This window comes from Macaca fascicularis, chromosome 3 (genome assembly GCF_037993035.2).
Source record: "Macaca fascicularis isolate 582-1 chromosome 3, T2T-MFA8v1.1".
In the NCBI taxonomy this organism is placed as follows: Eukaryota; Metazoa; Chordata; class Mammalia; order Primates; family Cercopithecidae; genus Macaca; species Macaca fascicularis.
In genome coordinates, this window is record NC_088377.1 from 22062111 (window position 1) to 22127173 (window position 65063).

The following is a 65063-nucleotide window of genomic DNA, read 5'->3' on the forward strand; positions in this document are numbered from 1 at the left end:
ACAATCTTCCTAATCTTATACGTCATATATTAATTTTTAACCTCCCCAAATGACACTATTTTCTTCCAAATTTTGCAACTTGGAAACAAGGGAATCATTTTTGATAACCCTGTTGTCCTCATACTTTTTGCTAATCCATCTCCAGAACCTGTCATTTTTACGTCTAACTACATCTCGATGCTATCCACTTCTGGTTCACTTGGATGACTGTAATAGTTTCCTGACAGGTCTCCCCAGATCAACACTTTCCATATCAAATGCCCCTACTTGCTCCAACACATATTCATATGATCCATTCTAAGTACTGAAGCCATAGTTGCCATCTACCCTTCCAAACTTTTCAAATGCTCTCTGTTGGTTTTATCTTGGCCTCCAACTCCTTGCCTTCATCTGCAATTCCATTTCATGTCATTCTTCTCTTTGATCTGGCCACATCAGTTCCCCAAATGTACCAGGTTCTCTCTAGCCACAGGCCCTTGACCTGAATGCTAACTACCCTCTCTATTATGAGTTGAATTGTGTCCCTCAAAAATATGTTTAATTCTAACCCTCATATCTGTGAATGTGAGCTGATTTCAAAAGAAGGCCTTCACAGATGTAATCAAGTTGCACTGAGGTCATTAGGATGGGCCTGAATTCAGTATGACTGTTGTTAGTTTAAGGGGAAATTTGGACACAAAGGCATACATGCACAAAAGATGTGGAGATACAAGGGGAGAATGCCATATCACAACAAAGGCCAAGACCGGAATATGCTGCCACAAACCAAGGAACACTGAGTCATTCTGATAACTCTATTTTCCTCATACCTTTTGCTAATCCATTTCCAGAACGTGTCATTTTATGTCTAACTACATCTTGATCCTTTACAGTTCTGGTTCCCTAACTGGTCTCCCGAAATCAACCCTTTCCATATCAAATGCCCCTACTTGCTCCAACACAAGACTTCTAATCCTATAGAACTGTGAGAGAAGAAATGTCTGTTTCTTTCTTTTTTTTTTTTTTGAGACAGAGTCTCGCTCTGTCACCCAGGCTGGAGTGCAGTGGCGTGATCTCGGCTCACTGCAAGCTCCGCCTCCCGGGTTCACGCCGTTCTCCTGCCTCTGCCTCCCGAGTAGCTGGGATTAGAGGCATCCGCCACCATGCCTGGCTAATTATTTTATTTTATTTTATTTTATTTTGTATTTTTAGTACAGACGGGGTTTCACCATGTTAGCCAGCATGGTCTCGATCTCCTGACCTCGTGATGCGCCCACCTCAGCCTCCCAAAGTGCTGGAATTATAGGCGTGAGCCACCGCGCCCGGCCAAATGTTTGTTTCTTTAAGTCATTCAGTGTGTGGTTCTTTATTACAGCAGCCCTAAGAAAGGAATACTCCTGTTCACTCCTTCCTTTCATCTTTTAGATCTCAATTCAATAATCAAAGGACACTTTCCATTTAAATACTTGAGTAGTTCAAATTCTTTTGTTAGGAATCTTGTATTTGCCTTCTAATACTTAACAGAATTGCAATTTTACATTTATTTGTGTGATTTTTCATTTAATACTTACTATCCAGTCCCTGTTACATTCTAATCTCTCTCAGCATAAGGATATATGCTGTTTGTTTTTTTTTTAACTTCTTGTTGCATTTCAACACCTACATGATGTTTGTCATATAGAACACAATTAGTAATACCTACCTAAACTTTAAAAATTAATAATTTATTATTGCATGCCTATGTTATGGGAATGAAGTGAGATTTAAAGAGAAAATGTAAACAAAAGCAACTAATATGCATGTGTGTGTATACATATATATATATATATGCCAGTATTTCAATTTATGATTGAATATATGTGCTATTTCATGAAGTCATGAATTCAATTTTGAAGCAATGGTGAGGATATTATGTGATGAGATGGATAGCAACAGAATTCCTTTCTCTTTCTGAGCTTTATGATTTAATCTGCTTGCTATATTGATCTGAAGCAGCAACCTATTATTGAAACTAGGACAGAAAAATACTAGATTTGGTAGACACTTGAGCAATCTGTCTTCTTTGTGAATAAAACAGAAATATGACATGTTTCAGGCCTTGAAATTTCTAATGATATCAACCCCTAGAGAAATTTGACTCTCTAATCTGATACTAAAAGATACATTCTACATCTTCTTTGAGGGAATTTAAGACTTACCAAGGTAATTATAAGGCATTTTGTCATCACTAGCAAAATCTCTTTTGGTTATATAATGCATCTTATGAAAGTAAGAAGTGCATATTTAATTAGGATTTTCAGTAGCTAATTAAAATATGTTCTTGATATTTATCTGTTTTCCTTTTCTTTTCTGAGTTCACTGAAAATGTTAAGTTTAGATCTCCCCTCTCGAAAAGTTCTTGCTGTCACTGTCCACAAAACCCCTCCCATATCATGCTCTTTCTCTGAATTGTGTTTTGGTTCATTACATTTTCTCCAATTATTTTGGTCTAAACATTTACATTTTCTGACTGTAGCAAGAAGACACTACTATTTTATAAGAACAATATTGAAAAAAGTTCTAGATAATAATTAGAAGACTAAAAAATGTAGATTATTTAATTCAGTAAATGTTGTGTATTTCTGCGTGCTTTGATGATGAAAAAAATTTGAACATAAAATTACAAATCATTTTTGGAATGTTTTGTTGCTTGAGAGATAAACACTTAGAAAATCAGATAAAGTATATTTGCTTACAAATATACTATATCTTAATGATTGTTTACAGAGGAAAATAAGTAACATCTTAATATGTTGACATTGATTTTGGAATATGCATATTACAAAAGAATCCCAAAGGAGTTTTCAGATGATAAGTACTTGGTTTTAGAGATCTGAGTAAGTTGACCCTGTTAGGGAAAGTGTGATGTAAACAGAGCCAAAATAAAGGTGCTATAAATGTGAATTAACTTTGCATGGGGATGCCATCTCGTTTGTCACATCTGGAGACTTGCCTTTTTTTTTTGAGATGAAGACTCGCTCTGCCGCCCAGGCAGGAGTGCAGTGGCGCGATCTCGGTTCACTGCAAGCTCCGCCTCCCAGGCTCAGGCCATTCTCCTGCCTCAGCCTCCCGAGTAGCTGGGACTACAGGCGCTGCCACCATGCCCAGCTAATTTTTTGTATTTTTTAGTAGAGACAGGGTTTCACCATGTTAGCCAGGATGGTCTCAATCTCCTGACCTCGTGATGTGCCCACCTCGGCCTCCCAAAGTGCTGGGATTACAGGTGTGAGCCACCGCGCCTGGCCGAGACTTGCCTTCTATACTGAGACAAGATCTTCATCAAAGCATGCTGTGAGATGTTCCATTCAAGAAATTTATTGTAACATTTTCTCAGAAATTTTCAAACGATTTCCAAAATGTTATAATCAAAGAACAATATTTACAAATTAGATTTCTAGGTTTTAGCCCTCACTCTGCTAATATTTCATGTGTGTTTTTGAAAAACATCACTCACAGGGTAGTATCTTTACTTGTGAAATGAAAATAAGGTCAATGTAGATCTTACAGAATGGCAGAAAGAATAAGTGAAAAGCAGCACTGGAAACTATATAAAAACAATTTCAACTATTACTTTTTAAATTTATTATAATTATTTTGTTGTATTTATTATTAGTATTGAAAAAAATCACTATGTTCTCACTCTATTGACTGCGTCAGCAAATTTTACTTCTATGTGGATGATGTAAATGACTAAATATGACCTTGATTTCTAAGAGTAGTGTTGTAATTTTTTCACATGAATAATAACCAACCTCAGAAAATGTCTTAAAGATTCCATTAAGATGCAAAGCAAATGGTACAGCGCCTAGAATAAAGTAGATGATCACCATGGATTTCTCCCAGATTTGTTTCTCCACTGTGTACACCAAATGAACAGTTAAATTGCAGTTCTCATTATGCAAAAAACCTTGGTAGTTGGGGGAGAAAAATGAATCTAAGTCCAAGAATTTCAGTACCGGACAGCTTTGATCAGTCTTATAATTGCACATTTTGTAAAGCAATTAAATTGGAAAAATTACATACAAAGGGCCAGTGTTAGAGAGAAACGTTAGTCACAATAAATATGACCATGAGTGCAAATATTAAGTTCATTGTTATAACTAACAACCTATTACTAAGCAGAACAGCTCAGGAAATCTATTGCTGTAAATATTCACAGCTGTCTTGGGCCCTGGAATGTCCATATTGTAATAAGAATTAATACATAATGCATATATACACACTGCTGAATACTGAACACCAACTCAATTCCTATGACGAACATGTTTATTATATACTCAGAAGTTACAGCCTACTGCTTGAATATTTCTGGAGAGCTGTTAGCAAATACCCAGTCGCTAACCCACAACTGCATGTTACATTTAAATTTGTTTAAAATCAAAAGGAAATGTGATTAGTACGTACTTTTAGAGAATGAAAGCAGATTATTAGATTAATCCCTTAATAAGTTTAGATCTTATAAGTGTCAGCATTTGTACTTGATGCATCAAATGCTTTCAAAGAGGATTGTGAAGGGTTTAAAAATACCTTGATGTTTCAACATTATAAAAGATTGAAAAACATACCTAATTTAGCCCATATATAAGGTACCAGTAATTCACATTCAGAGAGATTACGTTTTTGGGTATTCTATATAAATAATGTCACTTTTAATGGCTGACATTTGTTTGTCCAATTTTCTCTGTTCTCAAGACACAAAAGATTGCACAGAAATGTAACACATGAGTTTTTGTAGAATTTACATACAGTCATGTGTTGCCTTATGATGAGATATGTTTTGAGAAATGTGTCCTCATGCAATTTCATCACTGTATGAATATCCTAGAGTGTTTTTACACAAACTTAGATTGTATACCCTACTATAAGCCTAGGCTATATGGCATAGCCTATTGCTTCTGAGCTACAAAGCTGTACAGCACGTTACTGTACCAAATACTGAATGCAATTATAATATAATAAGTATTTGTTTAAGGAAAATATCCTTAAACATAGAAAAGCTACTGTAAAAAATGATATGGAAGATAAAAATGATACACCTGTGTAGGGGGCACTTATCAAGAATGGAACTTGTAGGACCAGAAGTTACTCTTGGTGAGTCAATGAGTGAGGGATGATTGAACGTAAAGTTGTAGGACATTACTGTACATGACTGTAGACTTATAAACACTATACACTTAGACCACATTGAATTGATAAAATACAGATTTTTCTTTCTACAATAATATGCTAACCTTATGTCACTTTAAGCTTTTTACTTTATAAACTTTTTACATTTTTAAACTTTTCTGGCTCTTTTGCATTAACATTTAGCTTAAAATACAAATACGCTGGACAGCTGTACAAAGAGATTTTCCTTCTTTATATCCTTATTCTATAAGGATGTCTATTTTTTAATTTTTAAAAAATTTTTACACTTGTTTTGGTTACAAATTAAGATACAAACACATACATTAGCCTAGGACTACACAGGGTCAGAATGATCAATGTCACTGTCTGCCACCTCCACATCCTGTCCACTGGAAGCTGTTCAAGGACAGTAACAAACCTTGAGCTGCCATCTCAGTACAACAATACCTGTTTCTTGCATATCTTCTCAAGAACCTGCCTGATGTTATTTGACATGTAACTTCTTTTTGTAATAAATAGAAGTGAAGTATACTACAAAATAGCGATAAAAAGTGTAGTATAGTAAATACATAAACCAGTGACATCGTAAGTCATTTATCATTAAGTATATTACTCTGTTCTCGCATTGCTGTAAAGAACTACCTGAGATTGGGTAATTTATAAATCAAAGAAGTTTAATTGACTCCCAGGCCTGCAGGCTGTACAGAAAGCATGGCTGCAGAGGCCTCAGGAAACTTACAATCATTGCAGAAGGGGAAGGGGAAGTAGCCATGTCTTTTGTGGCCAGAGAAGGAGAGAGAATGAGAAAGGGGAGGTACCACGCACATTTAAGCAACCAGATCTTGTGAGAACTCACTCACTATCATGAGAACAGCAAAAGAGAAGTCCACCCCCATAATCCAATTACAAGGCACCACATGCCTTTTTTTTTTTTTTTTGAAACAAAGTAGTTTCACTCTTATCGCCCTAGGCTGGAGTGCAATGGCACAATCTCAGCTCACTGCAATCTCCGCCTCCCAGGTTCAATCGATTCTCCTGCCTTAGCCTTCCCAGTAGCTGAGATTACAGGCATACACAATTATGCCTGGCTAATTTTTGTATTTTTAATGGGGACGGGGCTTCGCCATGTTGGTCAGGTTGGTCTCGAACTCCTGACCTCAGGTGATTCGCCCGCCTTGACCTCTCAAAGTGCTAGGATTACAGGCGTGAGCCACCGTGCCCTGACCAGCCACCTTTTTCAACATGTGGATTCAACTTGAGATGTGGGTGGGGACACAAACCCAAACTCTATCATTAAATATTGTGTACTGTAAATAAATGTATATGGCATACTTTTAAAGGGCTGGCCGAACAGTGGGTCTGTTTACACCAATTTAAAATCACACCAGCATCACCACAATTGAGTAATGTACTGCACGATCACGTAATGACATAGCACTATGACTGTAATGACAATGACTCTGATGTCACACGACGATAGGGGAATTTTTCAGCTCCATTATAATCTTATGGGACCACTGGTGCATATGTGGTTCATTGTGTTTTTGCTTTGTTTTGTTTTGTTTTTTGAGATGGAGTCTCACTTTGTCGCCCAGGCTGGAGTGCAGTGGCACAATCTCGGCTCACTGCAAGCTCCGCCTCCCGGGTTCATGCCATTCTCCTGCCTCAGCCTCCTGAGTAGCTGGGACTACAGGCGCCCACCACCACGCCCGGCTAATTTTTTTTTTGCATTTTTAGTACAGATGGGGTTTCACCGTGTCAGCCAGGATGGTCTCGATCTCCTGACCTCGCGATCCACCTGCCTCGGCCTCCCAAAGTGCTGGGATTACAGGCGTGAGCCACCGCGCCTGGCTGTGGTTCACTGTTAACTGAAAAGTCATTATGAAGCATATGACTGTAAGTATTTGGATATGTGCCCTTGTAAATTATTAAATATGTAAACTTTCAAGAAATATACATTCACTGCTTTTACTCAATTATTAAGCAAAATAGCTGGTTGGTGGTCTTTGTTTCTACATTTGTCATGACTTTTCACCAGTCCATTTATTTAATTGATATCTATATTGTCTTCATCACTTTCTTCCTTGATTATTGTACTTCTGAAGAATGTTATCTATAAACTAAATGAATACTCAATTATATTGCTTTTGTGAATATATGACATAAACTAAGTTTAACTTCCTAATTTTGAAACAATGCCCCAAAGAGTTAAAGAAACCCATGACTAAAAGAAAGTATTGAGTTTGCAGAATGGCAGAAAAAAATAATAAATAACTTGCTGAAACCCTGACACTCCCTCTGCTTATGAGATAAAATAACTGGTTGAAATTGCTTGGAACCAATATGGCAAACTGAGGTCTGTGCAGAATGAGTTTGCTGACATCACAGCCTAAATTCCTGCCACATGTTTTGTACTAACTCCACCTGCATTTGCACATGTGACCCATGAGATAGCATGAAGAGATAACTGCACACGCCCAGGACTTTCCAGACTTTCCCTTTTCTTTTTTTCCTTTTTTTTTTTTAGGTGGAGTCTTGCACTGTTGCCCAGGCTGGGGTGCAATGTTGCAATCTCGGCTCACTGTAACCTCCGCTTCCCAGGTTTCAGTGATTCTCCCGCCTCAGCCTCCTGAATAGCTGGGATTACAGGCGCCGCCACCACGCCCAGCTAATTTTTTGTATTTTTAGTAGAGGTGGGGTTTCACTATGTTGGCCAGGCTGGCCTCAAACTCCTGACCTCAGGTGATCCTCCCACCTTGGTCTCCCAAAGTGATGGGATTACAGGCATGAGCTACCATGCCCAGCCCAGACCTTTCCTTTTCTTCCACTAATCACAGAATCCACTCTCTGAACTGAACTCATCCTTTCCCTTCCCTTCTCTTTCCTTTCCTTTTTTTTTTTTTTTGAGACGGAGTCTCGTTCTGCTGTGGCCCAGGCTGGAGTACAGTGGCACGATCTTGGCTCACTGCAACCTCCGCCTCCAGAGTTCAAGCAATTCTCCTGCCTCAGCCTCCTGAGTAGCTGGGACTACAGGCGCACACCACAACACCTGGCTAATTTTTGTATTTTTAGTAGAGATGAGGTTTCACATATTGCCAGGCTGGTCTTGAACTCCTGACCTCAGCTGATCAGCCCACCTCAGCCTCCCAAAGTGCTGGGATTACAGGCGTAGGCCACCGTGTCCAGCCTCTGAAGCTTTTTTTTTTAATAACACAAATACTGTTTGAAGCCAAGACAGAGAGATAGGTTTGAGCTTGACACACTGTCTCCTTGGGAGGTGACTTTCAATACAAAGCATTTTTTTCCCTCAAAAGAACCTGGTGTCATAATATTGGCTTCTAGAACACTGGGCAGCAAGCCCCTTCTGCTTGATAACAATCATGTTACTCTTACAGTGTAGAGTGGAAGAAAAGCAGAATATTTAAGAATCTGCCAAGTAAATAAAGAGGCCCTCTGTGGTTAAAATTGAGTATCTCTATGTAATACACCCAACTAATAACAGAAAAAAATAGTAATAAAACCTGAGTTCTTTCTTGGAGACATCTAAAATGTAGTATCTGCAGACACTCAACTCTCATTCTGAGGACTCTCTATATTAGTAGTGTAATATTTTACTTCTAAATGTATTTCATTTGTTATATTTTACTAACAATCACTTTTTAAATTATTAACACTCTGTGATAGACTTGTATCAATGCTTTCTACGCGATATTTTAAGACTAATCAATAAAATGCTGTAAGCAAAAACTCACAAATTATCAACTGAAAGTATCCATTGTGGCCAGGTGCAGTGGCTGAAACTTGTAATCCCAGCACTTTGGGAAACAGACAGATCACTTGAGGTCTGGAGTTCAAGACCAGCCTGGCCAACATGGTGAAACTCCATCTCTACAAAACTACACAATTTAGCTGGGCATGATGGCCGATGCCTGTAATCCCAGCTATTTGGGAGGCTGAGGTAGGAGAATCCTTGAACCCGGGAGGTGGAGCTTGCAGTGAGCGAAGATCACACCATCGCCCTCTAGCCTAGGTGACAGTGCAAGGTTCTGTCTAAAAATCAATCAATCAATCAATCAATAAAAAGAAAAAGAGAGTATCCATTGTGTTTGTTCTATAGTCCAATTAACTAAAACATTGTGGGCTTTATAATGACTAGGGAATACAAAATTAATTTGATTTAAATAGAGCCCAAAATAAAAGATGCAGTATTGCTCTATCTCTGCGCATACTGCTCATTCTAAAAAGATGGTTTAGAAATGAGTTTCCTCTCTATACAATATAGTAAAGCACAGTAAAGCTGTTTTTATTTGAAGGTTTTGTGCACAATATTAGAAATTCAAATGGTATTACTATTATTATTTTTTTAAAGATGGCTACTCCCTTTTGAGCAGGATGAGAGCAAAATCATACCTGGAGGGGTATTTAGAAGAGGAAACCGTCTCTATGTGCTTTTTAAATTTTTTCACTTCAATTTAAACCAGACTTAAGAGGATCATTTAATGTCTTTCAATGACTCATCTCAGAGTGACAACATAAACTCCTGTCCCTGCCTACGAGACCCAGTGACAGCTGAACTGTTTTTGATTTTTCCTCATTTTAGACCACAATTTCGCCCATGCTAACTCCACTCACCCTGGCCTTTTCACTGTCAGAGCAAGCCAAGCTTGTCTCGCCTTAGGGATTTTGCCCTTTATAGTTTTATCTTCACCCAAATCATCCCATAATTCACTCAGCGGCTCAAATATCAGCTTCCTCAAAAATTCTTTTCAAAATTCATGTCTCAACTCAAATGTCAGCTCCTCAAAGATACTTCCACAGCCTCTAAAGTCAGATCGCATCCATCCCTTCTTTTCTGTTTTTTGTAGGATGTATCACTGTTTGGTGCTATACTCATTTGCTAGGGCGACTGTAACAAAATGTCACATACTGGATGGCTTAAACAACAGATATTTACTTCCTCACAGCTCTGCAGGTTGGAAGTCCAAGATCAAAGTGCCAGCAGGGTTGGTTTCTCCTGAAGCTTCTCCCCTTGACTTGTGGATGGTCGCCATCTTATGTCTCTCCTCATGGTTGGCCCTCTGTGCATGGGCACACTTAATGCCTCTTCACATGTCCAATTTTCTTTTCTTGGAAAGGGCAATAGTCAGACTGGATTAGGATTTACTATAATGGCTTCATTTTAACTTAATCCCCTCTTTTAAGGTCTTATCTCCAAATACAGCATATGCTGAGGTACTGAGGATTAGGGTTTTAACATATGAATCAGGGGTGTTTTGCATTTCAGCCAATTATAAATGTTATTTATTTTTTTACTGTCTGATTTCTGTCTGCCCCTTCATAACATGAACCCTATGAAGGCAGGAGAATACCTGACTTATTTTATTGGTCTCCCCTTAACCAGTCTGAGTTAATGACCATAGTTGGGTACACTTGTTGGACAATGAATATTTTTTGAAGGCTTGAATGGTTTCTGTTAATGCATATTGACCTCCATTGTTGAGTAGGAATCTTTTCACTAAAATAAATTACATGTACGTATTGTATGGAGAGTCAATGTGGAGACAGAGAAAACTTTCTGCCTCAAGTATTTGGAAAATTGGTCAGAGTTTAAAATAAAAATAAATTAATTTTATTTTGACTGAGTTTTATTTTAAAACTCTCACCCATAAAACTATCATATGAAATATTTAGAAAAGTCAAAGAATATTCTTCAAGAACAAAGACTATTCCTTAAGAATATAGCTAAATAACTTACATAAAAACATAAAGTCATATCTATCTATCTATCTATCTATCTATCTATGTGTGTATATATATATTTTTTGAGATGGAGTCTCACTCTGTTTCCCAGGCTGGAGTGCAGTGGCACCATCTCAGCTCACTGCAACCTCTACCACCCGGGTTCAAGCGCTTCTCCTGCCTCAGCTCCCGAGTACCTAGGACTACAGGCACATACCACCACGCCCAGCTAATATTGTATTTTTAGTAGAGACAGGGTTTCACCATGTTGGCCAGGCTGGTCTGGAACTCCTGACCTCAGGTGATCTGCCTGCCTCGGCCTCCCGAAGTGCTGGGATTACAGGCATGAGCCACTGCACCCAGCCAAGGTCATATATTTAGCTAGCTTTCTCTCTTTAAAGAAATGTGAGATGCCAGAGTGCTGCAATGACCTAGAATCAAGTAGAAGTTTTTGCACAGAATACATGGTGAGGAATGTGAGACTTAAAATAGCATTTTCAAGGAATGAAGACAAAATTATAGGCAGGTTATATAATAGTAAAATGCAAATTGTGAAAACAGCTTGCCAAATTAACGCAAATTAGCAAAGTTGGGAAAGAGCTGACAAAGCTGGTAGGTGAGAGTATTATAGCTTACAGTTAACATTTAGTTCAAGTTATAACAACTAGGGCCTAAAGGGGAAATGGTGATCAGTGTGGTCAATGTATGATGATTTCATTTTAAAACAAGAAAACAAGCGTTACTGCTTTTGTGATGTGCTAAGATTGAGGATCTAGACTGAAGCTGTTACATACATCATTACAAACTTGAAAATTGGAAATGAAGAATTAGCTTATTTTTCTACCTTAATCTTTGGAAATTGGTTAAAAGGTTAATTTTGCTACCATTTGTAGTATGGGAGAAGCCAGAGATAGGTCATGGTTTAGAGCCAGAAATAATTATTTTCTTTATTCATGTGTAGTGTTTTTGTAAAATGGGATGCAGTATAAAGCAGAACTTTGAATCAAAATAAATCTAAATGAACAACAACAACAAAAAAAAAAGGTAGGGCAGAGATGTGAATTTTAGAATCATAAAGGCAAAAAAGATCTAATCAAGGACAGGAGAGAAATAAAAGAGCAAAAAAATCTAATACTCAAGCTTGAAGAATGACCACATGCAGAACAAAATACATGACATTCAAGAGATTGTACCATCCCTCACAAATATACATGAGAACTAGAAATAGATTGTGTCTCAGTTGAGGTACTTGAAATTATTTTCAGAATGGAGAGAAGGTGGTTGTCTTCAATAGGAAGAAATAATTTCGTTCTTTTTCACCATTCTGTGTTTTGGGGAATGGATGGGAGGGAGAGCATTTTGTGCTAAGTTTTAATTGCCTTCAACCCAATTAAGGAAAGACAATCTACATTTTTATAAAGTGATTGACGGTGCACTGTGATTATGAGTTTGATCATGAAACATAGGAATTTGATTTCTCTTTCCTTTATAAATTACCCAGTCTCGGGTATTTATTCAAAGCAACGTGAGAATGGACTAATGAATACACTTTCCTTCCGGTATCTCACAATTTTGTGGTTTGAAGAGATTTCTCACATAAAAAGAACCAACTCGCCTCCAGTGAACATGAAAACAAACTTCTGGTGGGACTTTGACATTTCTAAACTTGCCACCTCCTTTCTTCACTTTTGGATCTCTGAGCCAAACTTGTATTTTCTCTCCCTATTTTCATCTTCTACTCTGAGAAAATAAGGTGAAAAGTAAACACTGAATCCCAAGACACACTGGAAACTCATTCTATTCTGTTTCCTTTTGGCCATAAGATTTCCCCACTCACTTTCAGGAATAAACAGTTTCAGAAAGCAATCTTTATAGTTTAATAGCATGTGGCATTTACAGTCTCTGAAGCCCAAATTTCTCTTTAAAGTTTTCTCCTTCAATAACCTGAGTCTCCTGGATATTGTCGTTCTGTGCCTGAGCACGATTTCCCTTCTACATTGGTCCTTGATTTTTTTTTTTTTTCTTAAACAGACACATTTGGTCCTATTTTGTGGCAATTATTGCTGCAAAATAAAACATCAAAAATATTTCAAAGTTGTTTCATAACAAACAAATGATCTACACATTTCTTAAACATATTTCTTTCATTTACATACATGTATATTTGATACAGGCAGCTGAAAGCCACACATCAATTTTCCTTTACTTAGTGCTTAGAAGACAGAACGTGGTATTATGTGGAAAATAATTCTGTAAGGGAAAAATTGGAGTAGATATAGGTGATTTTCCCCCTCCATTTACAGAGTACAGTATCACCCAAAGAAGATATTTTATTGACATAAGTTATGTAAACAATTTGACTATGAATGTGAGAACATGAATAAAAATATAATTATATGTGTTTGACATACTTGAGAAAAATGTTGTCTTTAGAACTCAGTGATACAGTTCTTTTGTCAAAAGCACACTGTTTCCAACTGTATTCTACTTGTGCTTTTATGTGGCAATGATTGTTAATTTTTTTCCTCAGGTAAAGTAAATATACAGGGAGGTTAATCTGAAGACAAAAAGATAAATTAAAAAAATTGTTTCTGATCAGTTGCTTATCTAAATTGACTTTATTACTTGAAGAGAATTACCTTTACTATCCTTTGATATTATGATTATTTGCTACTCTGGGAATACAGTCATTCTTTTAGTACTGGATTATGTATTTGATAGTACAGCTCTCTAAATACAACATTTTTGGTCATAAAGATGTAATAATCAGAAAGTAACTTCAAAAGTTCAGTAATTCCTATCTTGAAAAACTGTTTCCTAGGTCATTGTTTTAGCCACGTATACATTGTACAGCTCTTCTAAGAGAGAGATGATTTTCCCTTTTACTCTTGTAATTTTCTCATACATTGATACCATAAAATTAAAAATCTTCTCTATTCTATTTATTGATATCTCTGAAAAGTGTTGGCATGAGGCATACTGTTTCAGACCTTTCCTTAAAAAAAAAATTGGTTTCCTCCAGCTGCCATGGAAGACCTAGTTGATCCTTTGTTTTTATTTTTTCTTAAAAGTCCAACAGAGCTTTTTTTTCCTTCTTTTCTTAATGTCCAACGGGGCTAATCCCTCTCTTTCTCTCTCTTCGTATGTTTAAATCCCATTGCCTTACATTTTCTGTGGGAACCCAGTGTTCTTAATTGTAAGATCTGAGTTTTACATAATTAAAACTATTCAGGACTTTGTTTTGTAGCAATTTTAACTAGTCCCGTCCTTTATAGTATATAAAAGTCCACAGGCATTATTTACTGTGTGTAGTGACAATTGTTTTTTAATGCAAAAGTGAACTCAGTAAATATTTTTAAATATAACAATTCAGAATAAATTTTATTTAAGTGCAACGACTAGCCAAAAGGAAAGGAAATAAATATTACCTCTCTATATATGTAAGAACTGAGAAATTTGGGGAAAAATAACACTATATTACTGGAGTGAAATTTAAAGCAGGATTTTTTTAACTTGTTACATGAAAATTCTAAGAATGTATTACTTTATTTCCTGAAATAAGAGCTAAATTTTAAGAAAGATGTGGTTATTGGCCTTAAGCATGGACACAGGTGAATTTTCTCAAAATCCAGAGGCCACTTTTAGTTTTTAAAATGACAGACTTCTAGAATGAGCAGGGTGTTGTTTTTTTCAAAGAGATTTTAGGTTTTCTGCAGCCAGGTCACTAACCTTTCCATCTTAGTCCTAACAAATAACACGGTGCCTTAGTATTTTCTACCTGCTTCTACTCTTGCCTACCTTTGGTCTATTCTTGTATTAGTCTGGTCTTATGCTGCAGACATACCTGACATACCTGAGACTGGGTAATTTATAAAGGAAAGAGCTTTAATTGATTCACAGCTCCACATGGCTTATGAGGCCTTGCAATCATGGCACATGAAGGCAGAGCAATGGGACTTCTTACATGGTGGTGGGCAAGAGGGAATGAGAGCATAGTGAAAGGGGTTTCCCTTATAAAACCTTCAGATCTCATGAGACTTTTTCACTGAGTCTTATTCATGAGAACAGTATGGGGGCAGTTCCCCCATAATTCAATTATCTCCCACCAGGTCCCTCCCATAACATATGGGAATTATGGGAGCTACAATTCAACATGAGATTTGGTTGGGGACGCAGCCAAACCATATCAACTCTTTACCTAGCAACAAAATTATTGTTTAAAATGCAATCTGTGTTACATCATTCTTCCACTTAAAATGCTCCAGTAGTGTTTCATTTCATGTAGAATGAACTTGAAATCTCTTACCAGGGCATATAAATCACTCTTTCCTCCCCAGATCATCTCACAACCTTCTCCCCAGTGTCCATTCTACATTTCAACTAGTATTTCTCTCTTCCTTGATTATTCCTCATTTGCTGTAGCCTTAGGGCCTTGTCACCAGCTGTGTTACCACTTGGAACATTTTCCCTACAAATAATTTCTTAGCTGGTTCCTTCTTGTCATGAAATTAGATTCAAATGTTACTTCCTTGAGATGCCACTCAGCACTGGAGAGGGGTAAGTCAGTCTCTATAATATTAATTAGTTTTAGTTTCTTCCTGGCACTTTCCACGCTGCAAAAATAGATTCTTTCTCTACATGTCAAAAAATAGAATAAAGAGGAAAAAGAAAAGGAAAGAAAACAAAAATAATACCAAGTCTATGAGAAGAGAGGTCTTATCTGTTGTGATTAAAATATTTACTCTCAGCACCTAAAATAGTTCCTAGCACATGATAAGTTCTCATCCTATGTTTTGTAAATGAAGATATAAATGGGTAAGTAAAAAGCATATGTTCAAAAATTATTTGCTAAAAAGAGTGAACTAAAAATTACACCTCAGACTTTCCAGCCTCCATTCTCTGAGTAAATGCTCGATAACTCAATCATCCTATAACATGGCTTTCCAGTGCCGCATGATTCCAATAGCCAGTCATGTTGATAGTCAATGAACATTTTTAAAGATACTTAGGTGTCAGGCTGGGTGATACAGGGAGCGAACAAGCCAGGACTGTGTGAATCCCTGCCTCAGGGAACTTATATTTTAGTATGAAAGCAAACTATATATACGCCAAAAAAGAAAAAAATTTAAAAAAAGAATGCAATGATGTCAAAAAGGGCTATGCAGAAATTGGTCACGGACTCTGGGTTTTAAGTTTCATATAAAGCCACTGTAAGGTTGAAAACAGAAAGATAAAAAATACTGAGCTACACTTTAACTTTGGCAAGATCCCACTAAGCACTCATCTACATTGTTTTACTATTGTACTGCCGTCGTAATTATTTCTCTTTTCATCAAAAATGTGAGAATTGACTTGACAATCAGGTTGGATATTGACTTTCAAAATTTTACTATGACGCCTCTTCCTTCAATATATCTAGCCACCTATTGTTCTCTGATGAGTCTGTCTGATCTTTACAATTTGTCCATTTCCACTTTTGTCTGTCTTACCCTAATTCTAACAATTTATTGAACATTTTATACCTAGAGAGTATTTTATTAACTTTTTTGTATTTATGATATACTTTAAAACACATTTTAATAGTTTTAGGGGTACAAGTTGTTTTTGGTTACATGAAAAAATTATACAGTGATAAAGTCTGAGCTTTGAGTGTACCTGACACCCAAATGGTATACATTGTGCCCAATAGATATTTTTTCATTCCTTACTCATCACCCTTGTCCTCTTCTGAGTTTTCAGTGTCCACTATACCACTCTGTTCTAGCGAATATTTTACATATATTATAGATACCTATATAACTGAAATTTAAAACTCAGCTGGTAAATATTGATATGCTGAAATAAAAGCCAAGTTAATAAATACTGACTGAAGTACTTAAATCACCAAACCAAAAAGTAGCCTATATTTTTAATTTAAATTTTAATTGAATTCTATAGGTATCTATGTAAAATTTACACTTAGAAAAGGAAGTAGAAGATTAGACATTCAAACAAGATAATTTTTACAAATTTAATCTGGAAAGATTGTGTTATCTCTTTAATTTTCAATCTTCAATGATAAAAAGTTTATATATTTACAACCACTCTAAGCCTTTAATATTAAGAATTGAACTAAGCTTAATATTTAATATTAAGACTTGAACTAAGTCAGTCATTTTCTTTAGTTTTTTAACCAATGAATTATTTTCTTTAAACACAACTTTACTCAGATAGAGTAAAACAGGGCTGGCTGGTCTGCTTAAAATAGACCATAGGACTTGTGGTGGAGGGGTGGTGGGGGAAGTTTCTGGTTTCCTTGGGGTTTCTGTCTCCAGATGATCCTGGGCAGAAGTATACAGGTGATTTCTCACTTCAGAACCTAGTCTGAAAATAATTAAAGCAAAACTTTTTTTTGCCTGTCATTTTTGAGTAGGAAAATCAGAGCCCACCTCGCAAATTGGTTTCTAATGATGGGATTTTTTTGTATCACACTGTGACTGAACAGTTAATTGACAGTTTTTGTGGACTTTCCTGGATGACTAAGAATCGAACATTCCTAGGTGAACTATAGGTAGCACTGATCTCAAGAACCATGTGGGTAAATTCTAATCTAAAGAGCAAATTTAATGACTTTATTAGAAGTGGCTACAGAGTTAGAAGGTAAGTGCACAAACAGGACTTTTATTTGAGGACACACTGTTCTTACGGCAGGGTCCAGAATCATACAGAATCTTTCTCATATTTAATAGAAGATGTTCATGATTAAATACAAACACAAAATATGGTAAATGTATAACATACATATATAACATTCAGATGACAGGTAACTTTTTAAAATTTTATTTTATTTTTTTTGAGACGGAGTCCCGCTCTGTCGCCCAGGCTGGAGTGCAGTGGTGCCATCTCAGCTCACTGCAAGCTCCGCCTCCCAGGTTCACGCCATTCTCCTGCCTCAGCCTCCCGAGTAGCTGGGACTACAGGTGCCTGCCACCATGCCCAGCTAAATTTTTTTTTTTTTTAGTAGAGATGGGGTTTCACCGTGTTAGCCAGGATGGCCTTGATCTGACTTCGTGATCCGCCTGCCTTGGCCTCCCAAAGTGCTGGGATTACAGGCATGAGCCACCGCGCCTGGCCAATGACAGGTAACTTTAATCAAATGAAACAATTATAGGTGTTGTCACTGTCTGGGCGGGGTTGAGATCTATATGATTGTTTCAGGTATTTGTGGTGCTTTTTTTGTTTTTTAAGGCTTTAGGATAAATGTTTTAAGAGTATCTCAAATAAATGCATTTTTGTCTTATGTGACTTGTAACGTTTTCCCTTTCTTGGAAGAAAAGTGATTTTAGATGTATGTATAGAGATCACACGTCTTATCCATTGTGTGCCATTCAATTGTTAGGTGATGTAATACTGCTCTGCCACTCAAAAGAACCAAGTTGTCCTTAGCCACATACATGTAATTGACTCTAAAGAAGGTCTGTTAGGATTGAACTTTTTCCTACTGATTCCCCTTCTTTCTTCCAGCAATCCCAATCTTGGGTATATACCCAAAGGATTGTAAATCATGCTACTATAAAGACACATGCACACATATGTTTATTGTGGCACTATTCACAGTAGCAAAGACTTGGAACCAATCCAAATGTCCATAAATAATAGACTGGATGAAGAAAATGTGGGCACATATACACCATGGAATACTATGCAGCCATAAAAAAGGATGAGTTCATGTCCTTTGCAGGTACATGGATGAAGCTGGAAACCATCATTCTCAGCAAACTATCACAAGGACAGAAAACCAAGCATGTTCTTACTCATAAGTGGGAGTTGAACAATGAGAACACATGGATACAGGGAGGGGAACATCACATACCAGGGCCTGTTGGGGGTGGGGGACTGGGGGACGAATAGCATTAGGAGAAATACCTAATGTGAATGATGAGTTGATGGGTGCAGCAAACCAACATGGCACATGTATATCTATGTAATAAACCTGCACGTTGTACACATGTACCCCAGAACTTAAAGTATATTTAAAAAAAAAGGAACAACTAAATCTACAAGTAGTCTGTTATCAAGGAGAGATGTAACTTTATGTTCTGGTAGAGAATTTTCCTATTTTTATTTCAGAGTTACTTTTTGCAATGTGCCATGGGTTGGATTATTGTCCAAAGAATATTAAAAAACAGCTGAAGTTCATTTTATATAGCAATATAGGACTCATTTTAATTGGCAGTATCTAGTATTCAATAATACTAAAAACCTCCCTGGTAAACTTCGATTCAGGTTATTTTGGAATTGAAAGCATTAGAAAAAACGTAATTTTTGTTTTAATATTAAACTTGCAATTTTACAATTTGGAGCAATAACATTTTCAGAAATGCTTTACAAGAACATAATTATAAAGCAGCCTCATCGTCTAGGGTAAATACTAAGGCTCTTGGTCTCACAGCGAAGGAGACAGAGGTCATGGACACAGACACAGACAGAGTGGGTTCGGAGCAGGAGTTTAACAGGCAAAAGGAAAGAACAGCTTTCAGTTACAGAGAAGAGTCCCGAGTGGGTTGCTGGGTGGCAGTAAAAATGCCAGGGTTTTTATAAATGGGCTAGTGAGAAGGGGGGTTGTTGAGGAGGGAGCCCTAAGGTTCAGCTGAGACCAGGTGTACTATCTGTATAGAGCAGAGGTTTTGGTTGGTTGGTTTGATCAGTTCTCACTCCATTCCCGGACCACACAGGCCAACTTTTAGTCTGTGTCACTTTGTCTTGCTTATGTGATGAACTTTATAAGGAAGTTCAGAATATAGGGTCTCAATATGAGTATTAATTAAGATTACCATTATTAGTGGGGGCACTATAGACCACAACCATGACCTCAGAGTTTGTTTGATGCCTGTGAGCCATGTCGATGGGTTCTGCTGTGGCACGTGGGTGATAATATTGGTTGCCTCTACTAGATGCTGCTGTACTTTACCAGAAGCATTAATATAGGAGCAACACTCTTCCTTAAGGAAAACACATATTCCTCCCTGACTTGACATTAGGAGGTTCAGTTCCCTATGGTTTTGCAGGGTGACACATGCGAGTGAGTTTATTTGCCATTGTTGTTCTTGAATGGCAGCCGTAATTTCTTTTTCTTTTTTTGAGATGAAGTCTCACTGTGTCGCCCAGGCTAGAGTGCAGTGGTGCGATCTTGGCTCACTGCAACCTCCGCCTCCCAAATTCAAGCAATTCTCCTGCCTCAGCCTCCTGAGTAGCGGGGATTACAGGTGTGTGCCACCATGCGCTGCTAATTTTTGTTATTTTTTTAGTAGAGACAGGGTTTCACCATATTGGCCAGGCAGGTCTCAAACTCCTGACCTCGTGATCCACCTGCCTTGACCTCCCAAAGTGCTGGGATTCCAGGCATGAGCCACCAGGCCTGACTGGCAGCTGTAATTTCAGCTACAGCTTGGGTTTGCTGAAAGGATAAATGTAAACCCATTTACATTCAGGAGACAGACCGGTGGTTCCTAGGAGTCCAGTTACAGCAGCTGCTAAAGGGAGTAGAATTACGTGAGCTGCCCTTTTTACTACAATGTGAGTGTTTTATAAGGAACGGGAATTGTATGGAAGTAATGGCATAGGATAGTTTTCAAAGTACTGCTGCAACCCCACAGGTTCTCCTCCAATGACTTGGTGGGCTCATATACCCCGAATTTCCATATATGAACTATAGCTCTTGTTTGAGATCTAGAGACACTTTATGTCCCCAAAAGGTCAGCTCTACATTGGGGGGTCTGTGTACTTAAGTAGTTCCCACTGATGCCCTCCCACATTGAGGCAAATTTTGCTCGAATGCTGGGGGTGAATATATGATTGGGGTGGAATTTTAAGAACATTCTCTACACTCCCCAAGCTAACGTTTGGGTTAGAGGTAAAGGTGAGTTATCTATCAACACTGAGTACCAATCCGTAGAAATGTGGGAAGTATTGGTGTTAATAGTAAATTGAGGTTGCCTTGAATTTGGATATTTAAGGAGAAGGAACTGGTGCTGCATTCTTAAGATACCATTTGAGTCTCTTTTCTGGGGAGTCATATGGCCTTTCCTGAGCCGTCCAGCTATGAAATACTTCATATGAGCAGATGGACAAGGTTCTCAGGAAAGTTCCTTTTTTACCTTTGGGACGTGAAATAAATGGGAAATGTGAGCCTTGAATCTACACTGCAAAAGACTTTTATAGGAGTTGGGGTTTCTGTAAAATTCAGGTCTGGGCATCCATCCTTTATAACTTGTGAGATGATTGGGAGAAATACGTTCTTGACTTGCTGATCAGGATAAGTTGCACTGGACTGAGCGGCGAGGGTGACTGGAATGTTAACTTTGGCTAAATCCTCCAATGGTGGTGGTAATACTTCAGCTGACGACAAGTCTGAAGTACAGATATAACATGAAGTTAGGTTGACTGCCAAGGCGAGGTGTCGGATTTGTTGGGCTGTAGGGTTTAGGGGATTGACGTGCTCTATCAGGAGGAGGAAGAAAAGTTTCAGTAGCAAGAACCTCATATTTGTCTTTTTTCTGTAATTATTAGAGCTGTTATAAAGGTGATAGGCAGAAGATTACAGCACGTGAAATCCTTTGTCCAGAATTCCACCGTGTGGGTGTCATGGTATATAGTCCCGTTGCAAATAGCAGCGTAAGTGTAGCAGTTCCTGCAATTGTAATATAGTAAGCTATTTCCATTCAAAATGTATTTATACTATTTGCCAGAATATACAATTTCCCTTGTAGGTCTATGAAGTTACAAACATACTCCTAGGAATAGTCCAAATCTCCCTGCAAGTGTGCATCAAAGAAGAGTTCTAATGTCTGGCGGCGAAGTTCAAGGGGAAAGATGGAAATAACTGAGAGGAAATGGTAAGGCAAAGAGGGGACTATGTGGAGTGAGTAGCCCTCATTCATTTACTTATCTTTTGCTGTTCTCAGCTTGAGATCCTCTATTTCTTTACAGTGATATTCTGAGCGTTTTTCTGGGCTGTCAGGGACTTTCTCCTCAGTTTTCCAAGCTTTAACTCAAGTGTGTTGTATCCAGGAGTAGATTCAGGTAACTTTTACTGTCAGGAGGGTGGAGAGAAGAACGGTTAAGGCCCCTCTCAACTCGGGCTTAAAGGCAGGAGAGAGAAGGAAGAGACTTCACCAGTACCAAACCTCCCGGGTTAAACAGAGGTGCTCCCGTTTCCTGGTGATGGGTCTCCGCTATTGTGTGAATTCCTCTTGGAAGTGAGCCAGGGAGGCTACAGGCCTCACTCAGAGGTTTCCTGATCTAATCGGAAGCCATTTGTAAGGAAAGGCCACCCCTACAGTGTATCTAGAGGGCTCGGGCCTAATTTTAAAGAGGTATTTCTTTCTTGTAGTAAAGCTCTGGGAAGAAGAGTGACTCAAGGAAGTGGAGTTTCCTGGGACGGTTTTCTGAGCTGTCTTTTCATAATGTTTATTTTCTCTACCTTTCCTGAGGACCGGGGCCTCCGAGTACAATGGAAATGGTACTGTATGCCTCTGCCTTTCAGACTGCCTGGGTGACAGCTGCTTTAATTAAGGGGCTGTTGTCGCTTTGGAGGTACTTAGGTAGGTCAAAGCGAGAGTTATTTCATTAACTAGCATTCTGAGTACTTCAGAGGCGTTTTCTGTACGGCACGGAAATGTAGAAGCATCTACACAATGAGTGAAAATATCTACCCACACTAGGAAGTATTGGACATGCTTTGTTTTCAGCATGTGGGTGGACTAATTGCCAGCCCTCCCCTGGATAGTTTCTTATTCTTTGGGTTTGAGGGAGAAGCCGTTTGCTGAGGGGATTATTCTTAAGACACCCCCTTCTCAATAGCCCCCCATCACTAGTCCATTTACAAAAACTCAGTTTTACCACCACCCAGCAACCCCCCTCCAGATCCCTCTCTGTAATGAAGCGCTGTTCTTTCCTCTTGCTTACCGAACTCCTGCTCCAAACTCACTCTGCCTGTGTATGTGTCCACAACCTCCATCTACTTGGCTGTGAGGCCAAGAACCTTGGTATTTACCATGGACAATGAGATTGCTTCAGTTATACTCGAATAATAATCAAATAGCCCATACTTAAAGGTAAAATATGTATTACACAAAAATATTCAGCACACAGCTGCTTCTGTTTCAAAAAAAGAAAACACTGAGAGAAATTACACAAAACTATCTACCTCAAAATTCATACATATTTGATGAATGGATTACCAGGCAAAAGAAGAGACACATACATTTAATTCCCTCCTTTTTAATTTTTTAAGTTTTGTTGTTTTTCTTTTCTTTTTTTTTTTTTTGAGTCAGAGTCTCACCCTGATGCCTAGGCTGGAGTGCACACCTCCCAGGTTTAAGCGATTCTTCGGTCTTGGCCTACTGAGTAGCTGGGATTGCAGGCGCCCACCACCATGCCTGGCTGATTTTTGTATTTTTGATAGTGATGGGGTTTCACCATGTTGGTCAGGCTTGTCTCCAACTCCTGACCTCATGAGCTGCCTGCCTCGGTCTCCCAAAGTGCTGGGATTACTGGAGTCAGCCACCGTGCCTGGCCTTATTTCCTTTTTTAATGTTTAAAATTAATTGTTTCTTTCTTGATTAAGAAATAGTTATATATTTATTGGGGATTCCATTTGTTTTTGGGATCCATATTATTTTATTTTTCCTGTTACTTTTTGGGAAGATTTTACTTTTGCTTTTATTTTTTATTATTCTGACTTGTTCCTGTCTCCAAGAAGTGGAGAGAGATTCATCGATTTTCACACAAGGGAAACTTCCTGGAGTCGTCTGGACTGACTTGCTGCTGTAGGTAAAAATGACTTGACACTAAGTTACTGACAGAATATTGATGAGACTTTCTACAACAACAGAAAAGCTATATAGCAAGGGCTTTTTTTTTTTTTTTTTGGACAGTTTTGTTCTTGTTGCCCAGACTGGCGCCATCTTGGCTCACTGCAACCTCCGCCTCCCGGGTTCAAGCGATTCTCCTCCTCAGCCTCCTGAGTAGCTGGGATTACAGGCGCCCGCCACCACCACCATTTTGTATTTTTAGTAGAGACAGGGTTTCACCATGTTGGCAGGCTGGTCTGGAACTCCTGACCTCAGGTGATCTGCCTGCCTCAGCCTCCCAAAGTTTTGGGTTTACAGGTGTGAGCTGCTGTGCCCGCCCTAGCAAGGGCTGTTATATTAACACTCAGAGACCTTGTTAACTACTTGACTCCGAATTTTTTTGCAATTGTAATTGCATTTAGAGGGGCATAAAGCACACAATGACTGGGGAACCCGGTTTAGGATAGGATTCAGGGTGCTCAGTGTTTGTGTTGGAAACTGATTTCCAAGTGACTCTTACAAAGTGGGTTTTGCTTGTCCTATGAACTTGGATGAGTTCACTTTGTCCAGTCTTCAGAAATGCAACATATTTTTCCCACTACTGTGTGATAGCACTGTATTTGTCATTGTCACGTGGGTTATCTGCTCTGCTTTCCATAGTGACACTCTTGTATGAAAGTGTAGCAGGACAGGTCAGAAATGGGGGAAATGCACTAGAGTCGACAAGCCCCACATTTAGCTCAATTGGAGTGCATCTATTTACGAAAAAATATATGGAAATATGTGCCCCATCTACCGAGTGTTTTTTGACTGTCACATGAAAAAATTAGTAAGAGTGTGCAGTGTAGCTTATAAACTATGGGACAAAACTAGTCTCAGTATTTGTAGCATGATCATTTTTACTGCAAACCCATGAGGGATAGAATCCCCAAAAAACATTCTCAGAACAGCTTTGTTTTTTCTTTTGTTTTCCAGAGTCAGCTGCTTCATTTTCTCTTCATGTCTACAGAGTAACATTTTGATCTGGGAGATCATATCACTGTGTGAGTTGGCTATTGCTGTGTAAGCCATCTCCAAAACTCACTGCTTGAAACAGCAATCATTTATTATGATAGCTTTCTAGTTATGAGGGCAAAGTTTGGCTGATCTTAGCTGGGTTCACTCATATATCTTTGGGTTGGAGGCTGTTGGCTAGTGTAGACTGGCCTCATCTGGGGCAACTGGGACCATTTGGCTCTGTTGTGTATGACTTTCAACTTTTTCTGGGACCAGCAAGCAAAGCCAAGCATATATATTATCTTAGCAAGAGCACAGGGCAAGTGCAAGCAAGCCTGGGCTTGCAAGCCCTTTTAAAACTTCTACTTGTGTTACATCTGCCAATATTTAATTGGCCAAAGGAAGTCAGTTGGCTAAGCTGGGATCAAGAAATTACAACCCTCACCACTCCAACCCTACCACTTTGCAGCATCCTGTTCTTTATAGCATGGAGGATGCTGCAAAGTAAGTGGTAAAAGATGAAACTAGGAGGGAGTGAAAAATTGGAATCATTTTTGCAATCTGCTACAGTCACCTTTCGAGAACAGTACATTCCAAAGTGAGACAATTGCATCGATGCCCAAAATTGCTCATACTCACAATATATCCATATGTTCTTAGCACAAATCTAATCTTAAACAAGCACTTTTTTTTTCTTTTCTTGTTTTTTCTTTTCAAACATTGTATTTAGAATATCAGCTCCAAATATTAGCTGCTGGCACATAAAGGATATTGCGGCAGGGTGCGGTGGCTCAGCCTGTGAACCCAGCACTTTGGGAGGCCAAGGCGCGCGGATCACCTGAGGTCAAGGGTTTGAGACCAGCCTGATCCAATATGGTGAAATCCCGTCTCTACCAAAAATACAAAAATTAGCCAGGCATGGTGGCGGGTGCCTGTAGTCCCAGATACTGGGGAGGCTGAGACAGGAGAATTGCCTGAACCCGGGAGGCAGAGGTTACAGTGAGCCGAGTTCATGCCACTGCACTCCAGCCTGGGTGACACAGTGACACTCCATCTCAAAAAAAAAAAAAAAAAAAAAAAGGCATATTGCTACTCAATGCCAAATATTATAAATATTAAAATCCTACATAGTAAAACACACACACACTCATACAAATATTCTTCTCTTTCAAAATCAACCAGAGTTTAAAATTTAGACCATGTGAGCATTCTAAATCAGGCAACATACAGTAATACAACTACTACTGCTGGTATCATCTATACATACATGTTTTCAGTGTATTTTCATGCTTATCATATTTCTTACACTTGATAATTTGAAAGAACTTAGTTGTTCAAACCATTCTTCTTTTCTAGCAGATACTATAGCAGAACAAATTCACTTTATAGCACTGCTTATAAAATTTAACCTGATTTAAATCTTATTTATTTTTGCAAATCAGACTCGCCTGATTTTATTAGAGATCTTGGGCTTTTTCACAGTATTACATTTGCTATTATAAAGTTATTAAAAGATAATTTAATAGTCTATTTTAGTAACTATTATTGCTTTTCTCTAAATGTGTTCTCAACATATTTTGCATTTATATTCAAATTGACTTTGCCGAACCTCATGCTGTCTAAAAAGGAAGGCTGATAATTATTCTCCACTGCACACTTTGTCATATTTATGCTTAGCTCATTTCATTAGGAAATAAAATTGTATTTGATTTAGTATGCTCATCATTTCCTTGTGTGTGTGTGTTGGTGTATGTGAAGTAATAATGGTAGTAGCTCAGATTTGAGTTCATACTTTGACATAGAGGTTGCATGAAACAAAACTATTTTTGGCCACTTTGGAGTTCAGCAAAGATTCTGACTTAACCATGCAAAAAAGGTTAACAAAATTTAGGTATGATAAATACATATAAACATAGGTTTGGTTCTTTAAGAAGCAACAGAGGTCAGGTTTGTTTAAGAAAAAAACAAAACTGTAAGCCTGACTTCACAGGATCTAGTTTTATACTTATTTTCCTTCCCTTGTAAGAAAGTCACAATCTCATGAGTTCTTGTTTTCTCATCCAAAAAAAAAAAAAAAAAAAAATGAGGGTAATAATAATCAACTTTCCAATCTCATACCTTTTGGTCATGTTTAAAACAAATAGCAGTTAGGGCAGTGCCAGGCAAATTCTAACATAATAAATTTATGTCCTAGTGCCGATTAAGTTAAGAGCTGGTGTTATTATTGAGAGCAACAGAGACTAGAAAACATGCTAATCAAATTATTAGCACATCAAATTATGTTCAGATGCCTGGCTAGTCGGCAACATCACCGAACGCGTCATAGCAGAAAACAGGGCTGCTGCATTGCTTGGCTTTGACTATGACAAAAAAGAAGATACACGTCAAGAAAATTCCTTGAAAATTTGGTCTTTCAGAAACAATACGTAAGTTGTAGGTAAGCTTTATAAATATATATTGAGTGTCACACACACAAAGACACACACAAATATGTATTTTGTGATTTTAGAGGAGGAGGGCATTTCAGATGGAAACAGCTCTGTAAAAGTACAATGCTCAGTTTGAAGATGGCATTCACAGTGAGTCTTCTTGAAACAGAGTTTAAGGGAAGTAAAAGGATGTTTACACAGTGTGAGAGAAATGAGGCTATTGTACTGGATGGGGCAGTAAATGAAGGATGGGCAGCATGAAATTGACGGAGTTAGAAGAAGAAAAAGGACTACAGAAATTGTCAAAACCTGGAAGCAACCTAGACATCCTTTAATAGACAAACTGTGGTACATTCATACACTGGAAAATTATTCAGTATTAAAAAGAAATGAGCTATCGAATCATGAAAAAATGTCAGGAAACCTTCAATGTATATTGTGCTAAGTGAAAGAAACCAATATAAAAGGTGAATGTACTGTATGATTCTGATTATGTGACATTCTAGGAAAGGTAAAACTATGGAGACAGTACATAGATCAATGGTTACCAGCTGTCTGGGGAGGGAGGGAAGGATAAATTGGTGGAACACAGGATTTTTTTTTTTTTTTCCTTTGGGCAATGCAACTATTCTATGTGATACTATAATGGTGGATGCATGTTACTGTATGTTTGCAAAATCCACAGAATATAAAACATACAGAGTGAACTCTTATATAAACTCTGAACTTTGATTAACAATAATATATTGATATTGGTTCATTTCACAATTAACAAGCGGTTCATTTAGCAATGTAACAAATGCACCACAGTAATGCAAGATATCAATAATAGAGGAAGGGGCCAGGCGCGGTGGCTCACGCCTGTAATCCCAGCACTTCGGGAGGTTGAGGCGGGCAGATCACAAGTCAGGAGATTGAGACCATCCTGGCTAACACGGTGAAACCACGTCTCTACTAAAAAAAGTACAAAAAATTAGCCGGGCGCGCTGGCGGGCACCTGTGGCCCCAAGTACTTGGGAGGCTGAGGCAGGAGAATGGCGGGAACCCGGGAGGCAGAGCTTGCAGTGAGCAAGATCGCCCACTGCACTCCAGCCTGGGTGACAGAACGAGACTCTGTCTCAAAAAAATAACCATCTCAAAAAAAATAGAGGAAATTGGAAGGGTGAAGGAGTATATAGAAACTTTGATTTTCTTCTCAGTTTTAAAAATAAACATACGATTGCTCAAAAAAGTCTACTAATTAACAAAGACAACAAATAAGGGTGGTGCTCCTTCTGTGGAAGATGCCAACTGTGTCTTGTTGATCCTGGGCTTATAAGTTTTCCCTCGCTCTCACCCTCAAAATAAATAAAGCTTAGTCCTTTACATGCCACCTCCCCCTGTTTCAAAGTAATATTAAATTATCTTGAAGTAAAGAGATTGTGATCCTCAAATAAGGAAACTAAGAGAAAGTCCGCCTACCTCCTTAAATAGAAAAGTAGCCCAGGGAATAACTGTGAGAGGTGAAAGAATAAGTGATAATGATGATGATGATGATGCTTATGCAGGGTAAGGACTCATGAAAGTTCTACCAATGATGACATAGCAGTATAACAAAAAGAGGATAGCCTTCCAATTCTGTCTATATTACTCACTAGCAATGTGACCAAAGGTAGCTTTTTAACATTCTAATGCTCTGTTTTCTCAAGTATCAAACAGTAAGAATGATAATATTTGTGTTGTGAGGTATTCAGAAGTTTAAATAACTAATAGAGGTTACTGACCATAGTGTTCAGGCATGCAAGACAGTTTCTCTCGTCTCCTGGAGAGGTGACACGCCATGGTCTTCTTTGCCAGTAAAAAAGCGGAAATAACGTCTTGAATAAGAGAAATATGGATATGGCTCAAAGTAAAGTTTACCCTTTGGAAACCAAAAGTTTTATGGTCTCCTGAAGACCACGGTCAATTAACAAACTGTCATCCAGGCAGAAAGCATTCCTCTGCTTGGGGCATAAAGAAATACTATTGTTCACGGGGTTTGAACTTTGGGAGACGAAGCTGCTTAGAAATACTGAGGATTGTCAGGATCTAGAAAAAATTAGTTGGGGCTTTTCAGAAGCAGAGAAGAAGGCAAAAGAGCCAAGAATCTTACGATTTATCATTCTGGGCACCAGCTGAAGGAAAATAAAATCAGCTAAGTTCCCAATCTCTTTAATATTTTGTACTCTCCTAACTAGTCTGCACTGATGGTTACGGGAGGAGGGATTTAAACAGGGTGACCTGGTCTTGAATGACTTTGGTGTCACAGTGTAGGTGTGTAGGAAAGAAGCAGGAAAGCAGAGCATTTGGTGTAAAAATGGGCAATTAAAGGGATTTATGCAATTGTGTTCACTTGAAATCCAGAGATTTGGGGAAGGATCTGGGTAAACACTTGAGCTAAATCTTCATTAATTATGATTTGGATCCTCAATTTTTATTTTGTTTGGTTTCACTTTGTAGAGCTTTGAGTAACATTCAAAATAATAAATGTTTCTCAAATCCTAAATTCTATTGTTATGAAACTTTTAATAAAATCAGAGGCATGGGGTGATTGTAATTGATGGAAGGAAGGCAATATTAGTAACCACTAAAAAGATAATCTATTTTTAATGGATAACTGGGAAAATACATTAAAAACAATGGAAGTAATAAATTTGATATGTTGAGAACACCAATGCTTTATGTAAAGAACAGAAACCAACAGGAATTCCTATCTTTGTGTTAAAAAATACATCTATTGGGTTCAGGTAATTTTTCTGTTTCTGTGTTATACTGAGGTCAAGCAAAAATAACTTAGTTGCTTTCCCCAGACAATATTCTTTCCTGGAAGATAAGAGTGAGCCAACCAAAATAGTTATTCATCAATGCTAGTAGTGTGCTGCCCAAGACTCAATCCACCTTGCTGTATATACCAATTTGAAGTTATTAAGTCACAAATTCTGTCAATGCCAATTAATTCTCTAATTTGAAAGACTGCCTTAGAAAAGTCCAGCTCAGGCCCTAAGAGAGTATACCTACTTTATTCTAATATTCAGGTACTGAAATACTGTTAAGACTCTGTTGGGTGGTATTCCGACTGCAGTAAGTCTTTAAAGTTTAGTTTTGCTCGATCAATGTTTTCCTGTTTTTTTTTTTTTTTTTTCCCCCGGTCTTTGGAGGATTCAACAGTTGGTAATTCTGGAGGTCTTGCAGTTCCATTTGCAACCCCCTCAGTACCACAGGTCAAGATCCTCAACCCTAAACAACATTCTCTGTGAAGGTGCCTGGGATATCCTTCCAGGACCCTCTACAACTGCTGTACTGAGCTACGTTTTGTATTGGGTCTCGGCTCTGATTTTTTTTCAGGTTCCTAGGCTCCAAACTGCTTAGTTTATTTCAATTCTATGCATATTGAAATCAGTTGATTTTGTAACCAGGTTTGAAATTTCTATCCTTGGAGGGGTCCTGTCTAACTCGTAATATATTGCTGTGTTTTTAAGTTTTTTGGGGGATGGAGTGGGAAGGTCTTTGTCATATTCTGATATAAGCTTGTAAGACCAAGTTCTTAGAGAAGAGATGGACATAGACCTAATAAATCCATTCATTGGAGCTCACTCTAAGGACTGATAAATTCAGAAAGCCATGTCAGACAGGTGTTATGGAAAATGTTTGCATTGGGCCATCTGTCAAAACCTTTTTACACCTTGCCACAGTCTTGTCTAAATTTTTCTATGACAGTTTGGTTCAGGAAGAAACTTTTTGAAAACTCCTGAACACCAGGAGGATTATGAATTTATTAGATCATCAGTTAACAGCTAACCATTTAGATCAAGGCACAAGGTGTAACATGCTCACAAAACAGGTATTTGGCTGACCTGTTTTCAGACTTCAGTGGTTTTGTCTTAAAGTCTGTACTGTCTCCAGGACGGACTTCACCTTCTTTTACCTGTCCATACTATAACACTAATTACGTATTTGTCTTTTTAAATACCGTAATTTCTTGAAAGATAATTAAGGATTACAATGAATGTTTGGGGGGTGCTTCTGCTGTGAATAAAGTTATTCATTGGAGAAGGGCCTTAGAACAAAACGGGGAGCAAAATTCCAAACATCTTATGTTTATCATTTATTATTACTAGGGGAAGCTTCCAAAAAAAAAATTCAGATTCCAAAATTACTTCTGTAAAAAAAGTTGTAGCTAAGTCGAAAGAAAAAATGTGAAAAAACCATAAAACTATCCTTGTCATTTATTTTCCTAAATCACATTTCAAATCTACTAGCTTTCTTCCACATTTCTTTCCCTTCCATTATGATCCTACATCACACTCGGACCCCCACTTCTGACCTGCTTCCTTTCCCTTGTGCTCTACAAGAAACCCTCATATCTCAATTGCCTCTTTCAAATTAGAGTAGCTTTTTAGGGCTGATTTCAAGCCCTAGTCTCATTCTTGTAAAGAACTTTCCAAAGCCAAGACATGAAGGAAAGACATTCACAGAGGAATTTAGTTCTAAGAAGATGTAGTGGTTTATACTCTATATCAATTTTTGCTTACTGTAGTAAAGACCTTAAGTACAAAAAGTACAAGCTATGAGATGGAAAAGGTAGAGTGGGAAGTTCCTGAGCGTGTCCTTGGAGGACTACCCTAGTCTACGTATTACATCAAAATCCACTGGAATTAGAAAAGCTATACATACTAGTTAAGATCTTCTCCATGATACCTCCAATGTATTTTCTATGAAAATAAACTTGAATCAAATTTTGTCCCATAGGTAAAGAAAGAATGAGCCCATTGGAGATGGGCATTTTAACAACTTTAAGGTTTTTTGAAGGCTACCTCTATTCTCTTTTCTATGAAAATAGTCTGGAATAAAATTTGGGCCTATAGGAAAAGAAAGAATGAGCCTATTGGAGATAGCAGCAATAGGCATTTAAATATCTTTGGATAGCAGTAAGCAGTCGATCCTAAAGCACATGTGAAACTAGATTTAGGATCAGTCTTTTTGATGAGGGAAACCGTCTTCAGCTTTAAATGGAGAATATGATCTGCAAGCAAACACCTCAATGAGAACCAGATCTCTCACACCTCCATGCATATTTTGAAAGAGCCACTGGGCAAAAGCATAAATGGATCTAGAATGCATTTTACTGACCTTACATTAAAACTATCAGATGCTTTCTCCATTATGCATCCATAATAGTGCAGATTGTTGCAGCCATAACTTTCTACAAGCTTGCACAACACATCTAAAACTAGACACTAAAGAAACACTGAAACCAATATTTGAAAGTCTAAAGAAGTAGGAGCTCATCATAGCTTGCACTTATCTGTGTAATAATTTTGTCTTCCTACTGAAGAAACTCACCTGGAGAAGATACTGATATATTAAGCACCCCAAGGACATAATAAAATAGTTATTCTACACTTGTGGTTTTGAATAAGAGTACTATTTTATCTTATGTGTTACGTTATAGTTGTAAATCTATGTTCTGCCTTCTTTAGTGTCCTTCAGATAAACATTCAAATTTTTTTTTGCCTTTTACTGGGAATGTCAACAATGTACACAAAAGTAACATAGAGGTTAAAGTAAAATTCATGGCTGTTTAGATAGAAAACCATGAGAAATATCCTTGCTCTTATGACAGTCCAAGAGGTCAAATATTTTGAATGGTCTAAAGCTAGTTTTGACTCCAATGTCAGAAAGAAATACCAGAAAAAAAAAAACTTCTTTGCAAATTGCATGAGAATAATCTCTGGCACTTTCAGGAGTTTGTTGGCACCAAAGAATCTTGAATAGAAACTTTCATAACATTTTAATGAAAGCATTGACTGGCTATCGCAAGGACAAATTGGCTACAGTAGTCAACTGGCATTGCTGAAAAGTTTGACCCAAATTGTTGATGTTGCCGCTGAGGAAAATCTCACCCATCACCAGCAGCATAGTCCTGGTAAAATTATAAAGAAGAAAAATGAAAAATAGCTCAAATATAGAAAAATGTCTTGGGACATCTCCAAGTAAGTTTTGTGCTACTACCCTCCACCATTGATTCTGAATATGTGTGCCAGTGTTTTCTAATTCCAGTGATGGATTGAAGCTTTTCTTTGAATGAGCTATGAATCTGATACTAGCAAAAATACCACTTGATTTTGTTTTCCCAGTCTGGGAATTCCAACCTATCTCTGCAGTAACAGAGACACCCATTTTACTGGAACTGTCACTAACGAGATTTTCAACACTGCTGCTTATTCAGAAACTTCACTGCCCATATTATCCCAATCTTCAGGAATGATGGAAGGAACAATGAATTCTTAAACTAAAACATCAACAAAGCTTTCAGACATTATAGGAATCCAAAGAGTATTGGCATTGCTTCAATGACAAAGAAATTACCTATTTTTAGGATCTTACTGGTTCTTCCATTCTGAATTGGTATTAGACTGCCTCTTACACACCTAGAAATTTACTCTGATTCTATATTCTGGCCAAATTCAAGCAGACAACCCCTAATACTGCAAGGAACTCATAAAATGCACCTAGTCGTCATATTCTCCTAATTAATGCTTACATGGTCTGAAATGTTGAGATCTTGTCTTCTGGAAGAGATATCAGATAGTGTTATTGAACTCTAATGAAAACATCTCATCAAGTAACTAGTGAGCATAGCTCTAAAAGCACACTTGTTTCTTGGATATACTTTACTAGGAGAAGAGAATTCATCCTCAAATCATTAGAAAACTGTTCCAACTAGAGACCTCAATATGAGGATTTTAAAGAATCTTCTAGAAGTGGACAATCTTCAGGAGACAGCTTCAACCCACAATCTTTATATCAAGTTGACAACTGCAAGAAGTTGTTGATCCAAGGCATACAGAACAATGTTCAAATAATCTAAACATAGCTTGTCATATACTTTAACCTATATGCTATTATTCTTTATCTTTATAGATATTTTCTCTTTTTCTCTACACTTAAAATTCAGGATTAAACCTATACATCATATCTAGAAAGAGAACTTTGCAGAAGCTAGCCTTTGTAACAGAACTTTCAGAAAAATAGACCTGGAAAAATAAAAGGAAATAGGTAATGTATATTTGGAGGCTGTTATTACTTTTACAGATCTTATAAGAGAGCTATACTACATTTTCAACTTCATTTATTGGCTTAGAAGTACCCCAAGTTTTTTTCTCTTTTTTGTAGCGAGCAAGTGTCTCCTTTATTTGTCTTTAAATGTTTATTTTTTAAATAGACAAATACAAATTATATATACTTAGGGTGTACCACATAATTTTCTGATACGTATTCACACACACACATTGCGGAATGACTAAATCAAACTAATTAACGTATCCATTACTTCACATACCACATTTTTGTGGTGAGAACATTTAAAATCTACTCTCTTAGCAATTTTCAAGTATATAATACAGTAATGTTCTTTATCTGCAGTTTCTCTTTCCATGATTTTGGTTACCTGCAGTAAACTGCCATTGAAAAAATTAAATAGAAAACTCAAGAACGAAACAATTAATATAAAGTTTTCTGAGTAGCGTGATGAAATCTTGTGCTGTCCCTCCTGGGACAGGGATTATCCCGTTGTCCAGTGTATCCATGCTGTATGTGGTACTCATGTGTTAAGCCCTTGGAAGCCATCTTGCTTGTCAGATCAACTGTGGCTGTACCACAGCACTTGTGTTCAAGTAATCCTTATTTTACTTAATGATGTCCTCAAAGCACAATTCAGATATGCCAAAGAGAAACTGTTAGGTGCCTCCTTTAAGTGACAAGGTGAAAGTTCTCTACTTAATAAGGAAGGAAAAGAAATCATGCTGAGTTTTCTAAGATCTATGGTAAAAATGAATCTTCTGTCCATTAAATTGTGAACAGAATATAGTTATAATTGTTCTATTTTATTATGGTTATTACTAATCTCTTCCTGTGCCTACTTTATAAATTCAACTTTATCATAGATATGTATGTATATAAAAATAAAAATTTTACATAGGGTTTAGAATAATCTGTGGTTTCAGGCATCCACTGGGGACTTTGGAACCTATCCTCTGTGGATAAAGAGGAATTACTATACATTGTTATAAACTATAATCACCATATTGTACAATGGATCTATACTACAGGTAACACTGCCTGATGCTGACCACTCTTGATGAATGACAGAAAATTATTAAAATAATATTTGACAACAGAGTATGTGGTGTTTTCGCTGAAAACAAAATACTAGTCACTAATAGCTGGTACTGGATTTGAGGCATGCAACATACTGGCTGAAGACTGTCACACAGTATTCATGATTTCACCCAGGATCTCTTGCAGCCTCTATTTTCCTCCCTACTAAAAAGATACCTTTAGATGATTTAAATCAAGAAGGAAAAAACTGGAAACCTGGACTTTGAAAATTTTAATAATTGAAAGGGATTTTTGGCTTTTTCCTTTATTTTATGATTCTCAAAAAGCAAGAAAAATCCTGACTAGAATTCATAGAATAGAAAAACAACTAGATAATGTCACTATGGCTTTAGCACTCTGGCATTAAATCAGGCAGGGAATGGTTCAAAATAAAAGCGTCTTAGACTTATAGCCGGCCTTTGAGAGTAAAGCATTTGTCATCTTAGAGGACTAATGTGCTTATATCTTCATCTCTCTCAAGTTGCCTTAATCTACAAAAAGACTCACAAAACAAATAAGTAAAATTACATATCTTTGACAACAACCAGTTAAGTTAATTTGGTTACATCTTGTTTTGTGAGCACTTGAGATGAATGAGTTTTATTGTCTTGCTTTAATATGGACTCTGTTGACCCTCATCTTCAAAATTAACTGTGGACTCATCATAAGCCTTCCCTTAGTGCTCCCCATGGTTATGATGCCCAAATGTGTGCTCACAGGAGACTGAAGTTCTACTGCTCAATCATCATCATAAGTGCTATGCAGCTGCTTTCCCAGGAAAAGGTCTAACAAATGATCATACAACAAATTGACACAAAGAGCTACTGGCACAGTTACCACCAAACACTCTGAATGTGACTCTGTCAATTAAGGTTGAAGAAGAGAATCAGAAAAAGGACCAGAAATGTATTTAAAAATTTGTCGTAAGCAATTAGATAATGCAATCGTGAGGACCAGCCAGGCAAATCCAAAATCTGTAGACAGGCCAGCAGGAAGGGCTCATCATACTCTTAAGCACAGGGTGAATTTGTTGTCCACATCCAGAATTTCTTCTTCTTCAGGGAATTTAAAATTCTGTTTTAAATGCCTTTTGACTAATAGAATCAGGGCAACCCCAATTATCTAGGATGATCTCCAGTATTTAAAGTCAACTGATTATTCACTGTAATCACTTCTGTGAAATATCTTCACAACAGCAGCTAGATTCCTGTTTCCTTGAATAACTGGGGACTGTAGCTTATCCAAACTGGCATATTAAAATGACCACCACGGTTAATCCATGCTAGTTTTCTATGGCTACTGTAACAAATTACCATACTTTTAGTGGCTTAAAACAACACAGATTTATTTTACAATTCTGTAGGTCAGAAGTCCAACATGGTTTTCACTTGGGCTAACTACAAAGGGCCGTATTTTATTCTAGAGGCTCTAGTGGAGGATCCATTTCTTCTGTTTTTCTGGAGGCTTCTATCTTCTGGAGGCTTTCCATGGTTTTTGCCTCATGGCCCTTTTCCTCCATCTTTAATGCCACCATGAGCAGGTTAAGCACTCCTCACACTGCATCACTATGGCTTGCTTCTGTCATCACTTTTCTTTCTTCAGCTGTGCATCCTTTGTCTCCATCTTCTACTTACTTTAAGTTTTGTTAAGATCGAGTTTGCATAACACATTTTCCTCAAAGTGTACAATTCAATGACTCATAGATCTGTTCAACCAGCACAACAGTCAGTTTTAGAACATTCTCCTCACCTCAAGAAGAAACTCCTAATTTTCTTTATTATATCCCATCCTCCCACCATCCTCAGTCCTAAGCAACCACTGATATACTTCCTGTCTATATAAGTCTCTTTACTCTTCACAATTCATATGTGTGGAATCATACAATATATAGTCTTTTGGGACTGAATTTGTTGTACTTAGCATAATGTTTTCAAGGCTTATTTGTGTTGCAGTATCTATCAATACTTCATTTTTTATGGTCAAATATAATTTTAGTATATGAATATACTCATATTTTGTTTATGGATTATTTTTACCTGTTGGCTATTGGAAATCATACTATAATGATGCTGTAACAATAAATAACAAAAAAATGCTATAATAATATTCACTTAAAAATACTTATTAAAATACAAGTATTTCTTTGAATATCTGCTTTCAATTCTTTTGTGTATATACCTAGGAATGGACTTGCTGTGACATAGGATACTCTATTAATGATTTGAGGAACGGTAAGAATGTTATCCAAAGTGACTGCACCATTTTACATTTCCACTAGTAATCTATGGGGATTCTATTTTCTCTAAATTTTTGTCAACCTTTCTGATTAACTGTCTTTTTGATTATAGTCATCATAGCAAGTGTGGAGTGGTATTTCATTGTGGTTTCATTTGCATTTTCCAGATAACTAATGAAATTGAACTTCTTCAGAACACATGCTTTTAGTCATTTTTTGTATCTTCTGTGAAAAAAATGTTCATTCAGATTCTCTGCCTTTTCAAAATGGGGCTGTCTTTTTATTGCGGAGTTGTAAGAGATTTTATATATTTTAGATACACGACCCATATGAGATATATGAATTGCAAATATTTTTTTCCATTTTATGAGTTGTATTTTCACTTGATGGTTTTCTTTGAATCTTAAAGTTTTTTATTTTAATAAAGTTCAAATAATCTGTTTCTCTTGTTGTTCCTGCTTTTGGAGTCATATCTAACAATCATTTGTCACATAAAAGCTTGTAAATATTTTCTCCAATGTGTTTTACATTTAGTTTTGTTTACATTTAGTTGTTGTAAAACTAAATAGTTTTACATTTAGTTTTTTGATTCATTTCCAGTTAATTTTTATATTTGGTGTAAAATAGAGGTCTTATTTCATTCTTTTGCATGTGGCTATCCAATTATCTCAGTACCGCTTATTGAAAAGACTATTCCATCTTTCATTGAATTGTTTAAAATCAATTGGTCATAGATGTATAGTTTTATTTTTGGTCTCTCAATTCTTATCCATTGGTATATACATCTGTTCTTGTGCTGGTATCAAACTGTGTTGATTGTCATTGCTTTGTAGGAAGTTTCAAAATTGTGAAGTATTCCTACTTTGTTATTTTCAAGATTATTTTGACTATTGTGGGTCTCCTGCCTCCACTTTATCAACAGTTTTTTCCTTTGTAAGTGTAAAACTATTGTAGTACCTATAAAATAATAAAGAAGTGAGCCTAAAATAATTTTATAGAAACACAAATTAATTTTTAAAATTCCTGAATATTTTAAGTGCTAAGAATAAGACTCATATTTGGGTTTTTTGTGTTTTTAAAAAGCATTGTGCAAAATATCTTTTCAAGCTGGTAAAGCTGCTGTGTAGAAATAGACCAGTTAATGGTGTGGAAGATTTGTAATGTGCTGTATACACATCAATCTCTGTTAAGAGAGGCTAAATGTTCTAGGTTGCACAATTTAAATACATCAATTTCTGCAAGAAGTCAGCTGGGATTCTTGAGGAGTACTGCCATCTTAACAATTATTTAGTATTCTGATTCATGTATATAAGTTGCCTTCTGATTTAGTTAGAGTCTTTAATTTTCAAAAATATGTTGCAGTTTCCAGAGTATAACTTTAGTACTACTTTGTTAAATTTATTTCTTAGTATTTTTTATTGTATTGTAAATGGGTTTGTTTTCTTACTTTCATTCTTGGATTGTTTGTTAGAAACGTGGGATACAAATGATGTTTTTTGATACTAATATTGTATCCTACCACCTTGCTGAAGTCACTGGTTATTTCTTTTTTTTTTTTCTTTCTTTTTTTTTACATTTGAAATTACATTTTATTTAAACAGGTAAAAATGTGTATATCTTTTAAAAATGAAAATACAAAGTAAGTGAACCAATAATACAAACATGTTTATAGCAGTAATTAAAATAGAGGTAACATTTACCAGTGTGAAAATATCAGAATTCCAATCACACTTGGATCTTCAATGATTGAAGTGTGCATTCCACACAGCAGGGGCTGGTAGACTGAAGATAAATTCCTCCTCTGGATGTGCCATCCTCAGTCAAGTTCTTCCTCATCACCATTCATCAGCTCACACAGTGGGGTAGCTGGCTGCTGTGGCGATTCCAAAGTTGTTCCTCCGGTCTTTGGCCATCTTTATGTAGCCATCCATGCCCCAGTTTTTACCCCAGCTGTTCTTCACCAGCCAATATTTATTGTTATCCGAGTCTGCTCCTTCATAGCCATAGCCAACCGCCAGCATAGCATGATCTAGGCCTTCAGGGTCACAACGTGGCTCAAAATAAATTCCTTTTTTGTAGAACTGGAAGGAGAAATGGCTTGCATCAACAGCAACAGAGATGGGCCCCACAGTTGCCACTGCCTTCGCCAGGTCCTTCTCCCGTGAAGGGATGTCCACAAAGCCAGTGTCATTAGCAACAGAGTACTTGGGATTGTACCTACAGGTTTTAACCTTTCCTTCATATGGATAGGATGCCTCAGAGTCCAGGCCTCCGTTCTCCTGAACATACCGGAAGGAATTATCCATGAAACCACCGTTGCAGCCCTCATTGCCTTGAGGCCAAGAGCAGTCTACCAGATTCTGCTCACTCAGTGAAATAAGTTTGCCTGTTTTCCAGAACATCTGCCCTTCCAGAGCACCAGTTGCACTAAAAGCCCAACAAGAGCCACACATACCCCGATTCTTCACAGGAGTCACGTAGCCTCTCTCTCTCCAGTCCACAGATGTGGGGATCTCAAGAAGAAGATGTTCCTGGAACTCCTTCCCCTTCCTGTGCTTCTGGTATTGAAAACCATTCATCACCTGCCTAAATTCTCCATTGGTCATGTCTCCAAAGGCGTTCATGGCCATTGTGAAGCTGTGTTTCCCTTGACTGTATTCTTGATTGTGCTGCTCAATCATCTTCATGTTCTTCTCCCACACTGCTCTCCTCCATCCTTCTTCATTCATGCCATATAATTTCTTATGCTTTGCTTTCCACTTGATCCACTGTGCATCTAAACTGTGGTCACGTGTTAGAGCAGCTGAGGCAATTCCCAGGCAAAAGGCAGCCAGGAAGAGTGAAGGATTCATGTTTCAAAAACAGAGCTGAAGGACTTGCTGGGTCCCTGGTGGCTCCTGTCCAATCTTAGCCCACTGGGGTATCAGCTGCAGTAGCCAAAGGTGGACAGGCACAGTGAGCAGGTGCTGGGTCCAGGAGTCTCCTGTCGCCTAAGGCTTCCCGAAAGCAGCTAATTGACCTATCACTGGTTATTTCTTATAATTTTTAGTGGATACTTAGGATTTTCTATATGCAAGACAACGTTATCTGAGAATAAAGGTAGCTTTTATTTTTTTTTTCTAATTTGGATTCGCTTTATTTTTTCTAATTTCCCTGGCTAGACCTTCAAACACTGTCTTGAATAGAAGTGGTGAGAGGAGATGTTCTCTTGTTCTTGATCTTAGGAAGAAAGCATTCATTTTTACCACCAAGCATGATGTCACATGCGGGTTTTTCACAAATACCCATTATCAAGTGAAGGAAGGTTTCCTTCTATTCCTAGTTTATCGAGTATTTTTATCAGAAATGATCTAGGGTTTTGTTAAATGCTTTTTCTGTTTATGGATATGATCATGATCATGTAATTTTTTTTTTTGAGACTGAGTCTCCCTCCATCGCCTAGGCTGGAGTACAGTGGCATGACCTCGGCTCACTGCCACCTCCTCTGCCTCCCAGGTTCAAGCAATTCTCATGCCTCAGCCTCCCGAGTAGCTGGGATTACAGATGCCCGCCACCATGCCCAGCTAATTTCTGTGTTTGTAGTAGAGATGGAATCTCACCATGTTGGCCAGGCTGGTCTTGAACCCCTGACCTCAAGTGATTCACTCACGTTGGCCTCCCAAAGTGCTGGGATTACAGGGTTAAGCCACAGCACCCGGCCTGATCATGTAATTTTTAAATTCTATTGATATCATGTATACATTAATTATTTTTTGTATGGTTAATCAACCTTGCATTCCTGGGATAAATCCTACTGGGTCATGGTATGTAATTCTTTTTATATGTTGCTGGATTCAGTTTGCTAGTAGTTTGTTATGGATTTTTGTATGTATATTAAAGGTAATTTATGTATAAAGGTATGTCAAAGGTCTGTTTTGTTTCTCCTGTTTTTGTTCCTTTACTGATTTCTTTTGCATTATATAATATTTTCTAATTAAGCATTTAAATTTATTTATTTTTTTTACTGTATCTTTTGAGTTTTTTTAAAAAGTGGTTTCTTTAGGGCACACTACATACATTTTAACTATCAGATTAATTTTCAGGTTTATGCTAACTGAATTATAGTAAGACATAGGAATATCATTTCTAGATAACTCTTTATGAACCGGATGCCTGTGTCTTGCCCAAATTCTCATGTTAAAGCCCTGTCCCTCATTGTGGTGGCACTAGGAGGTGTGGCCTTTGGGAGGTAATTAGGTTTAAGTGAGTTTCTGAAGGTGAGGCATCCATGATGGTATTAGTGTCATTAGAAGACGAAGAGCCCAGAATCCACTTTGTTTCTGCCATGTGAAGACACAATGAGAAAGCAGCCATTTGCAAGCCAGGATGAGGGCCCTTACTAGCACCCAACCATGCTGACACTCTGATCTCAGACATTCACTCTCAAAAACTGTGAGCAAATAGATGTTTACTCTTCAAGCTTCCCAGTCTATGGCATTTTGTTATTGCAGCCTGAGATGACTAAGACATATCTCTATTCCTTTTCCCCTGTTTTTGTTGTATTATGCATATTTATGTATTAATATTACAAACCTACAAACTCAATGATACATTGTTATAATTATTAATTTACTCATCTGCTGTCATTTCCTTAGCTCAATGTAGGTTTGTTCTCACCCACCTCCTTTGTGCTGTCTTTAGCAAATATATTACCAGTTTATTACATTTCTGTGTTACAGGCCCAACAATACATTGTAGCATATCATTTTATACAATTGTTTTGTAAATCAAGAGAAAAAATAGATTTATACTGCTTTGTGGAATTATATAACTAACTTTATTGAAGCTCGTATTTTTCTATATGTGCTCAATTATCTAGGATTATTTGCTGTCAGCCTGAAGAACTTCCTTCAGAGTTTTTTGTAAGGTGGGTCTGCTAGCAACACATTCTCTCAGATTTTGTTAATCTTGGAATGTTCTTATTTTACTTTAATTTTGGAAAGATAGATTTGCTTGATGTAAGGTTTGTGGCTGACAGGTTTTTGCTTTTTTTTTTTTTTTAACTGAGCACTTTAAACATGACATCCTATTGCCTTTCGGCCTACATTGTTTTTGCTGAGAATCAGATATTAAATCCTACTGAGGTCCCCTTGATAATGAGGAGTTTTGTTTTGTTGTAATTTTGTCTTGCTGCTTTCAAAATTTTCTCCTTGAGTTTAAGCATTTTTACTATGATGTGTCTGATGTAGATATCACTTCATTTATTTTACTTGGAATTCCTTTAACTTCTTGGATATATAGGATAGTGTTTTCTAATAAGTTTGATAATTTTTCAGTCATTATTTGATACTTCCATGACATGGATGTTGATGCGCTTAATGGTGTCCCAGATTTCCCTGAGGCTCCTCTTATTTCTCTTTTTTTGTTTTTTAGCTTGCATAATCTGAATCAAGCTTCAAGTGTGTTCATTCTTTCTTCTGCCAATTCAAATCTACTGTTGGGCCCATCTAGTATAATTTTCATTTCAGTTCTTATGTTTATCAATTCCAGAATTTCCATTTTGTTCTTTTAATAATTTTTATCTCTTTATTGATACTTTGTCTTGTGTTGGACATTGTCATCATGACTTCCTATACTTTTTAAACAATAGTTTCCTTTCCATCTGTGAACATACTTAACATGGCTATCATGAAGTCTTTCCTGTTAAATTCGATATCTGGTTGCTCTCACAGTTTCTTTTGCCTGCTTTTTCTTTTTCCATTTTATGTTATACTTTCCTGTTTCTTTGCATTCCTCATTATTTTGTTGTTGTTGGAAACTAGACCTCTTGGATAATATATTACAGCAACTTTGCATACGAATCTCCTCCCTTTCAGAGCTGGAATATTTTAGTGATGTCTATTTTCTCCTACCCCACACTGTTAAACCTCTGATGTTAATTTTCAGTGGGGCACAGCTTTTGGTATGTCCACAGTCACCTGGAGACAATAGTGGGTTTGGTACGGTTCTCTTCATCTCTTTCCGTGACCATAGCAAACTGTTATGCTCTGTTAGTTGGAGGCTGATTGCTCTATTATTTTCAAATATGTCCTGGGTTATAAATTGATCCATAGGCTAATCCAGTAAGATCTGGGCTTCTTTGAAGGAGGTCCTTAGATCAGTGCTGTATATATTTTTTTTCCTCTAAGTTTTCTCTTTCTCAGGTTCTCTCCTACAAAGTAACTGGCTTATCCTTCAGCCTTTGTCTTGAATCTATTTCCTCCCAGTTGCTTTTCACCATGACCTCCACTATTTTTGAGAACGCCTATAGGTTAGAATGTCCTCATGCTCTATTGCAAGTGAAGTCAATTTCTTTGGGAAGAGACTAAGAGCTATTAATTTTATGGCCTGCTTTTCCCTCTGGTAACATATTAAGTTAGGCCTCTGTGGTTGGGTTTGAGATGATGGGATATTTTCTCTCAGTGATGCTCCTACTTTTGAACCTGAGTGCCCAGTGGAAGTGGAGACTGTAGCATGAGGTCTTCATAAGTTGGTTTTCTTGGTGTGGAAACTTACGATCCAGGGTAAGGCAACTGGGGCCCCAGCATTTTTAAAGGTGCTGTGCCTGAGTTGGAGTCTGTTTCCCATGAGTGAGGGTGGGGTGAAGAAGGAGCCTTGCCTCTCATCCGCTCTCACCTGAAACAACCTCAGCAACAGGAGACAACTGGCAGTAGGAGGAGAAACATGGATTTTGCATTCTGCCCTAGAAGAAAGCTCTCCAACTGGAAGCTATGGGAGAAGATGCCATTTGTTCTTGACTAACGAAGTCTAGATTGGAGTTTTCTTATCTTCGAGCTGGAAGAGCCAATGAAGAGTAGACTTTGCTTAAATACTACACACTCCTGCTTTTCATTCTGAATATTCATAGATTTAATTGAATGGCTATTTCTTCACTTGCTGTATTCCTTTAGGATCATTTCCAGGGGTTATAAAAAGTTTTTTTTTTTTATTTATAGTTTTTACCAGTTTCAATGGGGAATAATTTTTCCTACAGTCATGCTGGAAGTCCTCTTATAATTATATTTTGCTTATCTGGATAATTTTTTCTGTCTTAAAGTCAGCTAATGTTTTCTGTCTTAAAATCAGCTGATTGCAACCTTATATCCATCTTTCACCTTGAATTCCCCTTTGCTATTTAATCTAATATATACATAAGCTATGGAGGCTTCAAAATGGGCTTCTTTGGAGAAACACCATTTTGCCTAACACAGTGAACCCAATATATCGGACAGTAATTTTGATCTGCATTGATCATATCCTTGTGCTGTGATTTGGTCTGAGTTTGTTCCCACCAAACATCATGTTGAAATTTGATCCCTGATGTGGCAGTCTTGGGAAGTGGAGCCTAGTGAGAATTGTCTGAATCACTGGAGTAAATCCCTCCTGATGGCTTAGTGTCTTTCTCATGGTGGTGAATGAGTTCTCACTCTGGCAAGACTGAATCAGTTCTCATGGAACTTAATGAATTCCCTTGAGAATGAGTTGCCATCAAGCCAGGATGTCTCTTAGGTTTTTCCTCTTCACACATAACTGCTTCCAATTTGACCTTCTCCATCATGTTATGATGCAGCACAGAAGACCTTGCCAGAAACCAGGGCCATGTCCTTGAACTATCCAGCCTGCAGAACTATGAGCTAAATAAACCACTTTTCTTTATAAATTACCTATATCAGGTATTCTGTTGTAGCAACACAAAATAGACTAACGTAGTTCATAAGATAATGGTAAAGCATGACCAAAAGTGTCAGTGAGCATTAATATAAACAACTTTTTTTTTCTCTCTGTCTTAAGTCATGCTAGGTCCAGGCATACTTTTCTCCCCTTGTGTTAAGCAATGTATGTGATGAACATATTTACATGTCTCTATGTCAAACAATACTGAAATCAAGCAAAAATGTCTTAATTACTTATTGCAAGAAATATTTAAATTTTTAAGACAAGACTGTAAGCCAACTTTAACAGCTAATCAAGACTAACAGCCTGCTTATAAAATCCCTCTTTAAGGCTCATTCCTTACTGTGATCACTAATCTAGATCTAGTAATTCAATAACTATACCTAATTTCAACCAGTTTCCTCCTTTGAAACATTCATCTTAAAATCACTCTGCTCGGGTTATAAAACCCTAAACATTGCCTACCCAAAGGTTGGGACATTACTGTTTTTTGTTGTTGTTGTTGTTATCAAAAAGGTGTATGTGTTTGTGTGTGTGTCCCTTACTGTAAGAAGTCAGAACAACTAAGCTCTGCTTGATCATCTAAGTTTTTTGATGACGGTTTGTGAAACTGACAGTTGAAAATTGAGTCAATTACATGAGTATAGACAAGATATTGACTGTGAAATGTACTAAAAGTTAGGAACAAATGAACCATATTATGAAAATGTAGACTGCTTATTTTTGAATATTTGTGTGAACTATCTTTTCAATAATGAATTTGGAAGCAGAGAAATAATGCTGCAATTGTTCAACTACAAAACACCCTAAAATAAGGAAATAGGGCTTGAGAATAAGAATACATAGAAGCTTTCAGATTATTGTTGCTTTATTTCTCTGTAATTTTCTATGCTCTAGCTATTAGGAAAAGAAATACATATGATTTGTTTCCTTCCTTTGTTTACTTATTTTCTTTCTATTCTGTCCATCTCTCAACAGTGAGCTAAAAGGAGTTAAATATATATATTTTCTTTTTTATTTTGCCATCATGAAGGAGATGTTAAATAGTTCTGAATTTTTTGCAAAGGGTTTCTACTAATTATTTAAATGTAATATTCTCTGAAGTAATGCTATATTGTTACTGATATTTGTGACAACTGTATGCACCGAATAGAAATTCTTAGACTTATCAAACAGAAAGAGGTCTGGAGCTCAGTAGTCCAGTAGTTTCCAACGCTGGATGCAGGTTGGCGTCACCTGTTGAGGCCATATCTCTGACTGTTCAGCCTTGGTTTCTCCACAGGTGATTCTGATACACAGTGTGAGTTGACAGTAGTGATATAATTCATCTCCCAAATAACAGACTTTGGGAGAAAAAGGTTGCCAGAGGTTGGAAATTTTCACTGAAGGCTATCAAACTAACAAGTGGTAGATGTGAAATCATAACTCATGATTTTTGTTCTCAAAGTTAGAATCCTAAATAAATAAATGATAAAATAAGACTGAAGTTGTAATGCATGCCTTGAGACATTTTATGTTACTAGCTAATCTTCTAGATAATGATTGCAGGACCATGGTTGAGTTGTTAAATTCAAAATATTCTGGTTCCTATACATTATGATTCAGGAAACTGTAGCCTGTAAGCCAGATCAAGCCTGCCACATGTTTTGGTGTGGTCTGGGACCAAAGACTTGTTGTTGCATTTTTAATATTTTGAAAAAGATTTAAAGGAAAATAATACATATGACACATGAAAATTAGGTGTAATTCAAATTTTACTATTCACAAATGAAGTTTTATTAAAATACAGCCATAATTTTTTATTTATATATTGTCTGTGATCACTTTTATGTCATAGTAGCAGAGTTGAGTAGCTGTCACAGAGACCATATGGCCCATGAAGCTGAACATATTATATTATCTGGTCTGTTATGAATGAATTTTGCCTACCCTTGCTTTCAACGAAGAGTTAAAAATTCTGGATCTGTGCAAATCACTGGGTGTGTCTAATAATGCAAGATATGGAGTGGTTCAATGCATTCCTGGGCATGCTCTTCTATATATTTCTTCAATACCACTCATTATTCTATTTGACTATTGTTCTCGGGTTATATTAAAGATTAGTGATGCACTCAGCTTAAATCAAGGTTCACAGAGATGTGAGCACATTAACAGAGTAGAAGGCATAATAGTTACAGATTTAACTTTTCTTCCTCTACAGAAATTCTGAGGATTTAAAGTGTAAGGAATTTAAGTAATTGTAGCAGATCGCTTCCAAAGGATGCATAGCTCTGCCATATTCTTGTCATAAAGTTGACAGTACACCTATGCTATCCTACTTGGAAAAATATGGTAAGATGATGTGCAATGTCGGTCATTTTGCACTTCAAAATAATTAGGCTTAATTGAGCAGTGAGTATACATAATACTTGCATAACTCTCTAGCTGAGAAAAAGAACTTCAAAACTCTGTGCCTAATGAGATATTAGTGATTGTCACAAAGTCACTAATATTTGTGGATCTGTGTCCTCACAGCAAGATATTATTTGGTAATAGATATAAATCTTTGACAGGCTCTCAGTACGGAAGTAGTTACTAAATAACAATTGCTGTGGTTAATGTGCCATGGGATGCTGAGATAACATTCCTATTGATCATATAAATATAAGTCAACCTGTAACCCACTGGAATGAGAACAATCGTGGCAACAACAGTAATAACAAGGTGGTAGCAGCAGCAGCAAACATGGCTTTAGAACTTCCTATGTTCCTAGAATGGTTTTAGATATTTTACAAGTTTTAACTCACTTCAATCCTCACAGCAACCTTACAAGGTAGATAACTATGACACTGTACTCAGTATATTATACATTGCACTGTACAGATGAGGAAATAAAGCACTGAGGAGGTCAGAAACTTGGCAAAGGTCACATAGCAGTCTTTGTTCTTAAATAGTATCTTTTTTTTCTGCTATAGTTTATATTAAATATGTCAAGTAAGTAAAGAAACAGACTGTCCACCAAATTATGTTTCAGAAAAAATATTAAGATTCTAAAGGATGGGACTATTTCTCAGGATATGGACTGTGTTGCAATCATACTTTTTAATCTCCTGATTCTAGTATAGTGTATAGTATAACACGTAGTTGATGCTCCATAAAAGTTTGCTGAATGAATGAACTGATTTGTGGGAAATACACCTCATGCTGATTAGGAAGAAGTGAACTTTTTCCCAGTTGTTGCCTTTCATAAGGCTTGCCCCCAGTAAGTCTGGGAACTGTAGAGTATTAATAGCTCTTTAATCTAGTGCTGACAACTATCTTGAGATGTAGGTGACATTTTCTCATTAGGACTTCCCTTATTCCTAAGGAACTATTTCTTTATGTCTCTTCAGGAATATGTCTAAGGATTTTTATTCTTTTTGGATAACCATTGGTGTTCATTCTTTGCTGTGATGGGGTAGAAATATACCACTATTTTGTCTTCACTGGGTCCACTCAGTTTGGGGACTGAAGGCCTTCAACAGGCAGGGAGTCATTACAAACTTATGCACTTCTTCAAGAAATCCTCATTTCACTGAAGAGATCATTAGGCAGTCAATTAGTTCTCATTAGTGAGAGCAATCTGGAATTTGTCTCAGAGTCTAGAACCCCATATTTAATTTGTGTGAGGTGATCACAGGAATTCACATTCCCAGTGGCCTTTCTTGCCTTATAACCTGAATCATGCGTGCTCTCCTATGCAAATCATCACATGGATTCTTTTGTTAACAGCTTTAATGAGGTGTAATTGATACACAAATAACTATACATATTTATTTATTTATTTTTTATATATATATTTTTTAACCTAGGTAGTACCATTCAGGACATAGGCATGGGCAAAGACTTCATGTCTAAAACACCAAAAGCAACGGCAGCAAAAGCCAAAATTGACAAATGGGATCTCATTAAACTAAAGAGCTTCTGCACAGCAAAAGAAACTACCATCAGAGTGAACAGGCAACCTACAGAATGGGAGACAATTTTTGCAATCTACTCATCTGACAAAGGGCTAATATCCAGAACCTACAAAGAACTCAAACAAATTTACAAGGAAAAAACAAATAACCCCATCAAAAAGTGGGCAAAGGATATGAACAGACATTTCTCAAAAGAAGACACTCATACAGCCAACAGACACATGAAAAAATGCACATCACTGGCCATCAGAGAAATGCAAATCAAAACCACAATGAGATACCATCTCACACCAGTTAGAATGGCGATCATTAAAAAGTCAGGAAACAACAGGTGCCGGAGAGGATGTGGAGAAATAGGAACACTTTTACACTGTTGGTGGGATTGTAAACTAGTTCAACCATTATGGAAAACAGTATGGCGATTCCTCAAGGATCTAGAACTAGATGTACCATATGACCCAGCCATCCCATTACCGGGTATATACCCAAAGGATTATAAATCATGCTGCTATAAAGACACATGCACACGGATGTTTATTGCGGCACTATTCACAATAGCAAAGACTTGAAATCAACCCAAATGTCCATCAGTGACAGACTGGATTAAGAAAATGTGGCACATATACACCATGGAATACTATGCAGCCATCAAAAAGGATGAGTTTGTGTCCTTTGTAGGGACATGGATGCAGCTGGAAACCATCATTCTTAGCAAACTATCACAAGAACAGAAAACCAAACACCGCATGTTCTCACTCATAGGTGGGAACTGAACAATGAGATCACTTGGACTCGGGAAGGGGAACATCACACACCGGGGCCTATCATGGGGAGGGGGGAGGGATTGCATTGGGAGTTATACCTGATGTAAATGATGAGTTGATGGGTGCTGACGAGTTGATGGGGCAGCACAGCAACATGGCACAAGTATACATATGTAACAAACCTGCACGTTATGCACACGTACCCTAGAACTTAAAGTATAATAATAAATTAATTAAAAAAAAACTATACATATTTAATCTGGACAATTTGGTGAGTTTCAGTATATGCAAACACCTGTGATAGCATCAATACAATTGAGGTTACAGATGTAACTGTCACCTCCCAAAGCTTTCCTGTGCCCCTATGTTTTTGTTTTTGTGGTGAGAACACTTAACACGAGATCAGCCTTCTGAACAACTTTTGATGTGCCCAACATTGTATTGTTAACAGTAGGCACTACGCTGCAGAACACATCTTTAGAACTTACTTACGGGCATTTCCATTCTCAGCAGATTGCTTTTGTCTGGAGGTCCAAAATCCTTAATTAGGTCTGTAATAATCTCTTTGCTCTGGTCATGTCCAGTTGTTACAGCACCATTTGTTGGAAACATTATCCTTTCTCAATGAAATTGCCTTTGTTCCTTTCTCAAGATTAGTTAATAGTATCTGTTTGGGTCTCTTTCTGAGCTCTCTATTATTTTCCATTGACCTATTCTTCCATTCGTCTAGCCTTTTGCCTGTATCACACTGTCTTGACTAATGGACATTTATAGGAATTTATAAACTCCAGTAGTTTAGTATTATAACATTTTTCTTTTTCTTCAGTATTGTGTTGGCTATTCTGTATCTTTTGTCTTTTTGTATAAACTTTAGAGTCATTTGCTGATGTCCACAAAATGACTTTCTAGAATTTTGGGTTGCAACTGTTTGTATCTAGATCAAATCATAAACAACTAGCTTCTTAACTGTATTAGGCCTTCCTATTCATAAACATGGAACATCTGTTTTATTTATTCAGATATCTTTGTTGTTTTATCTGAGATTTGCAGTTTTACTCATACAGATCTTTTATGTATTTGTATATTTGTACCAAAATACTTCTAATTCCAAATTATATTTGTTTATTACAGGCTATACATAAAAATAATTTGACTTTTGTATATTTACAAGGTTGTACTATACAATCTTGCAATAAATGCTTTGTAGTCCCAGGAATAATTTTGTCAGTTCTTTGGGATATTTTACACAGACAACCATGTCGTCTACAAACGAACACAGTCTTATTTCTTCTTTCCCAATCTCTATATATTTTGTTACCCTTCCTCTTTTAATTGCACTTTCTAGGACTTCCATCTTAGTATTGAATGGGAGTGATGAGAGAAACATCCCTGCCTTATTCCCAACCACAGAAAGAAACTGTCCAGTTTCTACCATTGAGTATGCTGTTCGCTATAGGTTTTTGTAAATTTATTTTGCCAACTTGAGAAAGTTCTAGTCTTAGTTTTCTGAGATCTCTTATCACAAGTGGCTATTGGATTTTGTCAAATGCATTTTCTACACCTATTGATATGCTTATGTGATATTTCTTCTTTCATCTGTTAATATGGTGCATTATATTAACTGACTGCTGAAGGTTGAACCAGACCCGCAAATCTACAATGAATCCCACTTGGCCCTGGTGTATACATTTCTTTTTTTTTTTTTTTTTTTTTTTGAGACAGAGTCTCACTCTGCCGCTGGGGCTGGAGTGCAGTGGCCGGATCTCAGCTCACTGCAAGCTCTGCCTCTCGGGTTTACGCCATTCTCCTGCCTCAGCCTCCCGAGTAGCTGGGACTACAGGCGCCCGCCACCTCGCCCGGCTAGTTTTTTGTATTTTTAGTAGAGACGGAGTTTCACTGTGTTAGCCAGGATGGTCTCGATCTCCTGACCTCGTGATCCGCCCGTCTCAGCCTCCCAAAGTGCTGGGATTACAGGCTTGAGCCACCGTGCCCGGCTACATTTCTATATAGTGTTAGATTTTATTTGCTCATACTTGGTTGAGAAATTTTTCATTTATGTTCATTAGAGATATTGGTCCCTAGTTTTCCTTTCTTGTAATGTCTTTATCTGATTTTGAGATTAAGATAATGCTGCCTCATAGAATATATTAGGAAGTGTCCTTTCCAATTTTATTTTTTGGAGATTGTGGAGGTCTGCTGTCACTTCTTTCTTAAATGTTTGGTAAGATCCACCAATGAAACCATCAGTATTAGTGCTTTATTTTTTGGAAGATTATTAATTATTGGTTCAATTTGTAAAATAGATATAGAGCCATTCTAATTATATATTCTTGTGTCAGTTTTGATAAATTGTGTTTTTCAGTTAATTGGTACATTTCATCAAAGTTATCAGGTTTGTGGTCATAGAATTGTTCATAATACGCCTTTGTTCTTCTTTTTGCATCTATGAGACAGTAGTGACGACTCTTCTTTTATTCCTGATATTAGTGATTTGTGTCTTCTTTATTTGTTTACTTTTTGGTTAGGCTAGCCAACCAGTTTATCCATTTCATTGATATTACCAAATAACTACTAATAAATATTATAACTACTGAATCAACAAGACTTAGTTTCAAATTCTGATCATACCTCCCTTTTTGCTATATGAGCTTCCAATTAATCTTTAGAGTTTAAGTTTCCTCATTTGTAAGTCAAAGATTATGATCTGAGTTGTTTTGATAATTAGAAATAATGTGTGCAAAAAGGCATTGTATTAGTCCATTCTTGCAGTGCTATAAAATACCGTTTGACCTGACAATCCCATTACTGGGTATATACCCAAAGAAAAATAAATCATTCTATTATAAAGATACATGCACACATACGTTGACTGCAGCACTATTCACAATAGCAAAGTCATGGAATCAATCCAAATGTCCATCAATCATAAACCAGATAAACAAAATGTGGTACATACACCACGGAATACTATGCAGCCATGAAAATGAATGAGATCATGTCCTTTGCAGGGACGTGGATGGAGATGGATGCTATCATCCTCAGCACAGTAACGCAGAAAACCAAACATTGCATGTTCTCACTTATAAGTGGGAGTCGAACAATGAGAACACCTGAACACAGGAAGGAGACCACACTGGGGACTGCTGGGGGAGGGCGAGGAGTGAGACAGCACCAGGAAAAACAGCAAATGCATGCCTAGCTTAATACCAAGGTGATGGGTAGATATGTGCAGCAAGCCACGGTGCACATGTTTACCTATGTAATAAACCTGCATATCCTGCACATGTACCCCGGGACCTGAAATAAAATTAAATTTTAAAAAAGAATTACCTGAGATTGGGTAATTTATAAAGAAAAGAGGTTTAATTGGTTCATGGTTCTGCAGGTTGTCCAGGAAGCATAGTGGCTTCTGCTTCTGAGGAGGGCCTCACACAATCATGGCATAAGGAGAAAGGAAAGCAGGCACATCTTACATGGCCAGAACAGGAGCAAAGGATAGAGAAGGAGGCGCTACACACATTTCAAAAACCAGGTCTTGTGATAACTCAGTCATTCACTGTCATGAGAATAGCACCAAGGAGATGGTGCTAAACCATTCATGAGGACCACCTGCATGATCCATTCACCTCCCACCAGGCCCCACCTCCAATATTGGAGATTACAATTCAACATGAGATTTGGGCAGAGACGGAGATCCAAACCGTATCAGTCAATATCACAGTGTCTGTTAGGTTGTTAGAAATAAAGAGAAGACTAGTAATACATTATTGCGGATACATTTTTATTAGTATGTCATCAAAGTATTATCCTCCATGACTATTAATTGTAAAAAAAATGCAAATGAACAAATTTCACCTTAAAATTGAATGTGCTTATTTTAATTTTAATGGATCTACCATGCCTTATGCACAATTTCTTTCTCTTGTCAATTCAGCAGAATATAATTTCATGACATCAGAGTAATGATGAAATTGTTTTATTGCCAAAAAGATTTTTTTTCTGTGAAAATATGTGGGGAATGAGTTTTACATTATTATAATAAGTCAGCAATGTTTCACTCTTGGCCTAGTTGGAAAAACATAGTAGACGACATGAAATAAGAGAGAAGAATTGAGCCTAAAATGCATTTGGTTTACGAAAAAGAGAAAATATGTTATTTTCCTGAATGTTGAAAACATTAAATGTATAACTCCTATTTATTTTTGTGCTTTAAAAAAGTAAAGTACAAAATTGTTTTTTTTTTTTTTTCCCCAAGCTGATAACACTGCTATGCAAAAATAATCATCTCATGGTCTGAAAGGCTTCTAAAGTACCATCTTCAAACTGTTCTGTTAAACAGGGGGTGAAAGTCCAGGGCTACACATTTGTCAAGTAAATTGGCAGAGCTATCGCAGCAAGGGGATTTGACAGAACCACACACGTGGGTCTTTGCTGGTTCAAGTGGCATTTATTGAGTTCAAATTATTTTTGTTGCTGTTGTTTTTTGTACCATTTCACAGATTCAGTAAGATTTTAAATTAATATCTAAAACCTGCATAGAGATAATTTTGAACCTTTCAAAGTTTTAGAAAAATAAAACATGTCATAAGTACATTTTTTCTTCTCTCTTTCTCAAGACCAATGTCAGCATTGTAAACTGTATCTGTTTAATAAGTAGTGCAAAAAAGGCTCTATGAGTTGCTGTTTTGCCTTTATTTTTTTGTTCTCCACCACTGCTCCCAGAACTCCTCTTCACCTTCTCTCTTGGTTCAATTTTTATTTTTCAGTTTTCACAGAAGCAAGTCTTCAAGTTAGATTGAGTCATAGAAATAAACGAATGAGACCTATGATTAAACAGGGAAGCTAGTCTTCATTTTAGTATTGTAGCTTGTGTGTAATGGTTTGAATGTCTTTTTCTCCCTTTGCTGAATAATCAGAGTTTCTCTGTACTAAGGAAAAAAAAAATACCAACATCTCATCCAATCTGCAAGAATTCTTGAAATTACATCTATCAGTTGATCACGTAGTAACTTCAAGAATGTTAGAATCATGTTCTGAGCAGCCACTTACTCATAAAGAGACAGAGGGCAGTACTAACATTTTACAATGAGCCGAATCTGCTGCCCTCCAATTTATTTCTGGATTTTTGTTCAACCCTTTGGGTTAAAACCAAACATCTTGTTCATTATTTATTAATGTAAGAAGTATTTGTTAACCATTACCAGGTACTGATTTGAGCACTGATGATTAGCAGTGAGCAAATTAGATATAAATTCCTGCTTTTATGAGCCCCACATTTAGGTAGGTTTGAGGTAATAAAAATGAAAAATAAGAAAAATATATGCTCTATGAGGTAGAAGTAAGTGCTAAATGACGTAATACAAGTAGAGAGGGAGCTAGGAAGTGTGAGTGTGCATGTGTGTGAGAGAGAATTAGCAAGTTATGTAGGGCAACTTTGGAAGCCCTCAGTGAAAAAGAGATTTTCAGTGGCTATGACAAGGTAAGCCATAAGCATATTTGGAGAAAGATTTTCAAGCAGAAAGAACGGCAAAGGCAAGAGACTTCAAAGTAGGCAATTTCATTTCATTTCCTGCGTGACAGTCCCTGAACTATTTCACAGTCACTATTATATCATTATTTTCTTTTTTGTTATTGAAGAGCCCAAGTGCCTTTCTTTACTTCATGGATACAACAATTATGCAAACTTTAATGACATAGTTGCCTCTCTCCTGGGAACAGCCAATGCTTTGAGTTCACCCTCTTTTTCACATTTGGATGGGATAATACTAAATATTTTATTTTACCTGTTCAGTAGTGACTAAGAGGAATGAACAGATTATTTATGTTTTTGCAGCTTTAAAAATAAGTACAGTTCTGACATGATTAAAAACTTTGCTGAGGCCGAGTGCGGTGGCTCACGCCTGTAATCCCAGTATTTTGGGAGGCCGAGGCAGGTGGATCACTTGAGGTCAGGAGTTTGAAACCATCCTGGCCAACATGGGGAAACCCCGTCTCTACTAAAAATACAAAAATTAGCTGGGTGCGGTGGCACGTGCTTGTAATCCCAGCTACTCCGGAGGCTGAGGCAGGAGAATCGCTTGACCCCGGGAGATGGAGGTTGCAGTGAGCGGAGATCATGCCACAGCACTCCAGCCTGGGTGACAGAGTGAGACTCCATCTCAAAAAAAAAAAAAAAAAAAAAAAAATTGTTGACTCTTCATTTTTCTTTCATACCTGTTCTGTTCATTTTCTCTCTCTTATTCTCCTTCCTGTCCCACCTTTCCATCCCTTAAGAGCCACTAGATTACAGATTCTTCCTAAAAATTTAATTATTCTATTTTTATCCGAGTAGGGCTGAGGAGGCAAGAATGGAATGTTGGTCATCTGACAAGATACACTTCCTTCATTTAACCTCTGTCCTTCAATGTCTACCTTATTTTCTAACTACCAGCAGAATGGGGAAGGCTGAATAACTAACTGCTAAATTTTAACAAATCTCTGTGAAGTGCCATGTCATTTTTCTCTAAAAGTCAAAGTGATAAAATCACTGAGGCATAGGAAAATGACATTAGCGACTTCACCTCCTTTAACTGTAAAAATCACTCTCTGGGTTTTAGGTGCTCATTATAAATCTCATCAGTCAGTAATACCTGTTATATGTATATAACAGTGAATATATAATTTATCATTCAAATTTGGCTTCTTTGTGAGTGACCATGGGCACTATTAAATAAAAATAAGTCTGCAAGGCAGGCATGAAGCAGAACTATGCAAAGGAAAACTGAAATTTGTTTATCCTACTTATGATGATATTTAATAGAGGTAGTCACATAGTCACTAACAGATAAGCTTCTAGAATCACAGGGAATTGGGTTTGTAGTCCAGTGTTCAGGAGATAGCTGTTTGATCTTGGGGACATCATCGAATTTCTCTACTTTATTCCCCAAATCTGTATAGTGTAGCTATCACTGGTTTTAATCTCATAGGACTATAATGAGGATTCATTGAGGTCAAATGTATAAGTTGGTTTCCTTAGATATTATGTATGCAATGCACTCAAATGTTATGAAAATAGAGGCATAAGATTAAGTGAGCCTCTTTATATTTAAAATAACAAAGGAATGTATTAAAATGAATGTAAAAATGAAAGTAAAATATAAAATGTGTTCACAAATATTATGGTGGTAAAAATTGGTTCTAATTTCTTTTTTTTTTTGAGATGGAGTTTCACTCTTGTTGTCCAGGTTGGAGTGCAATGGCATGGTCTCGGCTCACCATAACCTCCGCCTCCTGGGTTCAAGCAATTCCCCTGCCTTAGCCTCCAGAGAAGCTGGGATTACAGGCATGAGCCACCACGCCTGGCTAATTTTATATTTTTAGTAGAGATGGGGTTTCTCCATGCTGGTCAGGCTGGTCTGGGACTCCCGACCTCAGCTGATCCGCCCACCTGGGCCTCCCAAATTGCTGGGATTACAGGTGTGAGCCACCCCGCCCGGCCTTCTAATTTATGTATAAGTAAATGACTAGATAGCAGAATTAGAGATAATAAGATCTTACTATATGATAGAAATGGCTTTTAGTGCTTTTTCTGTATTAACTAATTTAATCCCTTCAACAACTCTATGAAGAGCAATTCTTGTGGGAAAATTGAGACACAAAGGTATTAAGAAGCCTTTTCATTTTCTTTTGTAAGACAGGGTCTCACTCTGTTGCCCAGGGTGGAGTGCAGAGGCATGATCTTGGCTCACTGCAACCTCCACCTCCCAGGTAAAAGCGATTCTCCTGCCTCAGCCTCCCCAGTAGCTGGGACTACAGGTGCATACTACCACACCCAGCTAATTTTTGTATTTTTTAGTAGAGATGGGGTTTTACCATGTTGGCCGGGCTAGTCTTGAACTCCTGACCTCAGTTGATCCACCCACCTCGGCCTCCCAAAGTGCTGAGATTATAGGCATGAGCCTGGCAAAGGCGGCTTTTCAAGGTCGCCTAATAGGTAATTGTCAAAGCAGAGATTTAAACCCAGGCAATTTGGTATCTTAACCTTTAGGATATTCAGACCCTCAGTATGAATAGAAATGAAACAACTGTATAACAAATTTAGAATTAGAGAAATAAATATTTTAATAGGTTTTTAAAAAGTCTGACTTCTGCTTACAGTGAAGAAAATCAGATTTTCCGATCTTAAATTACTAGAAAACCAAACAAAATATATAAAACAACTGTTCCTGTTGTTTTGCTTTCATTTTTGTTTTTATATTGAACAACAGAAGTCTGCAGTACAAGAAAGTGATTCCTGAATAAGAGAAAACAAATGAGGGAAGCCCCATCATTGCCGCAGCTGATTGCTTTAATAGGGTTCCCAGGTTTAAACGCAAAACACAGAGAATTGAACAGAGATTAGTGGTCCTGCTGAGTTGAGGACACATTTGGAGTTTAGAAGACCAAGGTAGTTAAAATTTGTAAGAAAATATTTGGAGAGTAGAGAGATTGACAGAGGGTGAGCCCTGGATATTTGCAATGAGGAAAACCTCTTCTTTTTGTCTAAATAGTGACATTTGCCTGCATGAGACAGCATTGTCTTAGGTGAAGAAAATAAGTATTGAAGAGAAATAATGCTCGTAACTCTTCAGAAGAGTTCTATACTAAGTGATTTTTTTGATCATCCTAACAATTCTAACTTAGAAGCAATTCAACTTTCCGGAATGCTAATTAGACATCCTTGGCTAAGTTGAACAAAATTCCAACATGAGCTTTTAATGAAAGACTAAATTTTCTAATACATACTTATTATGTTTCAGATAGAAGAATGGAGATGGGTAAAATATTTTCTATGAAATCCTATTCTTATATATTTTTTTCATATGTTTCTCTGTTCAGTATCTTTCATTCACTACAGTTTTCATATTTGACCAGATTTTCCCCAACATTTGTTTGTTAAATGGGTAAGAGGAAAAACTAGCCTAATTTCATTCTAAATTCATTGCTCCTGCACTACTTATACAATGAATAGCTAGTAAACTCTAGAGCTAAAGTGCTAAAAGACAGTTACACTGCGTAAGGTGCAAGAATCCAGTAACTGGTGCCCTAAACATGAATGGAATATTAGAGAACTAATGAAGAAAAACTTAAAAGTCTACTTTTCTCCATCAAAGACACTGATGTCAATTTCACCATGCTTTGGAAATTTCATGTTTATTGTTCTTCTGATGTTTATATCTTCTCTCTTACTCTGTCCTTGCAGGATCTCGCTAGTCCTTTTCTAATACTTCACACTAGATTGTAAACTTCCTGAAGACAGCTAGTGTATCTTATTCATTGCTTCAGAGAAAATCTTAATAAAATAGTATTTTTAACTGATGGTAACAACCAGTGTTTCTAACAAAACTATATAAGAAATGTGATTTGTTCAATGGCTATAGCTTTTGCATCAAAGTTTGAATTGTATTTTAAGAAAGTAACTGTAATAGTCAGATCTAGACTTCTGTATTTGTTCACTAATATGGCACATTTGGTCAATAAAATATTGATTGTAGTATTGATTTGAACATTTTGAGAAAAATGACTTAATAAATTAACATTCATTTGAAATGACCATTACTAGGTGTCAATTAAATAATTGTGATGTATTTACAGATACAATTAGGAAATATCTTGATAAATGAGGTCTTATTTCTGTTGGAAAAGCCACAGATTATAATCCAGTCTGTGAAAGATAATCTAGCAAAAACAAAACAAAAACAAGAAGAATTCAGAGCCTTACAACATTAAAGTTCTAAGCAACATTATCACTTCTATACAAAGTGTAATAAAGTTCTCATTTCAGGACACATTTCCACATTTCTAAAGAAAGTGACAATTAAACATCAACAGTTCTCGATGTCGAAACATAGGCAAAAGTGAGACCATCAGGAGAGGGGCCTAAGAACTCCTCGACTGACAGGAAGAAGGTGAAAAAGTGATAATAAACCTTTTAATCCTGCCACCTACACAGATGATTCTCCACCTACCAGAGGTGAAAGCATATCTAACTAGGTCACTAACAGCAGCAAAGTCTCTGAAGAATGTGAGAACAAGTGAGTAAAAGCATCATTTTCAGAAATTTAGAACTTCAACCCTCACCAAACCATTTAATGAGACTTCCCATTTAATTCATTTTAATAGTATCAGTGCTAAAAGTATTTTCTAGCAGGTTGTTTTATTACAGAAACTGTCTCAATCACACAAAAACTTTTTTCCCCTCTTTGGAGCAGAACTTCAATCAACTTCAATCAACTGACTGGACGTCTGCAGTCAAACCTACTTCAGGATTCAAGAATGAGACATTCACCATATCCTACACATTAAACAGACGTCCTAGTGATCATGTGCCTTCCCTTTGCTGCAGAAGGGCCCAACCTGCTTTTGACTAAGTAGATTTAATACTAGTATTGTTATTTGACCAATCTCTACATTTGGAGGGGAGAGGGAAGACTCATTCTCCAGGATGTATAAGAAACCATTATAGAGTGCTCAGAGATGACGGTTGAGAAGACATCAATGACAAACATCTGGCTCATTAAAAATGTTTGATCTAGTTTGTAGATTTGCCTCTGCCCAGATCTCATGTTGAATTGTAATCCCCAGTGTTGAAGATGGGGCCTGATGGGAGGTGTTTGGATTATGAGGGCATGAATGGCTTAGTATTGTCCTGTTGGTGCTGTTCTCTTGAGAGTGAGTGCTCAAGAGATCTGGTCATTTAAAGGTGTGTGGCACCTCCTCTCGCACTCTCTCTCTTGCTCCTGCTCTGACTCTCTTTCTTCTTCCCCTGCTGGACACTTGCTTCCACTTCTCCTGCCCTTGGACATCACACTCCAAGTTCCACTGCCTTTGGACTCTGGGACTTGCATCAGCGGCTTCCTGGGGGCTCTTGGGCCTTTTGGCTGCAGACTAAAGGCGACACTGTCATCCTCCCTGGTTTTGAGGCTTTGGGCTGAGCTACCACCAGCTTATCTCTTTCCCCAGCTTGCAGACGGCCTATCATGGGACTTCACCTTGTAATTGTGTGAGCCAGTTCTCCCTAATTAACTCTCTTTTATATATACATATATCCTATTGGTTCTGTCTCTCTGGAGAACCCTGACTAATACATTGTTCAAAATCAGCTGACTTTTCCACAGTAGTTTCCCTCAATGTTAGCCCCCTTGAAGGGGACTGAAAGGTTTGCAATAAGCATTGTTCTCCTTTGCCCTATTTAAAAACGTTACTCAGAAAACAGCTTTGGAATTAGGCTGGTGAATGCAAGCCCTTATATCTGTGATGTCCAGGGATCATGCTATTAACAACATTTTCAAAGTGTCTATGAACCAAAATAAGCTTGAAGGAGAAAGTCGTTTTTTAAAATTATGTCAATACACATACAATTTGTTTTCATATTCTCTTACCAGCTATTACTGAATATCTTCCAGGAACTGCACTAGGATGGGACATTGGAGCTGAAAGAGAATCAAGCACTCTGGCTCTCAAGGAACTCCCAGGCTAATTAAATGTATTTATTTTAGAGACAAAGACAAAGTCACCCCTCCAGTCTGTCACCCAGGCTGGAGTACAAGGGTGCGATCACAGCTCACTGCGACCTCAAACTCCTTGGCTCAAGCGATCTTCCGGCCTCAGCCTCCTGAGTGGCTTGGATTACAGGAACATGCCACCGCACCCAGCTAAGCTAATACCATCTAGGCAATCAAACCCTCAATGGCAGTGCATCTTGCTGGGGGCCACACGGCTTCTATGCCTGCTCCTACATATGCTTATATGTGATGCCAACACATGAGAGGAGTCACTGCCTGCAGAGCTGTGCAAACTCATTCTTTCCAAAGTAAAGGGTCAGGATGTGTGATGAACTTGGCAGTTCACACCCTGCATTCTTCTCCCTCTAAGGGACCTGATCACTCACTTATATAAATTGTTGCTATTGAAGAAATCTAACTTTACAAAAGTGGTGGACAAATTTGTATTCAATATAAGCATTAAAATTGATCTAAAAGTAAAAGCAATGCAGATGACTCTTCTAAATGATATCACTTTTTTGTTTTTTTTGTAGCTTAGATTTGTTTAATGATATGAGGGAAAAAAACCCAGCAAATTTGAGAACTGGAACCCCAATGCCTCCTAAAAGATCCATGCTATGATAAAGCAACCTGTTCATGGCCATCCTCAGATTGCATAAGCATAGAAAATGCTAAAGAGACTCTCAAGCTTGGAAGATGCGTGACTCTCTGTCACATAGTACAATTATGTTTATTGGAGTGTCAACTTTACGAGAGCAGAAATCACAGGATTTGTTTGGTTCCATATTTTTAACTTCTATGACAGCAGAATGTAAAATATGCTGTTGACAGATTGACTGACACATAGGTGGATCCATAGACCAAAATAGTTTAAAAAAAAAAAAAAGGAGATTTAATAAATTATTTAACTCTATCAAAGAGATAGTAAGAGCCCAGAGTAAAAAGAGGCAGAAACTATGAAACTACGGTACTGAAAAGAAAATGTAAACAGCCAACACAAAACTGATAAATGAAAGGTGAAGTAGTCATGTGCAACATGGCACCGAACTAAGGCAGCTTTAGAGAAGTATATGCAAATCATAAAAACAGGAAGTATAGGAGCATGGACGATTTGTAAGATTCACACAAAATGTGCATAAAAGTATATTGAAGAAGTAATGCAGGCCGGGCGCAGTGGCTCACTCCTGTAATCCCAGCACACGGGAGGCTAGGCAAGCAGATCAAAAGATCAGGAGTTCGAGGCCAGCCTGGCCAACATGGTGAAACCCTGTCTCTACTAAAAATACAAAAAAAAAAAAAAAAAAATGAGCACGGTGTAGTGGTGCATCCTGCTCCACTGGTAATCCCAGCTACTTGGGAGACTGAGGCACAAGAATTGCTTGAACCCAGGAGGTGGAGGTTGCAGTGAGCCGTGATTGTGCCAATGTGCTCCAGCCTGGGTGACAGAGTGAGATTCTGTCTCAAAAAGAAAAAACCAAAAGTAATGCAAAGGCTTTGGCGTAAGATAGCCTGACACTCTTTGCCAATATCAATTCATGTGATGGTTTATACCACAATCAAGGCTCTTCACAAAAAAAATCTTGATCCAAAAGAATAATAAAGTATTGTCTTCGTAAAAACTAACCAGAAAGCCAACAAAAATGATATGACAGACCAAGAAACAAAGGTGTGATTATGTGATTGTAAAAGGGCCCCTTTTCCTGTAATCCCTGTTCCTTTGCCAACGGGATTTTGTAGCTACTTCCAAGGGGAGGTATAGCCAATTTTTCTTTCTTGAATTTCAGCTGAACTTTTGCCTTATTTGGCCACAATTGTGTGGCATAAACGATGCTTTTCCAGTTCTGAGCCTAGACTTTTAAGAGACAACACACACTTCTTTTCTCTGGAAACCATGCAGAGCTGCCCTGAGCTAGATGGGGGACAATGAAAGATATGAGAGGCTCAGTGGACCATGTTCCCAGCCGATCCCTCTGAAGAGGACTCGGCTTGCTGGCTGGCTGCTGGAGGCACTTGTATACATGAGGAGCCCAGCCAAAATCAGAACTGCACAACCCAGATGGCTGGCTTGTTAAGAAGCAAAAGCTATCTTTGCTACACGGTTTGTAAATACACCAGTATTTAAAATTTATAGATTTGTTCACCTCATCCCCCACCAAAAATAAACTCTGAGATGCTACTTGCCAATTAGAATGAGAATAAAACTGTAGAATATAGGATCAATATAAACAAGTTACAAACTAGTACTAAATTAAAAAAATTGTTCTAAGAAAAATATGCAATTTAATATAGAAACAAAATACAAAGTAACAGCATAAATCAAACATTTACTGGAAAAGTTATTCCACGTTCATAAACTTTTGAAGGAATCAATGTCATAATGATGTCAATGTTTCCTCAATTAACCCATACATTTAATATAATTCAATCTATATCAATTATAATTCCATCAGAATCTTTTTTGAGGAACATAGCAAGCCGATTCCAAAATGTATATGGAAGTAAGGAGGCCTGAGACTAATTCAGAAGTGAAGAAGCCTCAGAATAATTAAGTCAATGTTTAAGAAGCTAAAAAAGGGGGAGGCTACCCAGGTAGCTTAACTCATTATGAAGTTACGGGAATATATAAACAGAATGGTAATTTATTGCCAGAATAGCCAAATAGACTCAGAGAATAGATAGTCTGGGAAAGATCACTGCATGTATGAGAAAGGTGATCTTAGAAAACAATGAGGTAAAAAGGACCCATTCTATCAATGATACCGGAACAACAGGCTACCTGTACTAAGACAAAACAAACAAACAAAAAATGATTCCTGAAGTCAGACCATATATAAAAATAATTTCCACACATACAAAAGACAAAACTTTAAAACCTTTAGAGAAATTTTAGAGGAAAATATTCTTATGGTCTTAGAAGAGAGAATAATTTCTTACATGATATTTTAAAAATTTCAACTTATAAAGAACTGTATAAACGCTCCTACTAATGCAAAGTCCCCATAAAATCAGTGAAAAGACAAGTTTAGGTGGAAATACATGTAATAAATATAGACATCCATAATTAATGGCCATAAGACCACTGTGAACCAATAAGGAAAAGATAAACAATATGGTAATGTTAGCAAAGTATATGAACTAAACATTCACAAACAAAGAAGCCTAAATGGCCAATAAACGTAACAACTGACACTCATTTCATCATTACTAATATTATTATTTGAGACAGGGTCTTACTCTGTTGCCCAGGGTGGAGTACAGTGGTGTGATCATAGCTCACTGCAACCTCAAACGTGGAGGCTCAAGTGACCATCCAGTCTCAGTCTCCAGAGTAGCTGTGACTATAGGTATGCACCAACATGCCTGACTCATTTCACTGTTAATGAGGAAAATGGAAAAATAAAATTCTTTACCAGATTTGACTACCTTGGTAAGTATGTGGAACAGTGGAGACATTTATATACTATTAGGTGATGCAAAAGTAACTGCGGTTTTTGACATTAAAAGTAATGGCAAAACTGCATTACTTTTGCACCAAACTAATACTATAAGTAGTACTGAAAATTGTACATCAATTTTAGAGAGAGATAGAGC

The 65063-nt window shown here is 37.3% G+C and overlaps 1 pseudogene; it reads right to left on the reverse strand.

Annotated features, from left to right (window-relative positions):
• Positions 1–39098: 39098 nt before the first annotated feature.
• LOC102123755 (procathepsin L pseudogene) lies at positions 39099–41450 on the reverse strand (annotated as a pseudogene).
• Between the last annotated feature and the right edge of the window lie 23613 nt (positions 41451–65063).